Source organism: Lissotriton helveticus, chromosome 2_1 (genome assembly GCF_964261635.1).
Source record: "Lissotriton helveticus chromosome 2_1, aLisHel1.1, whole genome shotgun sequence".
Taxonomy (NCBI): Eukaryota; Metazoa; Chordata; class Amphibia; order Caudata; family Salamandridae; genus Lissotriton; species Lissotriton helveticus.
This window is the reverse complement of record NC_136059.1, coordinates 544,510,794-544,582,882: the sequence shown is the minus strand read 5'-3', so window position 1 is coordinate 544,582,882 and position 72,089 is coordinate 544,510,794.

Genomic DNA, 72,089 nt, shown 5'->3' with positions numbered 1-72,089 from the left:
AAACTGACCCTGAACCCTAAAAATACCCCTTTACCCTAAAAGCCAAAACTGACCCTGAACCCTAAAAATATCCCTTAAAAAACCCCAAACATATTACATTTTAAATATAATTATATACTTACCAATACTTACGTTGTAATGATATGCGTTGTAAAGGTATCTACGTTGTAAAAACATGCCTTGTAAATACATGCATTGTAATGGTTTTTGCATTGTAAAAGTTTGGTTGTAATGGTAGTACGTTGTAAAAGTTGCGTTGTAAAGGTTGTATACCAATATAAACATTACCAAACACTATCATACACTCTTATCGGATTACTTTAAATCACATTTCACTAATTTTAACATTGTAATAAATATTTACCATTAAAATAAAACACATATAATACATTTGGTAATAAAAATCGAAAACAATTATTGATGCTACTAACTCTTTACAAAATAACGGCTTTCAAATTCAAACTAATGTTGTCAGCCAATGAATTTAAATTATATTTAATTGAACCAATCAAATATAACCATTAATTAACTCACTACTATAAATACAATTACAAACTTAACTTAAATTACCATTTTTTGGCCAAACTTGGAGGGAAACGGTTTCCTTGCTGAAAAGAAGAGAATACACACCTACTACAACGACTACAACACAGCATACTACAACTCAAGTAAGTCAAGTCCCATTTCATTTATCATATAAACCTGTCGAAAAGTAGCTAAACTCCCTAAACTAAAAACATGGTCTTTATATTTGTTTAAATATAACTACAACATCCTATCAACAACCACCACAAGATAATAATTAAATGAAATTATGAACTGCCTTATCCATGTCTACTTAGAAAGCTTTTAAATAATTTAAAAAAGTTGCAAAGTAAAGTTGCAAAAGACTTGATATGTTATTACCTACTAATATATCCTAATACAATAAATAACACAAATTAACTTTCTTTTACAGAATATACAAACTTCATCTACCAATCTACAACTAAACTAACAACATCTTCTACTACATTAAGTAAGTATACCCACTGTGTCTATTAATAATCAGAAAGAAAAAATAAACAACTATAAAACTAAATCATTTTTTTGTATTATTCTTTACCACAACTACAGAACATTAAAGAGTGAAAATCTACATATAAGAACAGAAAACATAAAATTAGCAGGAAAACAACATTGTAAGTACGTTTTTGCACTTTTTCCTTTTAACGTACACATCTCAAGAAATGTTTTTCACTTTTACTAAAAAAACATATATATGTCTTCACAGATCTACCTTAGACATGGCAACAGGAGCTACTTTTATTACTTCTCAAAAAGGGAAAATAATGCTGAGCTACATGGGTTACACCTACACCCAAGAAAGAATAAAAGGGAATAAAACTTACTGGAAATGTAGTAGATATTACTCAACAGCATGCTATGGTAGAGCAAAGACTGTTGATAACAATGTTGTAAATGTACATGAGTATAACCACCCACCCAATGTAACAGAAGTCGAAGTAAGAGAAGCACTAGAGACATTGAGAGAAGCTAGTACAGGCTCACAAGAAACAAGCACCACTATTTTGAAAAATGTTTTAAGCAAGGTGCCAGAACATGTCACAGGACAGTTACCTTCAATACCCAACTTGAAAAGAATAATTGCTAAAACAAAACGAGATTCTGATCCAACTCCACCAGCACCTGAAACTTTTCAAGACATTAAAATATATCCTGAATATACTAATACACACAATGAAGATAAATTCTTAATGTATGATAACCACAGTCATGATAAAAGAATTTTACTTTTTGCAACAAATAGCAATTTGCAAAAACTAAAATCGTGTGAAACCTGGATGATGGACGGAACTTTTAAAGTATGTCCCAAACCTTTCTATCAACTTTACACCATCCATGGTGAATACCAAGAAACAAATATCCCTTTAATTTATACACTGCTGCCAAATAAAACGAATGCTACCTACGTAGAAATTTTAACAACTATCAAAGATTTTACTGATAATTACTATCCACAAAGAATAATAATAGACTTTGAAATAGCCATGATTCAAGCTATACTTAAAATATATCCTGACACATCTATACAAGGGTGTTATTATCACTACAACCAAAGTATATGGAGGCACTTACAAAAATCTACTTTAAGCATTGAATATTCAACAAACAGTAACTTTGCTTATCAGATTAAAAAGTTAATTGCATTGGCATTTGTACCAACAACAGAAGTTGCTAACTATTACAATTTACTACTTGACAGCCCTTTCTACCGCACCAATGAGAAAAAATTAACTCCCTTCTTAGACTATTTTGAAGATACCTGGGTGGGAAGATCTACATCGTTCTGGCCACCACAGACAACCTAAATTCCAAATTCCATGGTGGAATGTGTATGCTAGTACTATGGCACAGAAAGCCAAAACTAACAACGCGGTCGAAGGATGGCATAATGCCTTCCAAGCCACAATAGGAAGAACACAACCCACACTTCATAAACTAATCCAAAGCATCAAAAAAGAGCAAAGCTACCAAGAACTAAGAATAGAGCAATCTCTATCTAAAATCGGCCCTGAACTAAGTAAACAAACATTAAATATATACGAATACCTACAGCAAAAAATAAGAATGTACCCAAGTATCGAAGGTCTTGAATACTTAGAACTAATAGCCAAATCTATCCTTTATTTATTTATTTATTTATTTCGCATACTTTTATAGCGCAGACCTGTCACCCAGAGGGCATCCTGGCGCTTTGATCAGAGAACCCATCGCACAAGACTAGAGCAGACGCGCAGCCATTACTTAGGAAAGAGATGAGTTTTTAAGGCTTTCCTGAATGGAAGATAGTCCTTGCAGCTCCTGAGAGTGAGTGGGAGAGAATTCCACAATTTAGCTGCCGCCACTCTAAATGAGCGGCCGCCCATCCTCACTCTTTGAAACCTGGGCACCACTAGAAGGTGAGCCGATGACGACCGCAGAAGCCGTGGGGCAGAATACCATGCAAACATGTTTTGTAGTGGAAGGGGGCCTAAAAGGTGAACCGCTCTAAATACCAAACAGGCCGCTTTGAATTGGACCCGTAGATCTACCGGGAGCCAGTGCAAGTCACGAAGCGCCAGAGTAGAGGAGCTGGATCTGGGACGTGAAAGGGCCAGTTTGGCAGCCATATTCTGCACCCTCTGCAGTTTCCCAATCAGATTTTTTGGGGCCCCCAAAAGGAGGCCGTTACAATAATCCAGCCGACTTAAAATAGTCCCGCGGACTACCTCCGGCCTGGATCGAGCAGGAAGCAGAGGCAAAACTCTGCGGAGCATGCGGAGCAGCATCATACATGTTCCCGTGGTTTTGTTAACATGTAGGTCAAGTTGTAAATTAGGGCCGAACATGACCCCTAAATTACGGGCTGACTCCGATGCCGACACCGGTTCGGAAAAAGTGCTGGGCCAGAAGTCGGTGGGTAAAGCCCGCGGGATCCGATCCGTGGAACAGTGGAGCACCTCCGTCTTCGAGCTATTAAATTGCAAAGAATTTGCTTGAAGCCAATCCGCTGTAGCTGCCATGCAGCGATGGAAGGTGTTCAGCGAGATTGCATTGCTTCCTTCCAAGGAAAACACCAGCTGAGTGTCATCGGCATAATTAAATGCCGAGACCCCAAAAGATTTTATTAGCTGGACAAGTGGACGGAGGTACAGGTTAAACAATAACGGGCTGATGGCCGAGCCTTTAACAAGCAACACATAAAAACATTTCAAACAATAAATAAAACAAACTTTTTTTTAATGTAGTTAAATTATGTCATGTAAAAATAAATGTAATCTATTATTACAAGACATAATAAAACGACATTTAAAAAAATTGCACAATATAGCACAATCCACCCCAAACAAAAATATAATAATAACTTAACTGTTCTGCAGCTGTAGAATGTGTTCCAAGAACATGGTTTCAAGACGATTAGAACCAAAATCAATCCACATGTTTTAAAAAAATCCCCACAAAATGCAAAATATACAACTGTTTTATAAGGGTCCCACGTAGCAATACTCTGGAGAACGGAACCATAAAAAACCCGAAAAATAATCACGATAAAAACGCTCCAAAATCCCAAAAAATCAAGAAATGTAGTGAAACATTTACCTGTATTTTACAAAAAATACGAGATAAAATCCATCTGCTCACCAAAACGAACACCTGTAAATAAATACAAACAAAACCCACCCACAATAAATACGAAAGCCAGAAAGCCTAAACATAACATATAAAACATAGGAAAACACCTGAACTAATTCATTTACACAATACATAAACCTTAATTTCATAAGAAATATCTAAGAAAGTACGTTATCAATAACGACCTTAAATAACACGTATTTTTCACATAAACTGTAAAGTACAACACATAGCAACACGTACACACTACAACTAGCTCTATAATGTCTTAAAATGTAGTTAAAATTAATGTAAAATAAACTTACATTCACTAACACGAAGCAGCTCCCAACCGCGAGGTTCCGTTTTCTGAAATGACCCAAACAACGATGTAGATAGACTAAAAAGTGAAGTTAAAAAAACAAAATGGCAGCACAATAAAAATAAAAATAGGACTAAATCCCCATTATTAAAAATAAACAATAGAGATGAATAGCAATTTATTTTCCATGTTTTGTAATAATTTACTTATTGTTTGTAAATAAACATATGATTAATGTAAAATATACAATAATATATTTAATATATTTATATATTAATTAATTATTGTATATTAAAAATATTTTTTGATTGTTAAAAAATATTTTTTATATGTATAAAACTGAGCACTATTTTATGTACATACTTTAGAAAAATACAATTACATGTCAATTAATTAACATATTACATTTAAAAAAAGAAAATTTAAAATTTAATATACTAATTAATGTAATATAACAATGTGTATATGACTAAAATTGCAATGTAAAATGTAAACAAATAATTGAAAAAGGTGTATTAAAATTATGTAAATGTTTGCATCAACAAACGAAAGTATGAATAAAAAAAATGTGTACAAAACTATATTACTATTGTACTTAATACATGTTGACACTTGTGATATGTATGTAAAAATGTTGAAAATATTCATATTTGTTTATTTATAAAAATAATATTACAACATTATATATAATAATAAATCTAAAAATTAAAAAAAAAATATTTAAAAACAATTTTTATAAATAAAAAAATATAAAACATAACTCATAGAAAATACTTAACAGTAAGCAACAATAAATAACTATTTTAACTCCAATCATACATAAGTCAGATAAAGTACTGGACAGGAAACCATAATAAATAACTATTCTAACTCCAATCCTACATAAGTCAGGTAAACTGCTGGACAGTAAACCATAATATTTGTGATATTATAACACATAAACATCACTTTATATATATTAATAACAACTCTTATCTATTATACTACAAAATAGACTATTAAATTACAATCACAAAATATGTTTTTTTGAACATAACAATAACACATATTTTAACCAAAATGTAAATTTCAAATTTCGATTTTTTTTAAAATTTTTACATAATTTTCACAATTTTATAATTTTTAACCCAAACTTTGTTTTTTAGTTTTTCGAATCATTCTTAGCATATATTATAAGAAATACACAAACATAAAATATTACACACTTGACTTATTTTAATATAATTTAAAAATTAATTTTCTAATTTCAAATTTAAATATTGAAATTTCAAATTTCGAATTTTTTAGGCATTTTTACATAATTTTCACAATTTTATAATTTTTAACCCAAACGTTGTTTTTGTGTTTTTCGAATCATTCTTAGCATATATTATAACAAATACACAAACATAAAATATTACACACTTGACTTATTTTAATATAATTTAAAAATCAATTTTCTAATTTCAAATTTCAAATTTAAATATTGAAATTTCAAATTTCGTATTTTTTATAGCAATTGAATTTTTATTAAACACTATATAAATAAAACCCACACTTAATTACAAAATTATTATATAATACATTCAATTTCAATTAAATATAATATTTTTTCGTATTTAAATTTATAATTTATTTTAATTAAATTTAAATTTTATGAAACATATTTTAATATACTACCCACCCTTATCCCCTATATCACCAACAACCCGCTACTAAATCTTTTAAAAAACCCATGAAATAAATAATTCTGTTATTTAAATTAAATTTCGCATTTCGCCATTCAAAATAAAAAATAAATAAAAATTTTCTAATTTTGTACCATTCTATACATATTATTTACACTACTTTTTTAAATTACTACCCACCCTTATCCCCTATAATACCAATAACCCGCTCCTAAAATATTTACAAACATTTAATTTTTTTTTACATTTTGATCCCTATAATAATAAAAATAGACATTTAATTAATAATATTTAAACATAAAACAATTTTTTCTACACTTATATAACACATTCAATTATTTTGTCGATACTATATTCAACGATATTTCTCTAAACGATATTCTATACAACGATATTTTATTTTGACGATATTTTTGTCATTATACAAAATCGATATTTACAACAACGATATTTACTTCAACGATATTTTTTAAATTCGATATTCTTACCTCGATATTTATGCTAGTCGATATTATCCCGTCGATATTCCTGCTTTATACCCCAAAAAACTAGTCAACAATACTGTCAAAAGAGAGTCTATTATACAGGATAAAGCCATCCTGTCAGAGAGAGCACATGGCTGGTTCACTATTTAGAGTTACACCAAAATTATGCAGCAAACGTGCCTTCACATCGACTTCTCCAAGGCCATCAAAGAGAAGTTCCTGAAATTTCGCCTAGGTACACTACTATCTGCATTCCACTTGCCGCTGTGGTTATGCCCTCCGTTGCCAGCAACCTGCCGACTCTGCTGGGAAGGGAAGGAGGACATCCTGCACCTCCAAATTATTTGCACGGAACTACTAAGGGAGCATCGTGAATTACTTAGACTACTGTTTAACAGGAAAAACGTACGGTCTTGCAGACAAGCAGTGATAGCAAACTTCTCTGGAGAGGAAGTCCAGGTGAGTTGCCGTCTGGTAAAATTCCTGACCATATTGGACACAAAGATAAAAGATAAATAGCAAATACACGATAATACAATGGCATGACCACATAAAGCTTAAAGACGAGCTTGGGTGGACAAGCCTCTTATCAAAACTGCAGCAGATGAGCTGACCAAGCTACAACTTAAATGTTGCTGCTACCATTGTTTTTTAATTGTACAAGATGGCTCTTGAAATACAGCTATTGTTACTTTTGCGCACAAAACCCACCCATTTTTGCCTCTCCTGCTGGGTACTTCGAACCACAATATCCCAGTGATACCATTCCTCAAATTTTAACCTATTTTTATTGATTTTCTATATGAAACTATGTTAATGTAAAATTGCACAATTTGACTATTTGTTATGTAATGTAATTTGTGTTTTATATAGCGCAGGTTTCACTCCAGGGAGCATCTTAGCGCTTCAGAGTGTAAAGAGAGTATGGTGGCTTGTCTGTTCTTTGGTGGACCCTTGGTTAAAAGTGGACCCTTGGCTTATTCATTCTATTTTTAAGTAAGTGATTGTAACAGTTTTAATTAATCATGCAAATAAAGACATACCTATATTCCAACACTTTCTAAAAGTAGCATTTTTAAACACGCAATTTAAAAACCAACTTCACCAAAAGATGTATTTTTAAATTGGGAGTTCAGAGACTGTAAACTCCAAATCGCTATCTGCTCCCAGTGGAAAATTACACTTAAAAGATCTTTCAAGGCAATCCCCATGTTGCCCTCTGAGAGAGATAGCCCTTGCAATAGTGAAAAGCGAAATAAGCAGGATTTCACTATTAGGACATGTAAAACACACCAGTACATGTCCTACCTTTTAAATACACTGCACCCTGCCCATGGGGTTGCCTTGGACCTACCGTAGGGGTGTCGTACATGTAGTAAAACGGAAGGTTTGGGCCTGGCAAGTGAGTGCACTTGTCAGGCTGAAATGACAAATTAAATCTTCGCTCACAGAAACTTCAGTGGCAGGCCTGAGATATGTTCGCAGGGCTACTCGTGTGGGTGGCGCAATTAGTGCTGCAGGCTCACTAGTAGCATTTGATTTACAGTCTCTGGGCACACCTGGTGCACTTTACTAGGGACTTACTAGTAACTCAAATATGTCAATCATGGATAAAACAATCATCAATACATTTTAGACAGAGAGCATATGCACTTTAGCACTAGTTAGAAGTGGTAAAGTGCCCAGAGTCCTAAAACCAATAAAAGCAGGCCAAACGAAATAGGAGGAAGAAGGCAAAGTTTGGGGATAACCCTGCAAAAATGGTCAGCTCCAACAAACCTTTTTTCCTGCTAAGGGAAGCAAAGTTGGAAAGGGCAGGGAACATCCCCAAAACGTTGGGGGTGTTGGAGAATATTGCCCAAAGGGAATACCATAAACATGTTTTACAGAGAAAATGTAGTTCAGTGTGACATTGCTTTATATAGGAAAGTCTGCATGTACAATATTGTAGGTAAAACAACTATTCCATTACACTATGTTGCATGTTCTTAGAACACATATTGAATTTCTGGGGGAATTCAAATGTCAGAAATTTTCTTAAAACATAGGCATAAGTCTATTAACAGAACCTTCGCTTAAATCACAGACAAGTTCACCATCTCTGGTGATTCTCTCCATATTTATTTATTTATTTATTTATTTCCAAGGTTTTATATAGCGCTGCTGGACCCAAGAGTATCAGAGCGCTTTACATGGAGGTGAGAATTCAACAAATGTTTGTGCGAGAAATAGAGAAACAAAAAGCAAAATATACGTAATGGAAGAAACAAAAAGCAAAATATACGTAATGGAAGCAATATACATAATATAGCAAATTACATAATGAAAGTGAAATCAGTATAGCTTGCGTTATTTACCCCAGTATTTGTTGAGAAGAAGTACTTTGAGTTCTTTTTTGAAGAGTGAGTAAGAGGGGTTGCAGCGAAGATCTTTGGGGAGAGAGTTCCAAATTGTAGGAGCATTGCCAGAGAAAGCACGGGATTGGGTCTTTTGACATTTGAGTCTAGGAGGGATAAGGACAAGGGAGTTTGTGCTTCTCAGGGACTTGGAGCATCCTGCTTTGTGTAGTTTGTTTGAAAGGTAAGAAGGTGTGTTTTGGTGGAGAGCCTTGTGTGTGATGCAAGCGATCTTATAGGTGGATCTTCCTTCAATTGGGAGCCAATTGAGGATCTTGAGGGTAGGGGAGATGTGGTCAAATTTTTTACAGTCGGAGATGAGTCTTGCAGCTAGATTTAGGACAGATTTGATCGGCGCAAGATGGATTTTAGGTGTGCCGGCCAGAGTTGCGTTACCATAGTCGATCCTAGAAAGGACAAGCGATTGGACAACAAGTTTGAAGTCGGCTGCTGGTATAAATGGTTTAATTTTCTTGAGTTGTAGAAGGGTGAAAAGGGCACTTTTTGCTGCATTTTTAATGTGGGGTATGAGATTGAGGTTCTGGTCAATACTGATGCCTAGGGATTTAATGGAATTAGAAGTGGAGAGTGAACAGTTAAGAGCTTTGATGTCATTGATCCAGAGTTGGATGGGAAGGGAATTGTTTTTGGGGGAGAACAGTATGATTTCAGTTTTTTTCGGGTTAAGTTTGAGATGGTTTTGATGGAACCAGGTTTGAACTTTAGTCAAGGTGTCATTGAGGTGAAGTATGTCTTTGTGGGATTTGATCTTGTAGTATAGTTGGGTGTCATCGGCATAGAGGTGGTAACTGATATTGGCTTGTTTGAGGATGAGAGTGAGTGGTTCCATGAACAGATTGAATAGGGTTGGGGAGAGGATGGATCCTTGAGGGACGCCGAGTGAGACGGGTTGGGGTTTAGAGAGGAAGTGGTTGAGCTTGATTTGTTGTGATCTGTTATGAAGGAATGAGGAGAACCAATTTAAAACATTACCTGTAAGGCCAAATCGAGCTTTAAGAATGTTGAGAAGGGTGCGGTGGTGTACAGTATCAAAAGCAGAAGAGAGGTCAAGGAGGATTAGTATTGAGGATTCCCCACTATCTAGTGAGCGATGGATGTCGTCAGTAATGTTTAGCATAGCAGTTTCGGTACTACATCCTTTTCTGAAGCCAGATTGGAAAACATCAAGTAGATTGTAGGTGATGATGTGTTTATCTAATTGTAGTAGGACACATTTCTCTAGGGCTTTAGAGAGGAATGGAAGGTTAGAGATAGGGCGAAGGTTGCTGAGGTCATTAGGATCGGTCGTGGGATTTTTTAGAATAGGTGTGATTTGACCAAGTTGAAGAGAGGCGGGAACGCAGCCAGTGGAAAGAGAGGAGTTGATGATTTTGGTCCATATAGGTGCGATGATAGAATTAAGTTCTTGAACCAGGTGTGCGGGAAGAGGATCTTTGGAGTGGGAGGAAGGTTTGAGTTTGGTAATGATATTAGTGATCGTAGATTCAGATACTGGACTAAAGTCACTCCACAAGGCATTGTTTTTAGCTGGGGTGATGAGTTCCAGAACGGGGCCAGGTTGGGAGAGAGCCGGGAGGGCTTGAGAGGGATTGAGAGGAGTTGATATAGAGAACAAAGGCGAGTTAGAGGATGGGGCGAGGGTGTGTTGGGTGGAGGGAGGTTGGAGTGAGAGCGGGAGGGAGGAGAAGGATAGTTCGATCAAGTTGATTTTGTCAGTAAAGAATCTAGCGATTTCTTCACATCTGTCGGTAGAGGCTAAAATTTTGGGAGGGCCAGTGGAAGTTTGTTTTTTTACAATGTTAAAGAGTTCTCTCGGGCGGTTTCTCGCCTGATCAAGCTGAGTCCGGAGAAAGGAGGCTTTTTCATTGAAGATATGTTTTTTGTATTGGGCTCTAGCGGCTCTGAGTAGAGCCAGATTTTCAACGGTCGGATGCTTCCTCCAGACCCTTTCAGAATGTCTAAGGGATCGTCTTTGATTATTTAGATCGGTATTGAACCAAGACTTAGGAGGGATATTTTTTTGTTGTTTGAATTTGATTGGAGCAATTTGGTCGAGGGCTTCACGAATAGAGTTATTATAGTGGTTAGTTAGATCGTTGGTGCTATCAGAGAGTGGAGGAAGAAGTAAGTGGTTCTTAATTGTCGATTTCAATTGTCCAGGGGGAATGAGGTGAAGGTTGCGTGTGGGTTTTTTAGGTAAAGTGATGGTGGGGGTGCTGCGAGAAACAGGTCTATTCATGGTAAAAAGGATTAGGTAGTGGTCAGACCAGTCAACCGGGAGTATGTTAGATAGGGAGGCCAGATCACTGCTGGTCATGATAGCATCAAGGGTGGCACCTTTGTTATGGGTAGGAGAATGGCAGATTTGGGTCAAATTGGTGACATCCAAGGTGTCATTGAATATGATGACCGCAGGGTCATCCTTTTTGTTCCAATGGATGTTGTAGTCACCAAGAAAGAGATTGTTAGAGTGTGAGAGTGACGCTTGGATAATAAGATCAGTCATCTCTTCCGTAAAGGGGATGTTATTACCCTGGGGGTGGTAGATCGAGTGCAGCCGGATGGTGGGGGAGTCAGGTATCGTGAGATCGGCGCAGAGGTATTCAAAGGATGAAGGATCTTGAAGGGGGACAAGTGAGATGTTAAGTTCAGTTTTGAAAATTAGGGCAAGTCCACCACCTGTTTGTTCAATTCTATCTTTCCTAATGATAGAATAGCCAGGGGGAATAAGTAAGTCAAGGATGGGGGTAGAGTGGGCGGTGAGCCAGGTTTCAGTTAAGAAAGCGATGTCAATGTCTTCGCTGAGAATGGTTTCAGCAATCTCAGTGGCATGGCATGAGGCGGAGCGGCAGTTGATCAGCATGCAACATAGGGGAGTTGGTTCGGGTGATTGTGAGGGAGGACGGGGGGGATAGGTCTAAGTTGTTGGGGAGGTCTCGGGGAGGACAAAGGAGGGGGGAATCTGCTAGTTCCTAAGAGTACTGGGATATTAGATTGATGAATCAGTGGAGAGGTGGGCAAGGGTGGGGAGAGCGAGATGGGAGCGTTAGTAGATAAGTAACTTTCTACGGATGGTGGGTGAGTACCAGGATGCTGTGGTGAGGGACTTATGTCCAAGTCTGGCGGGATAATTTGGGAAGGATGGGTGTGAATGGGACTGGTTGTGTCAATATTGGAGTGGGGGGGCGTGTTGCTGTAGGTAAGCGTGTTAAGAGGACAGAAAGTGGAAGTGTTGTAGAGAGTGTCAATGTGTGAGGAGATGGTTTTGGTAAGGAGGGAGATCTCGTTTCTGAGGGAGGAGAGTTCTAAAACTAGGGATGTGATGACCAGTTCAATATTGGGGGATGCCGATGTGAGGTTAGATATGAGAGGTGGGTCTGTATTTATTGGGAGGATGACAATGCTGGGGTTGGGTGGTGGAGGGGGATGGTGAGGAGGAGGGGGGGAAAACCTGGAGGGGGGAGGGGGTGGTATTAAAATGTGGGGGGATATCATTTTTGTGGGGCAGAAGTGGACATGATGAGAATGTGGAAAACTTGTACTCTTCAGGCTGACAGTTAGAAGAAGGTGGCATCGGGGAAGTAGGAAGAGGTGAACCAGTTGGATTGAGGGTAATCGGAGATAGTAGGGAAGTGAGAGGAGGTGGTTGTGGAGGGTAACAGGTGGCTGCTAAGGGGGTGTGGGGATGTGAGCCAGAGGGACGGAAGGTATGAGAGTCGTAGGGAGGGAGGAGTGAAGGAGAGGGAGTGTGTAAAGAGGGGGGTAGAATCGGGGGGTACATGGTGGTGGGAGAGGTGAGGAGAGAGTTAAGGGGGGGGAGGTGCATGGGAGGGGGGTAATTAATGGAGCGTGGGGGAACCAGGAGGTAAGGGGCAGAGGGAGAGTTGGTAAGGCAGTTGAGGGGTGGGAGGAGTGTGGGAGAGAGCTTGTAGTTAGAAGCGGGGGGGACCAGGGGATGAGTGAGGGATGTAGGAGGCGTCATAGAAGGAGTGAGTGGTGAGGTGTATGGGGGAGGGATGTGGGAGAGGGGGTAAGAGGAGAGACAAGTGAGATAGAGCTAAGAGCATTAGGTATTGATAGGGGAGCAAGGGGAGGTGTGTGGGTAGCCAGGGAATTAGAGGGGGTGAAGGACTCAAGGAGGGGGGAAGGAGAATCGGAGGTAGAGAAGGGGGGTGGGGCATGAACAATAGAAGATTGTGAGATAAGGGAGTCGTAGCACGTTATAATGTTGAGAGCGAGAGAGGTGAGTAGAGATTGAGAGTAGTCTGTTTGATTGAGGGAGGGGGAGGAGGGGGGAAAACAGAGAGGGGATATAATGGGGTGTAAATTGTCATTTAGAGTGGGTGGGGGAGATAGAGAGAGGGGATAGAATGGGGTGGGGGAGTGGTGGATCAGAGCTTATACTGGAGATGAAAGTGGGGGAAGTCATTTGAGGATGTGAGGGAGTAACGGTGTTGAGAGTAAGAGAGGGAGAGGGATGGTCTGGAAGAGGAGATAGGGGGAGGATGAACTTAATGGTGAAGAAGGCGAAATGAGTTGGGATAAATCAGGGAGATGAAGTGAGGGGGTCTGCAATGTGATGGGAGGAGATGAAGTGGGCAGCGGGGGTGAGATGGGGGGGTTTAGGGATTGAGTGAGTGTTTGGGAAAACTTACAAAAGTGTTGTTCAAAGGAGTCAAGATGGTTTTCAGACGCTTGGATGAGTATGGTTCTGGATTTGAAGATGGAGATAACTACTTCGCCTGGGAAGGATGAGGATGATGTGGTGGAGAGTTTAAGACCGTAAGGGATAATATGAGAATTAGAGATAGTGAGGTGGCGTAAGAATATGCTTTTCCATTTGGATGGACGTTTAGTGAAGAAGACTAAGTTACTCGCAGCAAGGACACCATCAGATCACAGACTAAGAAGTGTAGAAACAAGAAAATGCATAACAGCAGGCCTTTTTCATCTGTGCACCCAGGATCTGGAACAACATCCCTGTATCTATCAGGACCACTCCAATTCTGCTCCAATTTAGGAAAGAGTTTAAGACTCACCTCTTTAAAGAGCACTACACAATGCATTAACCGTCTACAATGCTTGTTTTTGACCATTTACAATGCTCCGCTGCCTTTTGGCTAGGTTTGTGCTATAGAAAAACCATATACATACCATTTACATGCTAGAGTAAATTTCTGACTATTTTTGCCAATCATCAGCTCGGAATCACGCTCACAGTGCTACTGAACTTTGGACACATTTAGACTCTGTCTTCCTGAGTATGAAAGACTGTACAGGATTGCTTGAAAAACAAAGTAATAAAAACTGATACCATGTTGACAGCATCCCACTGCCACACATCCCCACAAAGGTCTTTTTCAAGCAATACACCTTAATGAAATACGTCTGATACCCTCTCCAAAGAAGACCTGGCAAGTCTACTGCAGTTCCTGAAGGCCATATCCTATGAAGATGAAATGAGCCCTTCATTGCTCATGACGAAAATAACTGGAGAAGCACTAATGCCAGGAATGAAAATTGTCAATGCTTTTCCTTCTAGATGAGTTCTTTCCAGAAGCTCTCAAGACTGGAAAGATCGTGTTGCTCCTTAGAAAAACTTAATCTGGACCCCAACAACCTTAGCGGTTTCCAACAAACACAGACTCACTGTTCCTTGGAAAGGACATTGAGAAATCAGTTTCCAATCAGCTCCATTGCAAGATCAAGTGCAACCTCTTCCACAGATTTATCAATCCATTTTTGGAGCACGATGCACCATGGAAACTGCAAACGTTAAAGTATTGAGTGATGGATTGCAGATTGCAGACCAAGGTGACTCCTACCTACTCGTCCTACTTGACCCCTCAGGAGCTTTCAGCACCGCTGTCTAGAACACCAAAATGCACATCCTAGCACATCAAATGACCTTTTGAAGGTACAATACCATAGGGGTTCATATTGTGTACAGAGCACAGAGCCCAGCGGGTAAAAAAAAAACCTCCATTTCCCAGCGCATCCTGGTGACATTACATCCCTCGAAAGCTGACAGCAAAATCATCTAGTTGAAGATATTTGGAGACCTTCCATCCAAGGATTAGTGTCCTGAGCATATCTCAAGGTTAATACGGCGAAGGCTGAGTTTGTCCTTTTCACCAGTTCTAGAAAACAATGACAGGTCTAATGATTGTGGGTGAAAGGAACCTAAAGAACTTCATCCAACAAATTGTCACCTGCACCAAGTCCTTGGCCTTCCATATTGACAGCAACTTCACCTCCAAAGCACACATTGCACATAGAAATTAAGGCTGTCATCAATTATCCTTGTTAAGAAGAGTAAAACCATCCTTACCTAAATAAGACTTCCTAACAAACATGCAGCCTCCTGACTCACTTGATGTGCTCCGTGATATCCCAGAGACCCTTCTGACGACTTTATAGAGTGTCGTTCATGCTGCGGCATATCTCACCAGAGCTCATCAGTGCTTTGAGACATCCACTGCCTGCTGCTGGCCACCCATGTTATCTTCAAAATCTTCTGCACTACCTCTAAAGTTGTCAAAAATGGCATCTCAACAGACCTAGGGCCAGATGTAGGTAAATCCTTTTTTCCGACTCTTAAATACCGACTCATACCGAATCGGTATTTCAGAATCGGAAAACGGGATGTAGGTAAAAAATCGGTAAAAAATACTGATTCGGTATCACTCGGAATTCCAAATCGGTATTTCGGTAAATACCGATTCAGAAATACCCATTCATCCCTATGGACCTTCTGGTCCATAGGAATGAATGGGATTTACCGATTCGGTATTTACCGATTCGGTAAATACAGAATCGGTAAATACCGAATCGGGAATTTGAAAAAAATGACATGTGAGCCTGTAAACCAATCAGGAACATCCACCACACCCCACAACAAAGGTACAGAGGAACCAACCAATCAGAATCAAGCACCCCTCCCCAGTACCTGGGAGTGGCCACACCCATGCAGGTGCAGAGCAACTGAACTGTTTGCAGAGCAGGAGGAAACAGAGAGGAGCAGGCTTGCCAGAGCTTACCTGATCATCAGAATGGAGTCCCAGGATGGCCAGAAGGATGCAGCAGAGCGCAGGAGGAAAATAAAATTCAGCCCAGCAGAACTGCAGGTGCTTGTTGAAGATGTGGTGAAGCACTACACACAAATTTTCAGAAAACAGTCTCTGCATGTTGCAGAGTCTGTGAAACGTAATACATGGCTTGACATCCAGACAAAGGTCAAGGCCATTGGGGTGACGCACCCGAAGATTGATGACCTCAAGAAAAGATGGTATGACGTGCGCATCATCACAAAGAAGAAAATTGCTGCCCAAAGAAAGGAAGCTGGAGTCACAGGTGGGGGGAAAAAACAGAGCTCCAAGACTAACAGAGCTTGAGCAGCTTGTGGAATCCACCCTGGAGCCAGACAGCATCCATGGAATTGCCAGAGCTGCAAAGAAGCAAGGTAAGATGCATGGACAGTAATCCCCACCCATTACCCTGTCCCCCTTCCCCACTGTGTGTGTAAGCATGACACTCCAGAACAGGTTTTACTGAAGGCCAGCAATGCATCATGGGAGACGTAGTCATGGGTACATACATCCAATGCATACAACATAGAATCCAGCAAGGCTTGTCACACACAACTTCGAGCAGCTGATGTAGACTAGGCAATTGTGTGATATAAATGTAATTTAATAATGACACTCAGGTGAACGACACCACTGACCCAATGTCCATATCTTTTCACAGGAGAGTCCTCACGCAGTACAGCACCAGAAAGGGAGGAGAGGGCACCAGAACCTAAAAGGAGGGAAAAGGAAAAAGAAAGTTCAGGTCACAGCGCTGTCGAGAAAGAGAACACCACATCCCAGGTAGCTTCAACACCTGAGCGAGCCACAACACCACAGCCTCAGTCACCTCTGCTGTTTGGGACACAAGAGTTGGAACCAGCAGCACTTTCCCCAACACCAACAACAGTCATCTGTGCAGGGAAGGGCAAGGAGGCTTGATGTGCCCTCTCTGAGGATCCTGCAAACCTCAGATGAGGAGCATGAGGAGGGTGAAATGCAGAGAAATCCACCTATGGCTGACAAGGCTAGGCAGCAGAGTACTGCAGGCGCTGTGCGGGCCAGTGTCCTTGGCAGGAGGGCACGGGAGAGAGGTGAAGGCCAGGAAGGAGAGGGGGTCTTCTGTGGACTGGAGGCCACCATGGTAAAGGTGCAGCGCCTGCAGGCGAAGGCAATGTTGGCAGTGCACAGGCAGGTGTGCAGCATCAATTGCAAAATATCAAACATTGACCATGGAATTGGCAACATGGCTGGGAGCTTGGAGATAATTGCAAAGGATATGACAGACATCACACAGTACATGAGTGCTGTGTGTGATAAACTGGATAGAGACCACTCAGAGCGGCGCAGGGAGTGCCAGTGTATGCGGCAGCAGTCTAAAGCCCTGAACCGCTTTGCAACAGCAACCTCACTGCTGTGCCGGCGTTATGTAGCAATGCAGGATGCAATTGTGCACTGCTCCACTGATTTAACAAGGGGGATGGGGAGTGTCACCTCTGCCATGGAGCAGATGCTCACGAACCAGGCAGGCACTGCTGGTGACACAGGTGTGGATGAAACAGAAGGGTCCACCAGCAGGAGTGGCTCCAGCACTCCTGTCCCTTAGATGCGTAGGAGCGTCAGGCGCAACATATCTGACCCAGGCACCACCGAAAGTGTTGAGACCCAGCCTTGTGCATCCCGCACTGTAGTGCGTGGGCGCAAACGTTAAAATTGCCCTCACCACACAGGACAATTTACAGTGAGGTGAACTGTGACCACGCAGTCATGGACACAGACTTTGTAGGACAATGGTGTTGAATCTGTTACATGCTGTAGTGACAATTAAACTACATACTTCACATACTACACCTGTCTGTGTCTCATTAATTACTTAGAAATATCGACGTGTGATTTCTGCCCGTCTCAATCTCCCATCTGTTGCTGCTGCTCCTGTTGCATGGGGCTCTGCCTGTTCTTGGTCATCATCAATATTCTCGTGATGTGTTAGCTCCACCTCTGTGCCTTCTTTGGTGGCAAGATTGTGCAACATGTCACAGGTCGCTATCATCTTGCAGCAGAGGATGGGGGTGTACTGGCGTGCACCTCCACTCTTGTGGAGGCAGCGGAACCTGCTCTTGAGGAGTCCAAATGTGCGCTCCACTACGTTGCTAGTAGACCTGTGAGCCACATTATAACGCCTCTCACTCCTGGTAGTTGGAGGTAGGGTGTGAGCACAAAGGAACGCAGGGCATATGCACTATCGCCTAGGTGGTAAAGAGTGGTCCATTAGTCACATACTCATGAAACATACACCTGCCATGACTATCAGGGTGTGTCACAGTTATTTACCTAGCAGGTATCCGTCCCCAAACTCTCCAGCAACAAGGCCTGTGTATATCCCACTATTCTGGAAAATGTAGGAGTCGTGGGTGCTCCCAGGAAATTTGGCCACAATGTCTGTAATGATGTTGTCAGCATTGCATATCACCTGCACATTGATGGAGTGCGTTGACTTACGGTTCCTGTAGATGTGTTCAGTGGCTGCAGGTGGAAAGAGTGGAAAATGGGTGCCATCTATGCAGCCTATCATGTGAGGGAAGTGTGCCAGTTGATAGAAATCAGTTTTTGTTTTGGCAAGTTCCGCAGGTGTGTCAGGGAACCGGATGTAATGTTCCATTCTCTGCGTCATGGCCTCAAGGAACTTGCGGAAAAAACGGGACAGGCAGCTCTGGGACACACCACCAACTACAGCAATCACACTCTGGTAGCTCCCAGAGGCAAGCAGGTGTAGGCTACACAGCATCTGCACATGGGGTGGGATAGCGTGCGCCCTTGGTGTTGGGTGATCCAGGTATGGGTGGAGGTCCCTAATCAAGTCCAGGATGGTTCTGGGGTGTAGCCTGTACCTCTGCAGTATCTCTGGCTCAGTCAGTTGGAATAGGGTGATCCTCTGCCTGTAGACCTGCTCCTCCCTTCTCCATACCCTCTCTCCTGCTGCCTGTAGCCGTAGCCTCCTCGCAATCACATAGAATGCCGCCATTCTGGTCAAACTTGCATTTTGGGTCCTTTTTTATAGCCTACACCTGATTACCACCTGCTTTCAATCCATGGTAAATACCGACACTTAAATACTGAATCTGAAATTTGGTATTTTTTTACTTTCCTACATCTCGATGGACCTTTTTTACCATTTCTTAATTACCGATTCGGTAAATAAGAACTCGGTAAATAACGATTCGGTAAAAAAACGATTCGGAATTATACTGACTCTTATTTACCGAATCGGATACTTTTTGGCACTTACATCTCAAATTCCAAATACCGGTCGGTAAAGGCCGAAATTACCGAATTTCATCAGTTACCAACCGTTATTTGGCTACCTACATCTGACCCCTAATGCTTCAGATCAATCCCTCCTGGAGGCTCTGAATAACTTGCATCACCAGCGGGACCAGATTACAGGGCAGGAAATGAAGGGCAGGAAAGAGCAGGTGGCAGGCTTTCCCCTGTGACTCCCTTATGGTATGGAGCGCCTTCCTCGGCTTTGGGAAAGAAGGTAAGACCCTACTTTTCATCTTTGCTACCAGGCTACCTTATGTACCCCATCACTGGGCCACCATTTCCCATTGTTCCTCTCCACTTCCTCCCCACTGTTCATCTGTAGCATTACATAATCCCTGCCCACTCACACACACCAGAAACCCACAAACTCTTTATCTGGAATCCCACCTTTACCCCCTCCTCTCCTTCACAATGCTCCATTGCTATGAAGTTAAGTTCATGCTTTACATATGGAAAATCCTATAACCTTTTATTTGAGCCTAAAGACATGATAAAAACAATGATGGAGACAATATGCATTTCACTTTGGTGATGCAGCATTTCATCAAGATGCAAGGATGATCTCTCTGAAAATAAGAAACAGGACGCCTACAATATGGTCGTCTCAAGTGAAAAGATTTTATTTCAGAAAACGATTTAATTTACTTGAAACAGACTTATGAAATATATATTTTTTTGTCTTTTGGAGAAAGCTGTGGCAAATGAGCACTTAACACGATTTGTACATCGATATATTTCTCGGGCGTTTTACAAAGCGCTGCGTGTCGCCTCTGCGGCACCCCTGGGCGCTAGAAAACTAACAATATACAGTTACACGGAGAAGAAGGGAACAAGGGAAGCTGGAGTCCTATGGGCCAAGCGTGGCCCATGTCGGATGTTCACGCAGTTCGATGAATGCCTAGTCTTAAATGCAAGCCAAATAAAATAGGCACAAGCAGAGAGCTGTACAATAAATAGGATGCCCCAATGTCAGCAAACTATTTGCCAATGATGTCCTGTATATTTATGAAACTGACATAATAGATATTTTGTCCACAGATTGCAGAAACTAAATAGGCCACACAAAAAGCACACAACAATGAACCCTTTGTGCAGTTGGCATTTCGAATGGTTTTTCAGAATACCAGTTCTCTTAAACTGAGCAGAATTTAAAAAGGCCTCAATGGCTCAGGTTACTTTAAACACAGTGCAAGAGGAAAACTCATTTCATAACAGATTAGCGTGGAAGAAACACACGGCATTAAATATTGCATAATGACATGAAATGGGTAAACACTGTAATCCCACAAAATGCCTTACTAAATGTTAGAGTTTGCAAAAGTTTTATAAGATTCATATTGACTGCTACAGGCCAGAACTGGCTTGAGTCTGTCCCAGTGCCCAAGGGGTAGAATTGCACAGTGCTGTGGAACAGTGATGCTCTAATACTGCATTATTCAGAGCCAGCAGTGAGGGGTTACCACCAGCTAAGTACTGTTAGTAATTACGAACACGTATATGGGAAGAAGTTGTACATTTATTACTACACATTCTCCTCATTCATTGGCCAAGAACCCTCAAACCAAGATCAATGCCCCAACAAGGGAGTACCTCACTATTCTAAACGAGTATGAGTGCCCGAGCTCCTACTCATTCATCTATTATTAAAATGCATATATTGTGAACATCGCCAATAGGTCATTGAGTTTTGTACATCTCAAAACTTGTACAACAAAGTATTTATATTTATGTTACTTTTGATTATAAAGTGTACCCTGGTGACATTGACTGTTGTTAGGTTGTTAGGCGTCTAGGCATAGACAGGTAATACACAGTGTTAACATTAACAGCGAGGATTATAATGCACTTAAGAGTATATGGTATGGCTATATCATAGAACAGCTATAATGAAGGATTTCCGAAAGCTGCAGAGGGGCTCAGCTCATGCTAGGTATACTATATCTCAGTAAGGGGTGTTTACATCACCTTACCCAGGCTGCAAGTGCAGACCCGTGGTGCCATTTTGGAAGGCTTCCCAGGGGAGCCATAATACATGCTTCAGCCCCTTGTAGGCCTCTGGGGTACCTATGCCCTTGGTACCTAAGGTATCATATACTAGGGGCTCAAAAGGTACCTCAGTAACCAATCTGGTATGTACCTAATATACATGGAATCAATTTAGAGAGAGAACAGTTAGGCTGTGATCCTGATTAGCAGGGCCACAGCCAGACTAAAGTCGAAAAACCAGTGAAACACAGCAAAAAGTGGGGGTAACCATAGGAAGCAGACCCTACTCCCCCCAACGCAGGGACATTAAACTAACCTTGACCAGTTAAGTCTTCATGTTCTAAGTGGAAATATCTGGAGAGTCCATCTGCATTGGCATGGTTACTCCCAGGTCTATGTTCCACTGTATAGAGTTCATCCCCTGTAAAAAGTTTGGGATTTCACCCTTCATCTGTTTTAGCCATAAGACGGGCTTATGGTCTGTCTGAACTGTGAAGTGAGTGCCAAACAAGTATGGCCTCAGCTTCTTCAGAGCCCAAACCACTGCAAAGGCCTCCCTCTCAATAGCTGACCAATGTTTCTCTCTAGGAGTCAGCCGTCTGCTAATAAAAGGTACTGGCTGGTCCTGACCTTCATCAATCAATTGCGATAGCACAGCCCCTAACCCCACCTCAGATGCATCTGTTTGGACAATGAATTCTCTGGAGTAGTTAGGACTTTGCAGAATTGGAGCAGTGTACACGGCCTGCTTAAGGTCGTCAAATGCCTTTTGACAGCTGACTGTCCACTGAACTTTCTTAGGCTTTCTTTTAGAAGTTAAGTCATTCAGGGGTGTCACTATGGAACCATACCCCTTGACAAATCTCCTATAGTACCCAGTCAGGCCCAAGAAAGCTCTGACCTGAGTCTGGGTGGTTGGAGCAACCTAGTCCATTATGGTCTGGATTTTGCTCTGCAAAGGTGGCCCAGGTACACAGCCTGACTCTGCCCTATCTGGCACTTAGCAGCCTTGATAGTTAGGCCTGCTTTTTGCAGGGCCTCCAAAACATTTTTCAGGTGTATCTGGTGATCCTCCCAGGTGGAGCTAAAGACAGCAATATCATCAAGATAAGCTGCACAGTAGTCTTCCAGGCCTGTTAGGACTGTATTTACTAACCTTCGAAATGTGGCAGGTGCTTTTTTCAGACCAAAGGGCATTACCACAAATTGATAATGTCCACTAGGGGTTAGAAATGATGTCTTTGGCTTTGCATCATCAGCTAGTCTGATGTGCCAGTAGCCAGCTGTTAGATCAAATGTACTCAGAAACTTGGCAGAGGCCAACGTATCTATGAGCTCGTCTGCTCTGGGTATTGGATGGGCATCAGTCCTAGTGACTGCATTGAGACCTCTGTAGTTTACACAAAATCTCATCTCTTTCTTACCACCCTGGGTGTGAGGTTTTGGTACCAAGACTACTGGACTACCCCAAGGGCTATCTGAGGGTTCAATAACTCCCAGTTCCAACATTTTCTGGACTTCTGTCCTGATACAGTCCCTGACATGATCAGGTTGCCTGTAAATCTTACTTTTAACAGGCAGACTGTCTCCAGTGTCCACTTCATGAGTGCACCAGCTAGTCTGACTTGGAGTCTGTGAAAACATATGTCTAAGCTGCTGTAGAACTTGTCTGCAATCAGTTTGCTGTTTCTCAGTGAGGCAGCCTGCCAAGGCTACTTCATCAATTGATCCATCATCAGGGTTCTGAGAGAGCAGGTCTGGCAGAGGGTCACTCTCTTCCTCTTGTCCTTCATCAGTAGCCATGAGCAGGCCCAAGTCTGCCCTGTCAACATATGGTTTCAGTTTGTTGACATGAAGCACCCTATGGGGGCTCCTGGTAGTTCCACGATCTACCAAATAGGTGACCTCTCCCTTCTGTTTAACAATAGTGTGAGGTCCACTACACTTGTCCTGGAGAGCTGCTGGGGCCACAGGCTCCAACACCCACACTTTCTGTCCTAGCTGGTACACAGTCAGTACAGCCTTTTGGTCATACCAGGCTTTCTTTAATTCCTGGCTAGCCTCAAGGTTTTTGGATGCCTTTTTCATGTACTCAGCCATCCTGGAGCGGAGACCAAGGGGCAGATTTATGTTGGTAATTTGCCACGTTTGCGTCACGCAACTGCGGCGTAAACGTGGCGCATCCCTACGACCAATTTACAACGTGACGCATCTAGGCAGATGCGTCACGTTGTAAAGCCCTGCGCCACTTGTGGGCTTTCCGGCGCAGGGTGGGCGTTCCGGGGCAGGTGCGCCTCGCAAAAGTGGCTGAGTGAAATCTATAAGATTTCACTCAGTCACTTTCAGGCAAATGCTGCTTCAAAACCCTGCGCCTGCTTGAAGCAGGCGTAGGTCTTGACGCAGCATTGGACAGATAGGGCACCCCCGAGCCTTGCTGGAGCTGCTCGCGCTTGCAACGCAACTCCAGCAATGCGCCACCTTTACGGCACAGATGCGTCACGCGTCTGTGCCGTTTTTGCCCCATGGTGCGCCGCATTGTAAATGCGGCGCACCATGGGTGGCGGAGCAGCGGCACAAAATAACTGGCGCATCCCTAGGGATGCGCCAGTTATCATAAATCTGCCCCCAAGCACATAGTCCACAATATCCTGTTTAGGGCGTTTGAGAGATAACTCTCACTCCTCCTTCACCAGACAAAGTGGTCCTCTAACAGGGTGCCCACACAGAAGTTTAAATGGGCTGTAGCCAACCCCCCTTCTGTGGAACCTCCCTGTATGCAAACAAAAGCCAGGGTAGCAGGATATCCCAACCCCGCCTGAGCTTTTCTGGGAGACCCTTAATCATACCCTTTAAGGTCTTGTTAAATCTTTCAACTAGACCATTGCACTGTGGGTGATAGTGTGTGGTGAACTTGTAGTTCACTCCACACTCCTTCCACATTGCAGTCAAGTAGCTAGACATAAAGTTTGCACCTCTGTCACATACTACCTCCTTAGGGAACCCACTCTTGAGAATACTCCCAAGAGGGCTCTTGCCACAACAGGTGCTGTAGTGGTCCTAAGGCGAATTGCCTCTGGGTTCCTGGTGGCATGATCCACTACTACCAGGATAAACCTGTGCCCAGTTGCAGTTTGGGGATCCATTAGTCCAACAATGTCAATCCCTACACGTTCAAAGGGAACCCCCACCACAGGTAGTGGTGTCAGGGGGGCCTTTGTAGTGCCACCTGATTTGCCACTGGCTTGATAGGTGACACAGGAGCGATAAAAATCCTTTGTGTCTTCAGACATGTGGGGCCAGTGAAAGTGAGGGACAATCCTGTACCAAGTCTTGTTCCGGCCAAGATGTCCTGCTAGGGGAATATCATGGGCTAGTGTCAAGGAAGCCCCTGAATGCCAAAGGTATGACCAACCTCCTGGAAGCACCAGGCTTGGGGTCTCTGCTCTCTGAATACAGGAGTCCATCATCTTAATAGGCTTTATGGGTGCCACTAGCATTCCCAGCAGCCTCTGCAGCAGTTTGCTGTCTGAGGGGTTCAAGAGAAGGGCAGCTCAACTGCGCCTGACTCAGATCTGCCCTGGAAGGGCCCTCTGTCCCTAAGCACTCAACCTGATCAGGCACAAGCTCCTCTGGGACAGTTCCTTCTTTCGGCTCACAATCAGCTTCCTCAGAAGGCTGATCCTCACTCTGAGTCAGGGGGAAGGCACTGCCTTAACCCTACTGCTCCTTTTTTTGGTAGGCAACTGGTCCATTATTACAGAATCCAGTGCCTGTCCAGTGTTAGACTTTTTGACCTGTGACCTAGTCACTGCAAGGACATGTGCTGAGATACCTAACATTTCTGCATGGGTCCTATACTCCACTTCAGACCAGGCGGAAGTCTCTAGGTCATTGCCAAGCAAACATTCAACAGGGAGGTCTGCATTGATTACAACCTTCTTAATGCCAGTTACCCCTCCCCAGGTGAAATTAACAACTGCCATACTATGAGTGGTACTGGCGTTGCTAACTTTGATCACTTGGTAGGTCTCACCAAGTATGACTTGTCCAGGGTCCACAAAGTCTGGTGTCACCATTGTCACACTTGCCCCTGTGTCCCTGTAGGCCTCAGCCTTTTTCTCATTAATTAAAGGTGTTAGTCTGTACTTGCCCAGATTACTGGGATTCACAGAGGAGGTCATATCCATGCATCCATCACAGATCAAAACAGCTTGAGTTGGCACTCTGACTAGGCCAGAGTCTATCTCAGATCCGAGGGTTGACCCTACTACACCCTTCTGCTGGGAACCTCCACTTGTAGCGGTACTAGTAGAAACAGTTGCCTTAGGGGCAATGGTGGCTGGAGCTGTCTCCTTTTTGGTGCAATCGCTAGTCCAGTGACTATTAACCTTCCAAACTTTGCACCATGGTTTTCTTTGGCCTTCTTTCTTTTTAGATTGGGCCCCCCACCATTAGAAGCTTTTTGGGGACCTTGTGAAGACTTCTGGTCTTTACCTTTCTCCCCACCCTTTTGGTCACCACCTTGGTTCTGTACCTTCTGCTTCACCCTGGTTCTGACCCATTTGTCTGCCTTTTTTCCCAATTCTTGGGGAGAGGTCAGATCAGAGTCAACCAAGTGCTGATGCACCAGCTGGTTCTGACAGTTATTAAGAATTTGTTCTCTCATGATCAGATTACACAATCCTGTATAGTCACACACTTTACTGACCAGTAGTCAGCCCTCCAGAGCCTTAGTAGCACAATCTACAAAACGAACCCAGTCCTGAGTCTGTGTCTTTTGGGTATCTCTGAAATGCAACCTATACTGTTCAGTGGTTAGGCCAAACCCATCTATTAGAGCACTCCTCAGGACATTGTAATTGTCAGCATCCTCTTCTCTTACAGTGAGGAGCTTGTCTCTACCTTTGTCTGCAAAGGAGAGCCACAACATTGCTGCCCACTGCTCCTGGGGTACCTTCTGTACTTTGCAGGCCCTCTCCAGTGCAGTTACCCATGTGTGGATGTCATCCCCAGTCTAATAGGGAGGGACAATCTTGTTTAGGTTTCTACGGTCATAAGACCTATCCCTACCATTAGGGATATTGCTGCCACCATGGGGCTCTAGCCCCATCTTTTTTTCTCTCTCAAGAGCTATGGTCTCCTTTTCTAAGGCTAATTCTTGTCTCTTTATCCTAAGCTTGGCTTCTCTCATCCTAGCTTCATGTTCTCTCTTCTCAAGTGAGATACACCTCCTATGAGAAGAGGCAGATGACCCTATAGATGTACCAGAATGAGTAGATTCCGCTGAAGGTGATCTATTTCTTCTTGGCACACCACCAACTCTGCTTGGGAGGACAAGGGGAGGCCCATTTTGTCCTTCCTCATCTCCAGGCAGAACTGGATTCTCCAGGGCTAGGTCATTGTCACCTACCTGGTCTTCATCATCTTCAGAGTCCTGGTGAGGTGACTCACCAGTGTTCTTTTCTTCTGATGTACCCACCCCATTTCCTACCCTTTCAGGGTCTGATGCCTTCATAAAGTCATCAAGCAACAACACCTCCATAAGGCGTTGGGTATTGGGATTCTGTCCTGGCTTCAATTTTCTCATGGCACACAATCTACTTAACTCTTGGAAAGGAAAGGTGACATATTTAGATGTCTGTCCTTGACTGACATCTGGAGCAGATCCACTGGGTCTCACATTTGAAGACATGACCCTAGTGAGGTGTGGTGTGTGCACCTACCTACACTATTTGGTTTCCTACTAAACCTCTCTAGTAGTTGTAGTCAGGGTGAGCTAAGCCCTTAACACCTACAACTTCTAAGTTCAGTAGAACCTACTGTATCCTAAGCTTGAATTATATGTACCTACTGGTACCTTTAGTGATTTTTCAAATGATATTCTCAAGATTATCTGGTAAAACAATGCAAGCTGGAATCCCACCGCTGCCACCAATGTGAGAAGTTGGCCTGGCATATGATGTCTACTATTCTAGTGGGCACCTTGCACCAGTCCAAACAACCCTTATTGATGGTAGGTTTAAGACAACCTTTATAGAAAGCTATACTATTGGTAGCTGTGGAGAGCAGCCTTCAGGCTAAGTCTTGAAGGAATGTAAAGCAGCTAGTTTACCAGTCTATAATCTCTTGAATGATCAAATGAAAGTACACCACACAAGGTATATATCAAATATATATGTATTTATTCTAAACACTACCCCTCTAGTCTCTTTATGAGGCTAGAGGCAAAAGTACAATACAAGAACTTTAAATAGAACACAGTAAATAGCACAGTATACGTTTTGCCCTAGGGGCCTCACAAACCATATACTGAAATAGTGGTATAAGAACCACGTGAGGGATAGAATTGAGGCCTAGGGCCTGTAGAACGGCTGGGGCAACCAGGAACCACCCAAGGTAGGGACGCAGGAGACCCACGGGGGACGGGTGCAGTGTCTAAACACAGCCGCAAATCACCATTGACTTTCTATGGAGAACAAACAAGTTACAATTTTAAAGATTAAGGAGACTTGGCAGTGAACTACGATGGAACCCTTTTAGACTAGGACACTTCCAGAGTCAAGACCCACGGGAGCACCGGAGTACTCGTGTTACCTCACCCAGGGAAGCCGGGTGCATAGGTATCTTTTGGTTCTGGGTTTCGTCATCGATTCCAATGGAGAGCTGCAAAGAAGTGCTGCAGGCGACCAGAGGAAAAGTGTCCGGGTGGATTCAAAAGTGCAATGAGCACGAAACGTGTCCAGCATGAATCAACAGGCATGCTGTAAACTGGATCCGCCCGCCGATCCGGCTTTCACCTCATGAAGGTTGCTGCAGTGGATGTCAGTGCGTCTCCAACAGGTGGGAACCTTGGAGCTTTGATTTATACGCGGCCTCCCAGCCGCGGGAGATGCACCACCCGGAAATTTAGGGCCACGGAGCTCCGAATCACAGAGTCTCAATGTGGAGGCATCCATGGAGGATTTACAAGCCGGATGTGGGAGTTGAAGCCCATTTGTGGGCTTGAAACATCTCAGACAGCGGCACATAACTGAAGCACACACTACAAGACCCACAAACCAACGCAGACTCATTTGAGTCGCCCATTGGAGAGCTCCTATTTTTAAGAGGGAGGTGTGGCCTCCATGCCAAAATGACTGTCGCGCCGCTGAAGAGTGCAATGAGCACGAAACGCGTCCGGCGTGAATCGACAGGCATGCCGTAAACTGGATCCGCCCGCCGATCCGGCTTTTACCTCATGACGGTGCAGTGGATGCCAGAGTGCGTCTCCAACAGGTGGGAACCTTGGAGCTTTGATATATATATATATTACTTTTTATGATCCCATTAAATCTTCAGTTTTCTAGGAACCCCTGACTGCACTTTGGGCCAGTTTTTTTCCGGGTTTTATTTTTCAATCGCCAGTGCAACAAGGGGACAGTCTACACATTTCAGCGATTGCGTTCCAATGCACTACTTATGACCTCACACAATACATCCCTCATGACATGGTCAGTGACATCACCGATGACATCACTAATTGTGGTGTTTTGCCACTCTGCTTGGAATGCAGAGTTCAGTAAAAACTCCGCCAACCGCCGGTGGTGCAAGTTTTCTGGCGTGCTCACCCTTAGACTTCATCCCCCAACCAGTAGTGCGCCAGGAGGCCCCTTTGCAGAGTGGTTGGGAAAGGGAGCAGGGTAGGGTGACCAGGAGTCATGGATTTGCCCAGACAGTCCTGGTTTTTCACCAGCTGTCCTGGCAGATTTCAGGAAATTAAGCTCATGTCCTGGTTTTTAGAGAGGGTCGGCTGAAAACGGTGGGAGGTATCTTTTTATGTTTTGCAAAGCAGGGATAGTTAGCAGCTGTTATAAGAAAGCAATTTAATTAACAGGCATGCTACTGGCTCTAGAAATGGCATTTTATGTATGTTCTTACTGCCTCTTCTGTAATTCTCTGCTAAGGAGCACTGTCATTCTGTGTGCTGGGTTGAAGTAAAATTGTAGTCCTTCTCCTATTTTTGGGAAATGTCCCGTGTTTTGGCTTTAAAATTCTGGTCTCCCTAGAGCAGGGTCTCCGACGAGATCTGAGCAATCCCACTATGGCGGACTTACTTGTGGTAATACTAGGGGTTTTTAGCCCCCAGCGACCCTCAGCAGCCAAGGAGATTTCTTCCCCCAACCAGTAGTGCGCCAGGAGGCCCCTTTGCAGAGTAGTTGAGAAGAATCCCGCTGTGGGGGACTTACTTTTGGCAATAATAGGGGTTCTTGGCCCCCCAACGACCCTCAGCCACCAAGGGGACTTCATCCCCCAACCAGTAGTGCGCCAGGTGGCCCCTTTGCAGAATGGTTGAGAAAGGGGATGGGGCCTCCAATGAGGTCTCAGCAATCCTGCTGTGGGGGACTTACTTGCGGTGTTATTTATCCCCGGGCGGTGGTGGTCCCCGGGGCTTGGGGGGGGAGGCAGCCCCCCCATTAATCTTTCTTTAGCCCCAGGGAGGTGGTGATCCCTGGGGCTCAATGAGCCTCAGGAGGGAGGCCCAGTGCGCCCCCTCCCTTGCATTTTCTATGAGCCGAGTTGCCCCCGAGACCTAGCCACTCGAGGGCTAAATTGTAGAGAAGCACAGGAGCCTGCAATTCTTTTTTTTTTAAATTTTCAGCAGCAGCCACGGATCTAATGCAACTCCCACGGAATTTCTTTTTAAAAATGCATTTTTGCCCTGGATGGGGCCTGCCCATCAAGAGGCCTGTCGGTTCAGGGCATTCAGATTACTCTCAAAAGGCAGTTATCAGGCAGTTGTATTGATACATTCATATGGATCAGGGCGATCAATGTTGGAGACAAATATGTGTTGTCAGTAGCCCATATCTGAGCCCACATCATGGTGTCCCTGAAACCATTGTATATGCATTGCCACAGAATGGGTTACACCTACTAATTATATATTACATACAACAGACGTCCAGCCCCATGGGCAATAACAATGTGCCCCTCTTGAGTCAATCTCGCCTTGAAAGCCCTACGATAGGGCCCATGCACTAAGGATGGGAAAACATTTATCAAAGTGGTGTATCTGAAAATTACTGTCAATGGATGTTTGGACATCATAATATTATGCTACAACAGATCATAGCCCAAGTGGGCAATGGAAATTGAATGTTAAATATTGTCTGTCATGATGGTACCACCCAAATGGGCTGAATACTCATACTGATATAAGGAACAAAAGGCAAAATAAACATAGAATTAAACCATCAATTGTCATGCATTGTGTGATGTCACAGAATAAAAGGCAAATTGCAAAAGGCAAAATAGGCATTAGATTATTACATGTTAAATATTTCATGTCATGATTGTAGTGCCTAAATGAGATACATACTCATACTGATTATGGAACAAAAGGCAAAATAAACATGGAATTAAATCATCTATTGTCATGCATTGTGTGATGTCACAAAATAAAAGGCAAATTGCAAAAGGCATTGTAAGCATTAGATTGAATCATCAGTTGTCCTGCATAGTGTGATGTCATAGGCATAAGCCCAAAAACGACGAGCGAAAGGGGAATGTATCCCAAACATCATTACTCGAAGTAAAGTGGCCCAAGTGGGCACCATGCTCTTAATTCAAACCAATGGTCTCTGGGGCAAATTGGAATAACCAACATTTCCAAGACATCGGCTCACATACATTGTATGATGAAATGTATTTAATAGTAAACAATTGGTCATAAGACAATAAGACAAAGGACAGAATGAACCTTTGAACAAAAGTTGAGCAAAATTATAAAGTCATCAACTGACATGCATGTCATGATGACACAACAATATATAACTTAATAGAAATCTCAGGGTGAATGATAAAAATACATACGGCATGCACCAAACAAACTCATGCATTAAAAATCCCCATCCTTAGCTCATATGATCAGATGTATATCTGCAGTCACCACCCAGTGTAACGTTTCACCCGTGTGAAAAATAATAATGAAAACAGTTAAAAACCAGATACTATCCTGTACAAATGACAATTATAGAGCAAGTAGAAACACTAATATAAAATTATTAGTTCAGCCTAAATGAACAGATAACTCCTTATCCATATTTAAGCCTGCGGGTGCATGGTATTGAATCTGATAATGTACCGCGATTCTAACCTGTGGATTGCTAGTACTCTGTCCCCTTCATGAATGTACGGGGGAATCTGCTCAAACACAAAATACTGGAGAAGACTGCTATTGCTGCCATGATGTTCCTTGAAATGCCTGGCAACACGAGATTGTTTGTCCTGATGGGTAAAGGCTCTCATATGCGCCAGAACTCGCTTTTTCGCCATATGTATGGTACTCTCAATGTAAAATAAATAACGGGCATTTAAAGCATAGATGCAAAAGTCAGAATTTCAACAAAGACCCTTTTGGATTTTGAACTCTCACCTAAGGTCAGAACTGGCAAAGTATTGTATTTTCTTGCTTGATCTACAATATTTGCAATTAAAACATGGCACAAAGCCGGGGTATGAATCAAACCCTTCTGTTCCCGGGTCTTGGTGATCATGTTTTTGCAAAGCATGTCCTTCAGGTTCAGATTTCCTCTGTAGGTGATACTGGGCTGAGTTTGTACGTACTTGGTAATGCTATCATCAGTGTGAAGTACATGCCAGTGTTTGCGCAGTGTCTTTTTTATATTACCTTCCTATTTGCTGTAAGTGGTGATGAACCTGCTTTGGTCATCCTCATTGGATGCACGCTGTTTAGTCACAAGTGTGTCATGTCTGTTGACCCCCCTCTACTTTCCTCATAGCCTCAGACAGGGTCTCATCGTCATATCCTCTTATACAGAATCTTTGTAGCATCACCGCCGGGCGGTTGAGGAAACAATGACAGAGTCCAGCAGACATACCAGGCAGACATAATTCTATTGCATGAAATACACAATATATTGTACAAAAAGGAAAACTTACCAACAAATGTGAGGGGCTGTTCTGAGTGAGGAAATGCTTGAACAAAGGAGTCTTGAGTTTCGATCTGAACTGCATCATTCATAGGGAGTGACTCACTTGAATGATCAGACTAATCCATTTTTGGGGGCTTACAACTGTGAATCGTCAGTCACATCTCTCTACATTCAGAGATACAGGTGACCAAGAGGCACACTTCTACTGTGCATAAGTTACTTAAGAGTATGGTACGATTTTAGCTTGATGCATGCATATATGCGAACATGCTCATACACACACACACAATTCATTGTAGATACAAGGGCTGCCAGGTCTAGCACACACATACACACGCTCACACACGGACATAGATACACACACATAAATATGTGTGAGGACATATCACATAGTGAGACAGAGGCATTATTTGATCACTTTTTAAGCCAAATATTAGACTGAATAACGGAGCTAAAGAGATTTGGAGAAGCAAAATAGTAACCTAACATGACAAGTTAGCTGAATAAAAAGTTAATATGGGATCCAATTCCATGCCTCACCCTTCAGATGCCAAGATACAATTATTCACACAACATTGTAGCCGCAGTCAGGATTAGCCTGGATTTAATATGGATACTGAGCAGTCCTAGAGGGAGAATGAAGAGAATCTTGTGACCTGTGCTCAACATATGAAATCTGCAGTGGAAAGTGAGTGCACATAGGTCTCCTTGACTCTCTGGGTAGAGGTGGGCGAGCTACCATAACTTAACTCAACAGAAGTCTTGTGGGGTGAATCTAGATACAGTAGTACATCGTTTTTTTTCTTAGAAACTTTATTTTTCATTTTGTAATAACAACACTGCGGGTGGACATGTGTAAACAGCAACGTCTTATTAGCATATGTTCAATATACCGTAGCTACCAGTGACACACGAGATTAGTACCTTCGAAAAAATACCAATAATCCTGTTCATACATTTACAAGTACATTTAGCTGTCAGGGAGGCTTGCACACAGCAGTGTTATGATTCGTCACACCCCTCACTGCTTGTCCCTCTTTCATTAGCATCTGATTCACTTTGATCATTTGCATTCACATCTGCGGTTAGTAGCTCTCTCAATAAGTCTCTCCACATGCTAATGTCCTCTTCCAATTTCTCATCTTTCCTGCATGCTTTTGATCCAGCGCCCCTATAAAAAATATGCCATAAGCTACGCTACCCAACTCCACAAAACTCACCATTAATCATAAAACATTCACAAGGCCCATAAACTAATATGACATATTTTGAGCAACTGAATCATGTGACCTAATTAATAAACCTATTCACAAAATATATACATTTATATACATCTGCAGAAAAACGACTTCATCACACTTAATAAACCCTATGATTAATTAAGCCACTGAGGCAAATAGATCTGCTAATGGTAACCTGAACACATGAAATAACAAGTCTAGCTTGTTTTTCAAATATATTATTTATTACCTATTTATTCAAAGAAAGTGTATTAAAAATCTTTTTATTCAAGCATTATTATTAAAAATTTAACAAAAAGTAATGACAGTTTCAAGCAAAATCAAATAGCATAATTCAAAATAGAAATAGTAGTTTGGCATCACCTAAACTCTAAGTCCCTAGCTACACTTGCTCCATTAAAGAATAAGGGAAAAAGTAATTAAGCCCTAAAGGATTCTTACGTGCTCCAAGTAAAGTCCAACAGCACGACACGTCCATCTGGTAAATAGCAAGCAGCAGCCCCTTCCCTCCCAGGGGGACAGTTGTTATACCTTTCAAACTAGCTTAATCTAAGAAAAATTAAATACTTTTCTGCCATTGAGAACTCTGATTGGCTGTCAAACGACAGACCATAATGTCATCACATTCTTTGGAGCCCAGTTCCGACTCTTTCTTAGAGCCTATTGTCCTTTATTTTCAAGTCACGAAGCTTCCTCCAGTTTGCAACATTTAAATAAATTGTTCGTGACTTCCTTAGCTTGACAATCTTTCTGCCGGTTCCTGGCCTTGGCCACGCTGACCAAAAGTACAGTCAGTTCATTTGTACAATCACGTTTATATTTTCTCCTTTTAGAAACTTGGCAGGAACTTTCCACACCGGGCTCTTGCTTTCACTGAGCAGAATTCTGCCAACTGCACATTTAGATGCACTAGGCCTCAAACCTCTTTTTCGTTAACTAGTGTATAAACAAACACAAAAGAATAATTAATGCAAGAAATAAAGTTTGTTCTGTTACCCACCCACCTTTGCTAATTATTAACCCATTAATCTATGTTACCTAGCATAAGCAAATAGAGCAACAGACAGATTCGTGCAACATTTAAGACAGGAAAAACAAAACATGAGCACACAGAAAAAAAGCACATGCCATTAATAAATGGCCGCATTTAGTTCTGACATGACAATAGACAGGATTTAATTCATTATTTTTCACACACATGCAAATGCAACATAATGCACGTTTATGAGCACACATTTTAGTTTCCCACGTGTTCATGTAAATGCAACTTTTACTCTAGGTTGGTTAATAATTTCCACCGCACACTTTATTAATATTATTAATTTATTATGGAAGTTTTACTTCGCGAGCAGAAATAAATGTATTTCTAAATCTCGCTCCATCAACTCCCTCATCTGGTGATTTCTAAATCACCAAACCATACCCAAAATTTAGCAAAATTTTATCTTAAGATGAACATGATTTGATTTCACTGTATTAGTATTTCTAAAGACTTGTCTCAGCTGTCTGTCTGCAACTTTCATATTGAGCTTTACGAAACTCCTCCTGCTCTATTTCTCTTTCCTGTTCCTTTTTGATTTTGTAAATTCTCTTCTTTTCTCTCAGATATTTCTTTCTCTTGTGTAACATGCAACTAATCTTCAACAAAAGTATCACAAAAATTATTATAAATAAAGGTGTTAGAATCTTGCCAAGAACTGAACCACCAATTTCTTGAAACCAGGTTTTGATTGTCTGAAATCTTTTGGAAAGACGTTCTGAAAAATCATCCTTTTCTAAAGGAACAATCTCTGAGTGCATTTCTGTAATATTTTTAATGTGTTATCTCTTCTAATACAAAACTTGCCACTAATTGGCTTGTCTATGTGAATTGCAACATTGTCAAAACGATTTGCCATTGAGTTTTTCATCCTCCCTTTGCCAAAATTTTGATTTGGTCTGCTTGACCATCTCATTTCTTTTATAGATTGCCCGTCTCTCTTCAACAAGGTTCAGGAAAGTCTTTTCCTCAGTTCTCAATCTGCATGTTAGATTATTTCTAAAAGCATACTCATAGGTGAGTTCGTTAGTTACAATGAAGAATTCCCTCATCTGTTTAGCTTGCTTATGTTTATTTAAGCTTTTCTCAATTTTTAGATTTGCAAAAATCTCGTCATAATTAGAGTAATAATACTCTAGACGACCAGTCTGATAAAATAAGCTAGCTATCACACTGCAGGTTATGCCATAAGTAAGAGGAAGCATATTTTACGTCACTCCCTCTGAAACAGAAGCAGGCAACTTCACACAGATATAGCAGTCTTTGACTTCCATAACCTTTACATATTCAGCCAGAAGTCTTGAAAATGTATTACTAGAAAAATCACCAACAGACCTATCTTGATGAGCCTCTGGTCTGTGATCAATAACTCTGTTAGTTTTGCCTGTTGCACTATGTTTGTTTTGACTAACTGAAGCTTTGCTTGTCATATTGACCGTGTACATCTCCTTATCGATCCCGAAAGGAAAGATGACAGCTAAAACTAACCAGAGCAGAATCATCAAGAGCACACATATCAGAGACATCTTACAACATCTTTTAAAGATGGAGCATCTTGAGCTGTTATTTACAAAAACATAAGGCATTTTCACTAAGTTTGTTACAGAAAAAGAATTTTTTTTTTTAAATATCTCAAAATTTGTCTAAAATGGGTTTCTCCTGCAAGCGACCACTCACGCACATCCTTCATCCAATTATCTACTGTGGGGGAGCGTTTGCTCATCCACACTATGGCTATCCTTCTTCTTGCCAATACCAAGATTAACTGCAACAATTTATAAGCCATTTTATGCTTCTTGGATCTCGGTACTTGTCCCAACAGGCAGTGCATGGGGTTGGCCTCCACACAAATGCCAGTTTCCGCCCTCATTTTCTCAATCACTCGTAGCCACTATTGATGTACCCCGCGCATCCCCATGCTAAATGCAAAAATCTGCTCTTTCCCTGTTAAATCTAGGGCACTCATGTGAGCATTTAGGATCAATACGTTTTAATCTCAGGGGGGCAAATAAACTTGATGCTGGAAGTTAGAGTGTATTAGTTTTAGGCGAGCATTACAAGATACCTTGCGTGTTAGAGTGCATGCTACTTTCCAAGTTTTCTCTCCCATGTGTGTCTGCAAATCTTCCTCCCAGGTGGCACGTGCCCTGGGTGGGGGGGGTACCCTTGAATCTGCGCTCATAGCCTTGTACAATAATGAGACCAATCGACGCCCACTTCCACAGGTGAGCAATACATCAAGTGTTCCAGTTGTTTGAGAAGCATTTGGATATGTAGGCCATGTTGTTCTGCCCAAGTCCGTAAGGCCCCCATACTGCAGATAGTGCCTCTTCCCCAAACCGAACCCCTCACAGGCCCGCTGATATACGATGAAGGTGTTGTTGGAGTACAGATCCACCAACACCCAGCAGCCGCCCTCCCTCCAAGCCTGAAATTCATATTTTCCACCATTTTCAGTACTGGGGCTGGGATCCAAATGCTTAATTCCTGGTGAAATGGTGCATGCTTGAGTATTCACTCTACAAACATTTGCTAGAGATACGCTGTCTTTCTAACAATGTACGACAAGTCTGCCGGAGCACCCACCCTATCCATCAAGATTGCCGGTAAACTGTCCGGCTATATTCGCCCTCTGAGCAAACGCTTTTCCCAATTATCCCCCTCGTCCAGCCACCGAGCTGCATATTGCGGCAGCACCGTGAGGCAGTATACGTCTAGTCTGGGTGCTTCCTGGGCCTCCTCATATCGCCTTGTCAAGACCTGCATTGCTACCCTACTGCGCTTACCCGCCCAGAATAGGGATATCAATACTGAGTTCAGTGTCTAAATCCTGCCATGTGTATGTTGCATAACGAGTTTTGCAGTAGGTATAGACAACGGGGTAGAACAACAACTTTGGCCACAGCAATTCTGCCTATGAGGGACAGTGACAAAGTGTTCCAAAATGCCACTGAACTCTTCAGGGATTTAAGCAACCTATTCTCATTTAAGTGTAATATGTGTGCGTTCCAGTGTGCCACTTGTATATCTTGATAGCAGAAGAGACCAGTCTCCCAGCGCAAACCAAGCCTCTGCAGGCCTTCAGGTGTTCGTGCAGCCAGCCCCGCCAATGGAAAAACCGAAAGACTTATGCCTGTGAGGGTAATCCAGAGTAGTCAGCAAACTCATCTGAGAGCTGCAGGAGTTTGGGAATCACAGTCAAGATTTCGCCTAGCCCACACCGCCATTGACTCAACGGCCTGGGCAAATAGTAGTGGCGAAAGGGGATAGCCTTGTCGATTGCCTCGCTCTAATATCCATTTTATCGATTTACTTTGGCCCAACCGAATCCGGACACTCGGTCCGTATAAACAATTTATACCCATCTGCAGAGTAGCTGATCGAACCCAGACGCCCTGAACACCTCTTGCAAATATCCCAGTCTAATGTATTGAATGCTTTTTCGAGATCGATGGAGACCAACGCCATTTCCTCGGTGCCATCTTGTGTTTCGTGCATGATGTGGGTTAAGCGGCATATATTCATGCCCGTGCTGTGACCTGGTATAAACCCTCTCTGATCTTTATGGACCAGGTAGTTCATACGCAGGGCCAAATGCTTAGCCAACACCTTGCATAATACCCATTGGGTTTTTGTTTCCTTCCTTAAAAAGGTTTGCTCCGGCTCTCCCACGGACAGCTGCCCCCCTCATATCCTTCGGGAAATTTTCCTCCACTGTCCTGAGCCCCCTATGTCGCTTCTTATAACTCTCTTACTAAGGGCATTGTCCCCAACCTTTTTAAGAGTGCGGAAGTTGTACCCATCCTAAAAAAAAAAACAGGCTCTGACCCTTCTATTCCAAGCAACTTTCGTCCTATTTCACTGCTGCCCTACTTGGGTAAAATATTGGAAGCCCACGTGGCCAATTGTCTCAGCACCTTTGTTGAGCAGTCACACCACTTAGACCTACATCAAGCCGGTTTTAGACCCAAACATTCTACTGAGTGTGTTATTTTAGCAGTTCTCGAATTACGAAGGGGGGCCGACCAGGGCTCCATGCAAGCCCTGGTACTCTTGGATCTCTCGGCTGCTTTTAACACTGTCGACCACCGTTTACTGGTCAACCGGGTCGAGAGCGCGGGGATCCGGGGTCTCCCACGGGAATGGATATCCTTCTTTCTCAGTGACTGCTTTTAAGCAGTCCGTCTTGCTAGCTTTCTTGCTGAGAAGAGGAGCCTGACGTGTGGGGTCCCTCAAGGTTCTTCGCTTTCTCCCCTCCTTTTTAATTTGTATATCCATCCCTTAATTCTGGCCCTTCAAAAGCGAGAGGTGGTCATATTCAACTAAGTGGACGACCTCCAGTTAGTGTTTAACACGACTCTTCCCCTTCATCCTCGGTAAACTTTCAGTCTACCATGTTATTCATCAGTAACTGGATGAACACTAACCACCTCAAGCTAAACCCTGACAAAACCGAGCTGATTCTTACTGGCGGCACAGTGAATCCCTGGAACTCCGACTTTTGGCCACACTCACTGGGGTGCCCTCCACCTCCTGTCAACTCGGTTAAAAGTCTGGGAGTTGTGATTAGCAATGATCTCATGATGAAAGCAGAGATAAACGCCGTAGTCTCTGCTTGTTTCTTCCACCTCCGGAGAATTCGCAAGATATGCAGATACTTAACTATTGAAGCCCGGAGAAAAGTTCTTCTTGCCCCGGTTATGTCACATATCGATTACGTCAATTCTTTATATACTGGCATACCAGCCTATCAACTATGTCGGCTTCAATTGGTGCAGAACCAAGCCGCTAGGCTTGTTCCCGGCCTACCGAAATCCCACTACGTAAAACCATTGTTGAAAAACTTACATTGGCTTCCCGTGACTCAAAGCTGTCTCTTTAAATTAGGTTGCATAATTCACAAAGTCCTTTCGGACTGCGGCCCAGCCTTCATTGTACTTAAAGTTCGGCACCATGTCCCCTTCCGCGTCTTACGATCTGCAAATTTGAATCTGTTGACCCCTTGGTCATTTAAACGTAAAAAACACGGAGGTCTAAGATTCTCTGTTTTGGCGCCACAATTCTGGAATAGTCTTCCCCCCGAATTGCGTTTGACCACTTCCTATACTCTGTTTAGGAAGTCTCTCAAAACATGCTTATTTGTTCAGGCATACAATTGATGTCCATTTTCTTTCTGTCCTAGCAACTGTGGACCCCGCTCAGCGCCAAGAAACCATTGGTGAACGTGCCCTTTACAAATTGCTTATAACATAACATAACATACCATAACATAACATGACATAACATAACATAACATAACATAATATTTTAGCATTAGCATTTATCATAGTGAGCGGGCGTTCCGCTGCAGGGTCCCAATCGTCACTCCAAAGTTTTGGGGGCATGCACATTTCTCCCTCGGGCATAGAAGAGGGCAACACACCCCTCTCAAATGCTTTGTTAAATGTTTGCAGCAGAGGCTGCACCAGTTTTTACGAATAGGCCTGATAAAACTCGATTGGGAACCTGTCTCCACCAGGGGCTTTGGCTCTAGGTATTTCAGCTTAGGCCTCAAGTACCTCCTCCGCTGATAGTTGCATCTCCAGCTCCCTCTAGGCCACCAGAGGGAGTCTCCTCAGTTGGACCCCTTCCAGGAATGAGACATAGTGGTCCGCGGTATACACCCTCTGGAGGTGCTGTTGAAATTGCTCCAGTATTCCCACCAAACTACGTCAGCATGTCATCAATGGAAGGGCTTGTTCCCTACATAAAATCCAGGACAACAGGCACCCGGCCTTGTCACCTTCAGCATGTAACCGCTGCAGATATCAGGTAAGTGAGTATTTGTCCAGTGTATTTCAAGTATCTCTAATCTGCTCATGCAGCATGCTTTCTTGACCTTGGGCACCTAGGTGCCCATGGGTGTCGGTCTGGAGTTCAGCTTGAGTCTCTTCCCTGTATCTGAACTCTTGCTGCAATTGTCACCTTACTCCGCAGATTAGTCTCATTCCTACCCCGCGTTCAACCTTCTTCATAGCGTCCCATTCTGCACCTCTGCAGTCAATAGTGCTCCAGTTAAGGGCCATGTTTGCTGTGAGGGACCGAGAAAGGGATGCTCTGCCCTCTTGATCTTCTAGGATATCAGGAGGCAATCGCCAATAAAGGGGCCCCCGTTCCCTAGTATTCCACTGTACTACCCAGCATACCGGGGCATGATCCAACAAGATACTAGCCATGTGGGTTATCTCGGCAGCCAGAAGGGCAGGCATTTCAGTCATCAAGATTCTGTCTAGCCTACTGTGCGGGTTGTGTGTGGGTGAATACCACGTGTAGAGCCTCTATTTCGGATTTTGCAGTCGCCAGACCTCCTGTAGCCCCAATTTCCTCATCATAATCTGCAATTGTTTTGTCATGGCGGTTCAGTGCCCGCTCTAGGTGGGTGACGGTCTAGGTGAGGATCAATGATACACTGAAAGTCCCCCAGCCATACGAGTGATACCTCCAGATCCACCGTTATAAGATCCTGCAACACTGGGTAAAAGACTGGCTCATCTGTATTCGGGGCATAGGTATTTAGGATAGAGATGTCTCTTCCATCCAATTTACCTCTCAGTAGCACATAGCGTCACCCCAGATCAGCTTCCATTTACTGAAGTGTGACTGGAATACCCGGGGCCACTCAAATCAGGGTGCCTCTAGTGTATGTAGAACAGGAGGAATGGAATACTGGCCCACCACTTATACGCTACCTTTGCAGCCCAGTGTCATCCAAGTGTGTTTCCTGTAGACATACAAACAAAATATTATGTCTTTTTAGGGAGGAGAGGACCCTATGTCGTTTAGTACAGGTACCCCGCCCCCTGACATTCCCAAAAACTTTACCTCCAGTGCCATGATATCTCCTCACATTTCTCTCCACCTAACCCACATTCATACAACTTGTAACGGTCCATGAACAAGGAAAACTCCCCCCCCCCCACGGACAATACCCGTATAACATCGCAGTCGATACTGCCCATCTCATGCTTGTGCCAGGACATGCACAGCATCCCAAAGTAGCCAAAGAGGGGCAAATACATAATGGTGTGCCCCTGCCTGCCCCCCCATTACAGATCAGCAGTTGCACTTCAATTCTGGGGGGCCGCAAGTCTGTGCACCCCCCACTCAGACATCCACTGCATGTCTCCTCAAGCTCCCTCACAGATTCAAGCATGCATGAGGACAATCCGTCTCGCACTCACTCTTCCCATGCAAACATTACCGCTTCAACCAATCGTGCCTACATCTCCGCTTCACAGGACAATGGACCGGCCTAAGGGCTTCGGACCGATCACATCTACTGCCCATCATTCAGTCCCCCCCATTTCAGGAGCCTCACCCATCAATGTTTCCGGCACATTGTCTATAGTCAGGCACAATGAATGAAATGAAATGAAAAGGAATTTATAAAGCGCATGGCTGCACTCGAGCGTCCCAGCGCTAAAACAAAAACACAGGACCACCACCAAATATAACTGAGGAGAAAGCCTACAGGGGGAAAAGGTGAGTCTTCAATGCTTTGCGGAATCTCGCTAGGTTAGGTTCTTTCCGCAGTGCCAGCGGTAGAGCATTCCATAATTGGCCTGCGTTAATGGAGAACCGGCGGCCGCCGGACCTCACCTTTTTTGCTCTGGGTATCACCACAAAATTACTGTCATCAGAGCGAAGGGCTCGCGTTGGTTTATAAGGGCGAACCAAGTCCCTGAGAATTGGAGGGCCCGATCCTTGCAAAGCTTTAAACACAATGCAGAGGGATTTGAATTTTATACGAGCTCGGATTGGAAGCCAATGCAAGGCCTTAAGTGCAGGCTTGGCTGAGGATCTTTTGGCAGTACCAGTGAGCATTCGTGCTGCTGCATTCTGAGCTCTTTGGAGCACATTCAAAGTGGATTCTGGTGAAGCAAGGAATAGGGCATTGCTATAATCCAGCCTTGATATAACTAATCCTTGCACCAGTAGTTTCCGGGAATTTTCAGGGAGAAGCGGGAGGATCTTCCGCACCGACCGGAGCAGTCCGTAGCAGGTCCCTGCCACTCGTTTAGCTTGAGTACTCATTGACAGCTCAGGTTCCAGTCAAACCCCGAGACTTGTTATTGCTTCTTTGGGAGCTGGGGGGGCACCTAGACTGGCCGGCCACATGGATTTAAGAAGTGTCGTACACAGGTTGCCAAGGAGCATCCGCTCCGTTTTAGTCCCATTTAGTTTAAGGCGGGAATCCGACATCCATGACATGATGTTAATTAAACATGATGCAAACTTTTCCCCCTGGCTTTCCAAAAGGGACAGCGAGACGATCAGTTGGGTGTTGTCTGCATAGATAGGGTGAAACCACCGCCTCCAGTGGGGCCATATAGACGTTAAAGAGCGTAGGGCTCAATGAAGAGCCCTGCGGTACTCCGCACTGAAGGGGGGTAGGCAAAGATCTGAAATTGCCTTCGCAAACCTGATATGTCCGGTCACTCAAGTACGACGTGAGCCATTTAAGGGCAGATCCTCTCACTCCAATCTTCCCCAAACGGTGGATCAGAATATTATGATCAACCGTGTCAAATGCAGCGCTTAGATCCAGTAGGACCACCGCAGCGGATCCTCCCGAATCCAAGATGCATCTGCCTTCCTCCACCATCGAGATCAGGGCCGAGTCGGTTCCCTGGCCAGGGCGAAAGCCCGTCTGCGTCCGACCTAGTAGATCGTTGTTAGAACCGGGGGTCTCTAGTTGGCAGAGGTAAGTACCTTAGACCAAGTAGGGACCCTGGCTTCTAGTCAGGGTGAAGGAATAACCCTCTGAGATAACCCCTGCTCACCCTCTAGGTAGCATGGCGCGAGCAGTCTAGGCTAAACAGAGGCAATGTGGATAACATTTGCACTTAACACAACAATAATCCCCAATCCACCACAAACTGAGACCACACAGGTAAGTATTTTTATAAAAATATATAATTTTATCTAGTTTCAGCAAGGTAAATAAAGCATTTGCATGATAATCACTTCTTTAGAATCAGGTTGCATTTAATCTTTATGATGGTACTTGTAACTAGGAAGTTCTTATGTAAAAACAAAGATAGTCTCCAGTCTCTTGTAAATCAGTACCCAAAAATAGTGCCACTGATTTATATTCCCCTAGCGCTAAAAACGAGCAGTAAACACAATGCCCACGTGTAGTTCTAGCTATGGGCTCCAAGCGCTGTCAATGCGCTCCCTCGCGAGGCCCAGGGACTCTTTCTCGTCCCAGGTGCAGCCTCGCGTCTTCCTGAGACTCAGGCGCCCCAGGCCGTGCAGATCGCACGCCTCCCCGCCCCGGCCGGTCCCCTGTCCTCTCCCGCCCGCTCTCGACAATCCAACGAGCGGCGGGGGAGGCGGTGAGGCTCACCTTGTGGGGGGACGGCTGGCCAGGGGTGCGGGACGCCTCAAAGTCCCTCGGCGGGGTCAGGTCACTTCCTCGCGGTCCGGCGGTGATCACGGGGATTCTTCGGCTCTTCCAGCCGCCTCGGCCCAGGCAGCCAATCCCGTTGGCTCTTCAGACGAGCCCCTCTGAGCGCGAGGCCGCCAACCAATGGCAGCGCGGCCTCGCCGATGACGCTACGCTCCACGGGCCAATCACGGCACGATCCTGCTGATGACGCTGCGCCGCACGGGCCAATCCCGTCACGGCGTTAGTGAGGGGGCTCGGCTCCCTCCACCAATGGGAGCGCGGCGGCTTCGTTCTTCGCCGCGGCAGCTCCTGGACCTCGGAGCAAGTTACGGGGGGGTTTCCTGGCCCCGGGCCGCGGTGGTGATTTGGCGGCAAGGGGTTTTCAAGGGCGCTGGTCACGAATAGACCCCCCTCTCGACCTCCCCACCACCTTGGAGCGGATTTCACGAGGGGAGGCGCCACAAGCCTCAGACCCTCACTGGTAATGTGCCGATGAGTACACCGATCCCTTCCTCACGCTCCGCAGTCGAGTACCACGCGTCTCGGGTCACAACAGCACAATTTTGCAGCTGTTTTCTGGCACAGCTTTAGGAACCTTTAGCCCTGGGTTCCCAACAGGAGGCCAGCTCTTCTCAGGCCCTTGGAGATTCAGTTGTAGACACAGCACACAGCAGAGTCTTGGCAGTTTCAAGTAGGCAGGGTCACAGCACACAGCAAAGTCCCTTTCTCCTCCTCAGCTTCCAGTTAGACAGCAGAACAGGTCAGCCCTTAGAGCACACAGCAAGGCAATCTTCCTTTAGTTCTCCAGCCGTCCTCCTTACAGCCGAGGTTCCTTCTTGTTTGTAGAATTTCAGAATCTCCTTTTCTGTAGTCAGGGGTCCTTTCCTTATACCCCTCAATGTCTTTGAAGTCCTTTGAAGTCTTTGGGCAAGGAGCCCTGAGTCCAGTCTAAACCAGTTCTGGGGGTTGCGGAGCACTGAGGTGTCTCTGGTTTTCTTCTTCCTGTCAGCTTCAGGGCAGAGGTGTCAGTTGGCCGGCAGGAGGGAGCTAGCATGGGGGAGGCAGGCAGGCACAGCACAGCACTTATCAGGCCTTTCTTCCTCCCACCTCCCGGGCAGCAGATGTGCCCTTTCATCCCCGGGCTGGCTCCGACCCTCTCCTCCGGGGGCTCTGCAGCCCCCCTGTCACACCCAGGCATTCCACAAACCCAGGCACACAGAAAGGTTTAGACAAGAGAACAGCCACTTTCTAAAAGTGCTATTCTCCATTACAGAATTTAAAAACACCCTTCACTAAAAGATGTGTCATTAAATTCTGAGTTCAGGGATATCTTTCACTTATGTCCCATCTTGTTCCTATGGGAAGATAGGCTGGTATCACATGGGCCCAGCCCCCTCCATGTTACTCTATGGAGCAAGATAGCCTTACAGCAGTGAGCACATAAAATGGCTGCAGCCCACTACCAGAGCATGTGACCTGCACTAGTACATGCTCTACCTTATCCATACCCTGCACCCTGCCCAGGGGGGTACCTTGAGCCTTCCATAGGGGTGACTGATGTGCACAGACAGCGAAGGGTTAGGCCCAGCCAGTGGAGACACTGGCCAGGGGGACAGGCAGTCTCTGACTGCACACAGGCCCTGCGTTGGCAGGCCTGAGTCACCATTTTAAAGCTACTCATGTGGGTGGCGCAATCTGCGCTGCAGGCCCACTAGTAGCATCTGTCATCACCAGCCCTGGCACACACAGTGCACTTTACTAGGGACTCCATGGTGATACAAATATGCCAATCAGGTATATTTAATTAATATGGCAATTTACAGAGGGAGCACTTACACTCTGACACTGATCAGCAGTGGCAGAGTGTCCAAAGCATCTAAATCAGCAAAAACGAAATCCAGCACAGCATCAAAACACATGAGTCAGAGGCAAAAAGATGGGGGAAGAACCACGCCAAAAGGTGTCAGGTCTAACAATCGTTGGCTTCCAAGAAGTGCGAGAGCTGGCGGTTGGCAAACTTCTCGGCGATCTTATTTAGCCCAGGCAGGAGCGAGATAGGGCGATAGTTAGCCAGATCAGCCGGGTCAAGGCCTGGTTTTTTCAAAAGGGCCTTGACAATGGCTTGCTTCCAGCTGGGTGGTACTATGCCATAGGTGAATGAGGCATTCAAAAGATCGATTGCTGGGCCTGCAATGATATTCGTGAATTGTTTGAGGATCCGAATGGGCATGGGGTCCAAAGGGGAACCACTCTTCAGAGCTGAGAGCTCCACACAGAAGGCCTCCCTTGAGATGGGGGAAAAGCTGTCAAACACCTTCTCATCCGAAGCGGCCTACAGGACTGCTTTGTCAATTCTCCCGGTACTCGGAGGAAGACTGGCTAAGATGTTCTGTATTTTGGTGTAAAAAAACTGAGCCAGTAGATTGCATTTGTCAGAGTTAACCTCTTGGGTTACCGGGGGAGTGGGGACAGTGAGAAGCTCTTTAAGGATCTGATATGTTTCTCTAGAAGAGTTACCTGCCATTCTTATTCTTTCCTCAAAATGGGCGGCTTTGGTCAAGTTGCGGGCCGCCTTATATGCTCTCATCGCTTCACGATAGTTATCTTTGTTGTTAGCCGCCCAGTTCTTCCGCCATTCCCGCTCAAGTTTTTTACATATCTTTCTCATACATCCCAATTCAGGGGTGTACCAAGAGGACTTAGGGCCACTCCTTTTGTTTGAAGTGGCTTTAAGAGGTAGAACAGTATCTAATGCTTGGCAGAGCCAATCATGGAATGCGACATCGGCTACCAAAGGATCACCGCCGGATGGGGGAACTGATTATTCAAGGGTACGGGAGAGATTCTCGGCAGATAATTGAGACCAAATTCTCTTGTAGGTGCGTGGTGCCCTAGGACCTAGAAGAGAGAAAGAGTCCATAGTGAAGTTCAGTTCAAACGGCACCAGAAAGTGGTCAGACCAGGGTATGGGGAGGGGAGGGCTCGTCTGAAGGTGCGAGATATTAGAAAACACGCAATCCAACAAATGGCCCTTCATATGTGTGTGTTCCAGATTATGTAACCTGAGGTTGGCTGTCATGAGTTCAGATCTAAGGTCAGAGGCTATTTTCTCCTCCTGCAGGTCGAAATGAAGGTTCAAATCCCCCAATAAAACAAAATTAGGTGAGGATGCAGCTAAAACGGGAACATGGTCCAGAATGGAGGTGGAAAACTGTTTTATCGTCCCCGGGGGGCGATAGACCAGAAGTCCCTATAAGGAATGATTCGGCGACAGCTGAATCCGAAAATAGCAGCTTTCTGCGCCTTGAATGGGCCCCTTATCTATTCTACAAGACAACTTCTCCCTGTGGATTATGGCTAAGCCACCTCCCTTTCCTAGCGGTCTATGGAGGGACTGAATAAGAAAGCCGGATGGGAGGGCATTGACAAGGTCAAAGTCTGAGCAGGCCGATGTCCAGGTTTCGGTCAGAAACAAGATATCTAGGTTGTTGTCTTGAATCAAGTGTAGAAGTTGTAAAGAGTGTTTAGGCAGGGACCTACAATTCAGGAGTCCCAACCTAAGGGGCTCTTTAATAGGTACTTTGTTTCCACCAACCTGGTCCCTGGAAGGACAATAATCACATGGCGTGAAAAGAACATCAGATCTGACTCCGTGATGGCAGTTTCCCGGGTTTGACGGCTGTAGAAGGAGTAATTCCTCTTTCGTATATGTGGTAAAAGTGTCATCCGCCACAGACAGGGTCTCTGGCCCTGGGTCCGTCCTGGCCCGGACGGGCACAGACGGGCTTGCCTTTGGCGCGCCCGCTGCGCCCGCCCGCTGCGCGGGCGACAAAGAGACGCCATTTATGAAGCGCGAGGTGCAGGAAACGCCCTCGCACTAGACCGCTAACAGTCCTAAAGCCTACCCAAGATGGCGGTTGCAGCAGGTGACGCTAGTCGGCAGCCCGACAGTAAAACAGGAGCCCTAAAACGGCTCTAAAATGCCCCCAATGTCCCCACAAGTAAGAGCAGCAAGCGCACTACAAATGGTACATTTACAATGAAGAAATGATATTTTTTATAAAAAGCGAAACAAGTCTTTTTTAAAAACAAGTGAGAGCTCGCTAGAGCAGTGGGGTGTGCAGCATAACTCCCAGTGTGTGTAAGGGAGCAGCCTGTGTAAACGGCAGGGCCGGACTGGCTACCGGGCACTTGTGTGTGCTGCCGAGCTAGGGGCTAATTTCTCTGTGGTGGGGCTTATTTCGTTGATGGGGACCAACGAAATTAGCCCCCAGCACGGCAGCACACACAACTGCCCGGTAGCTAATCCGGCCCTGAGCACAAGGCCTGAGCCCTTGGCTCCAGTTCAGCAGGGGCGACCACGGGCAAGGGATCTAGGGTTCCGGTGACTATAGTGGCATCCAACTGCAGCGAACCATCTTCTCCCACCGTGATCCTGTGCTCCATTTGGTTAGCCGAGTTCTGTGTTTCTGGACAGGCCGGAGCGTTCTCGGTGGCCTCTGTCTGGTTGTGTTCCCCATCCCAGCTTCTGCCCCCCTGGCTCCCGCAGCAGAAGGTCATCACCTCGGATTTCCAGCCACTCCCAAAATTCCTATGGGGAATCTGCCCCCTGTTAGTACTTTCAACTTGGCTGGGTATAGGAGCATGTATTGTAGCTGCAACTCCCGGAGCTTGTGCCTGACCCCTCAATAGGATTTCCAGTGCTCCTGCACCTGCCCTGTATACTCCGGGTATATATTGACTTTATTGTTTTCGTGTTGGAGATTCTGGTGTTCCCTTGCCGTACGCAGGATGCAGTCTCTATCCCGGTAGTTTAGCACTTTCGCTGTTATGGCATGGGGCTAATTGTCCGGAGGTGGGGCTGGCACCAGAGCCCTATGTGCCCCCTCAATCATGAACAACTCAGATAGGCCCTTAGGGTGGAGTTGTGTTTGAATCCAGTGTTTTGGGAATTGCTCAGTCGACCGTTGTTCTACTTTTTCCGGTATTCCCAGTACATGAATGTTACTACGGCTGGCTCTCCCTTCTGCATCCTCTGCTCGCCGCTCCAGCGCCCTCACGGCCATCGTCATCTGTGCTACTTGCTGTTTAAGCCTCGCAGCTCCACAATGTCTGCCTCGGCTGTCGTGACCTTGTCTGCCACCTTCCTCAGGTCTGCACGAAGCAGATTTACGTCTATGGAGACGGTCTTCCAGGGCTTCCTGGATCCCTGTACGGTAACTGAAGGAGCTTGGATTCTTATCTAGATTTTTACCTTATCAATTCTCCAGAATCCCAGGACAGGTCGACTGGACCTTTTTGTCTGCTAAGAAGTGTAGAGGGGAGGTTTCCAAATTCATAATTAAAACAGCTTTGTGAATCAGCAATCAAATCCAAATTAAAGAACCACTGACCACAAACTGAAGTTAATGGATTTATTACAAAGCCAAAAATAATTGGACATACAAACACCTCAGCAAGAGGTTCAGAAGATAAACTGGCACTAATACAAACATAATCCTACAAAGGAGTCTCAAACAACTTAGAACGAAAAGCAAAGTCAATTCGAGAAACATCAGGCATCCAATTACCGCCCCTACGTGAAGTCTGGACTGCATTTACAAAAAGAAAAGGAAAGGTAAATCTGTCCCTACACTAACTCTAAGGTGCCATCCTTACTTAACAGTTCCCTTCAGGCAAGAGTAAAAGTGTCAGCCGTGAAGACTCCCTGAGAAGTGCATTCACGTTTTGTAGGTAAGTAACCTAAACTACTGAGCTTGTTCTAAGATGCTCCTTCTTACACCCCTACACCCCACTCTGCCCTAAGTTCCCTCAATGTTGTCTAAGTTTACCTACATCCTGTTCTGACAACCTCCTAACAAAATCTGCTCTCCACCCTCGGTGTCTGTCCCTAATACAAAGCTCCCAAAATCATAGGTATGCCCAAGGCACACCCCTCGGGGCAGGTGTTGGTTTTCAGATTTTTCCAGCATGGCATCCTTCCATCCAGCGTCCGTTGAGGTGTCCTTGGGTCCCAGGCACCTTCCCCGCCAAATGTTGCAGATGAACATTCCTCTGGCACCTTCTCGTCATCACTCCTACCGGCCTAACTTCTAAACAATGGATCTTTCTACCTAACGAGCTCCGTGGCCTTGAACCTGCAACTGAAATACGTGAGAAGCAGCCTTGTGCACATCCAAAGTTACAATTCAATATTCTCTGAGAACAGCACCCTTCCCAACATGAAACTATTTCACGAGAATACTGGCTTTTCTTCATGTCCCAGGCCTTTACACTTTTAAACGCATATATAAATGATTCTACATTATAAGTAATGCCCTGTATTCTATAAACGTAAGCTCTTTTCTATGATAAAGCATCCCATTCTATGATAAAGCATCCCATTCTGTCTCCTACACGTGCAACTCTTAATATGGCAGTCATGTAGCAATACACATGTTTAATAACATTTCTACATTATATAAAGCATCACACTCCTGTTAAAGCTCTACATTAGGCTGCAAACACTATGAATACTATTTTACATATTGCACTGATCCCCGGCCTACTGTTACATTTCCTAAAACACATGTTAGTATTTCCTCTAAATATGCGGGTGCTGACTATGGGTTATTATTACGATGCACCCCTACAATTTTTAAAATAACATGGCGCTCTCTCAGTTCCCCCCTTTGATGACCTGTGTCAACACACAAAACACCACCCTCAAGGAAAGAACCGACTTAAGCAGAGCTTGTTGCCTCCTCCCCTCTCTTGAGCAACTCCATGTTCTTAAGATTCCGATATTAACTGTCCTGCAGTCTCTCCATTCGTCTTTCTTGCATTCTCAATGATCTCTCCAGTCTGCTTGACCTGTACCATTTATAAGCTCTAATCAAACCCCACAATCCAATCACACATGCCACAACTATAATAAGGGGTTTCAACACAAAACCAAGGAAACCCTTTCCAAGGTTTGCAAACCAACTCCCTACTTTGCCAAATCCTTTGCCAAACTTTTCCCACACAGTTTCCTCAGTCAGATTCTCAATCTCACTATGAATCGCAGTAATGTTGCTTATATATTTCTGCAGATCTTTGCTGTTGTCTGGTATATAAGTACAACATTCTTGGACCTCCAAAAATTTACAGACTCCTCCCTCTTTTTCTAGAAGGACAACTAAAGCAAGACGATTTGGTAAAACCATAGTTCTTATCGATAACATCTCACCTTCAACCAACACCAGCGACTTAGCTGTATTCATTGACAATTCATCCACAACAATTGCCAATCTTCTGATTTTCATATCATTCAGGATCACTCCCAAAGTTGGTATCATTGCTCCAAAAATGTCTCCAACTATGGCTCCTGCACTTTCACCTCGCTTCACTCTCACATGTTGTACTCCCTTTAAAAGTTCAAAATCTTCCGTGTGATAGATCTTGGGAAAAATGATTGCTAGATAACACGTTCCATACCATTTCTCAGACAGTCGCACATATGCATTCCTCCCACAAACAAAATACACAGTCGGAATAACCTACACCACACTTTGCAAGAAGACCTTTGAATAATACTCCAAAGTGAAAGTATGCTCACACGTGGTATGACCTACATACACATTCTCATAGTATGTCTGTGGTCTATGAATACACAACTTCCCTTTCTGCACTTCACCAGAGCTATTGGACCATAACTTCCCTTTGACTTGTGCAGCTTTTCTTCATCTGTCCAATCTATTTTACCCTGTCCTGCTTTTGTTTCCGGTACCTATCTTCTACTTGTTCTATGAATTTCTTCTCTGTATCTGACAACAAACATGTCAGATTATGGCGATGGGCATAAGACGTATCCAACTCTTGAGTCGGAATGAAATACGTCCCAGGCCTGTCTTCTGATATGAAATAATCATACTTGTTCAAATGCTTGTAAGCAGGTACTTCAGGAAGTACAGCATCATAATTCGAAAGGAAATACTCAAAATGATTACGTCTATAGAAAATGCTAAGCAGCAAACTACATGAAATTACATAAGTCAATGGAAGGGGATGGTATCTAATACCCTCATCTACAGAAACAGGCAATTGCATACACACATAACAATCTTTCGCATCCATGGCCTCAATATACTCATACAACAACTTCGCATATGAATTAAGCTTGAAATTACCTCTAGACAGATCTGCATGTAACCTACGACTCTCCTTTCGCAGCAAAGCTCTTTCGTCTCCTATTTTGACCTCTTTTTCGCTAGTAGTAGTAGGTGTAGGTGTTCCCTCTACCTCCACTGCCTGCTCATGTGGTACTAAATACGAAACTACAACTACTAGAATAATGAAGAATATCACTCCCCCTACAAGTGTGCCTACAATGCACCTAGCTCTACGATTCGGGTTTCCAGCCTCCATGGTCTCAGAACAAATTTACAGCTTTTCTTGTTCGGCCACAAATTTCACAGTCTCCTTTCTCCACTTTAGTTGCTTGAATCAACTCGAACCACACCTCAGAAGACTGGAAGTCCCCTTCGAATTTCAGTTCCTTATTTACAGTTTTCAAAGACAACCCTAACCCTTCTCCGTCCTCTATGGGAAGCCCCTAAGTTTCTTCTTCTTCCACTCGGCCCTAGGTTGTCGACCCAATTTATTTACAAAAAAAAAGTTTCATTTGTCCACAATAAGATTTGTTCCGACTGCCTCTAGCACATATTCAAAAAGTTCAAGACGAATAACAATAGATTCATGAGATGGTATTTCAGGACCAAACGTAGGAAAGAGCAGTCTACTCATGATCAGATGGTGAATTCTACTCAGTATTGGTGGATTCCGGACTGTGATGGTCAGTACAGCTTCAATTTCAAGTCCTGGCACCAACCACAACACATCCAACTTAACGTTAGGACGGGTACTGATCACTGTCACTACCCTCACCCTCCCCGATCTCAGAACTCCTAGCATCAGTCACAAGGTAAGTCCACTCAGGAGTCACGTACCTCCGGCAAGGCACCCCCATTCATCTCGATCTCCTTAGACTTCCACGAGCTTGCCCTTCTTCACCTTCGTCCGATTCAGAATCCTCAGACACAGGAGCTCTTTCAGAAACCAGTCTCAAGTTCAGTCGCCTTTGTCTCTCTGGCCACTGTTCCTCTGCTCTGCTGGCTCTCGCACCTTCTGCTTGCTTACCCTGCTCACGACTTTCTTCAGCTGAGTTTGACTCTGGACCACTTTCACAGCAACTTCCCCTTTCGGAGTTGTTGCCGTTGTGACCCTCTTCACTTGGTCTAGTGAGCAACCAGCTACATCAGACATCCTCACTGCTTGGCTTGTCCCCTCCTGTGGCCCTGCCACATCAGCTGGATTTTCATTTGGGAGAGGACCTGTTTCTCCCAAGGGTGCTATACCTTGACGGGTATGGGATGCATGTATTCAGTTTGGCAGCCCCCCACACGTCACAGCAGTGTACGTAACTAGGATGACTTGGTAAGGGCCTCTCCACCGAACATCCAAGCAGCTCTTTCACACGTGCTTCCGAACCAACACCCAGTGCCCTGGACTCAGGTAGTGACAGAGATCACTGGATACCGGGACTACAGCACCCTGTACCTGATGAGACACAGAATGGACGACATCAGTGAGTCCCTTGCAATAATCGAGGATCAGATAATATGTGATATTAATCTGAGCCGCTGATGGCACCGCTGGCGACCTCATAACACTTCCCATCAGCACTTCATGAGGGGAAAGACCTGTTTTCCTGTCTGGGGTACTGTGCATACTCATCAACACCAAGGGCAAAGAATCTGGCCACTTCAGAGACGTGGATGAACACACTTTTGCCATTCGAGCCTTCAGAGTCCCATTGATCTGCTCCACTATTCCAGAAGCCTCTGGACGATAACTACAATGGAGCCTCTGATCAATATTCAGTGCTGTGCAAAGCATCTTCATGATTTCGCTATGAAAATGTGTTCCTCTGTCCGATTCCAAAGAGGTGGAAATCCCGAATCGGGCGACAAATTTCCTCAACAACAGCTTAGCTACTGTAAGGGTGTCGCACCTGCAGGTCGTGTATGGCTCCACCCATCTTGAAAACACACACACCACTACCAAGATGTACCTCAAGTGGTTGCACCTAGGCATCTCAATGAAGTCCAATTGCATTCTGTTGAAGGGCCCCCCTGACCTCCCAATGTGACTCCTGGTAACTGCAGTCCTCTTTCCAACATTCATTTGTTGACACGTAACACATCTCTGCCACACAGCTTCTGCCAACGCGCAAAACCGTGGATTGTACCATGTCTGTCGGAACACTCGCACCATCGCATCTCTTCCTACATGCACTGCACCATGAATCTATCTTGCCATTGGACTCAACAACTCATCCGGCAACACTGCTCTTCCATCTTCAGAGACCCAAATGTCCACATCCCCTTTCACGCTGCCTGAATTGATCCACACATTCTTCTCGTGGTCTGACGCCTGTTCTTGCAAACACCTGAGCTCATCCTAAGTATCTGCCATGGCCAGCATCATGTTAAAATCGGTTCTCTCTTCGCCCTCTACAACATGGTTTTCAGTAAAGATATAACCTTGTTTGGCATTGAATCGTGCAACTTCATCCGCATAGCGGTTTCCAAGTGGCATGAAATCTGTCCCTTTTCCATGAGCCGTGCACTTTATAACAGTGATTTCCTTGGGACGTTGTAAGGCCTCTAGAAGCAACCTCACGAACTCCACATTGCGGATGGGTGATTCTGACGATGTCCTGTAACCTCTCTGGGACCATAGCTGTCCGAAGTCATGAACCACACCAAACCTGTACTGGCTATCGGTGTAAATGGTAATTCGAATTTGGTCTGCTGCTATGCAAGCACGAGTCAAAGCAATAATCTCAGCTACCTGAGCGGAGTATACTCCTTCCAGGCATGCAGCTTTAACTACTCCTTTAATTGTACATACAGCAAAGGCTGCTCTCAGTCGACCAACATCGTCTCTAAAGCATGAACCATCAACAAAGAAAATCTCATCAGGGTCAAGCAATGGTTCATCAACAATGTCAGGTCTCGATTTGGTGCAAAGTTCAGTTACATCAAGACAATCGTGGTCCACACAATCTTCATCAAGTGTGTTTGGCAACGGCATCAAGGTAGCAGGATTCAAAACAGAACACCTCTTAAGGGTCACATTCTCTGCAGCAAGTCTGACCTGCTCGTAGCGTGTGAGCCTATTGTTCATCAGGTGCTGTGTCTTGGTCCTGGTCATCAACAATTCAACAGAATGTGGAACATGTACAGTCAAAGGGTGACCCCTCACAATGCTTTCGCACCTTTTAATGCTGACACCTGTTGCAGCACCGGACATGAGACATCCGGGCAACGCTGAAACTACTGGATCTAAAGTAGCTGAGACATAGGCAACTGGTCTACGGACACCTCCATGATCTTGTACTAGTACTGCTAAAGCGCAACCTTCTCGTTCACAGCAGAATAGTGAAAAAGGCTTATTGTAATAAGGCATTCCCAGTGCCAGAGTACGACAAAGATCCTCTCACAACTCAAGGAAAGCCTTTATAAATTCGTTGTCCCATGGTACCGGATCACTCACATCCTTGTGCGTCAGTCTCTGCAAAGGCTTTGCCTTCAAGGAGAAGTTGGCAATCCACTGGCGACAGTAGCCAACCATTCCTAGGAACATCCTAACCTCTCTCTGAGTAGAAGGCACCATCATACCCATGATCACCTCTATCCCATCAGGTGACACCTTCCTCTTGCCTTTTTCTATTCGGTAACCCAAGTACTGCACCTCATTCAAACAGTACTGTAACTTGTTTGGCGACACCTTGTGTTCATTCTCTGCCAAATGATTCAGTAAGGCAATGGTATCAATCCTGCATGCATCCTCAGTCTCTGACGCGAGAAGGAGGTCGTCAATGTACTGTACGAGAACAGAGTTCAGCGGCAGTACAAGACTCTCAAGGTTCTTCTTCAAGATATGATTAAAGATCGATGGACTCTCTGTGTACCCCTGAGGGATATGACACCATGTTAAGACACAGTTTTCCAGCTTAAAAGCAAAGAGACAATGGCTCTCCTCATGCAGAGGGATCGAGAAGAAAGCCTGACACAGATCAATCACGGTAAAGCACTCAGCTTGACATGGAATCTGAAATAGTATCACAGATGGATTCTGTACCACTGGACAACAGGGAACAACTATGTTGTTAATCCGGCGCAAATCCTGTACAATTCTGAACTTCCCACTCGGTTTCTGCAATCCCATTATAGGCGAGTTACATGGACTGCCCATTACTTCTTTCAAGATTCCTTTCTTAATCATGGACTCAATCACAGGCGTTATCCCTGCAATTGTTTCTGGAGACAAATTGTACTGAGGCGTTCTTGGAAATTCAGCATTCTGCTTGACCTGAATCTTAACTGGTTCAACTCCTTTGATCAACCCCATGTCCTCTCCAGTAAAGTCCCACACTTCCTGCGAGACTGAATCTCTCAAGTCAAGTGGAAGCTCTTCCACTGTCAAGACAGGATACATCTCTATACAAACATGCTGATTGGCGACCTTAAAGGTAGCATCATCATCATTCGTTTGAGTTCCACTCCTTTGGGGGTACAATAGATGGTACAATTAAGCTTACACAGGAGGTCCCTCCCTAGTAAACACACAGGACTCAAGTTGCACACCATAAACTGATGCCTGTCACAAAACGATCCTATCTTCACAGGAATCGGTTCTGTCAAGGGATTCGTCATCTTCCTATTTGCAACACCTACAACTTGGATTGTCTCTCCCGAGAGGGGTAGGTTGGGGACTACTGCAGATCTCACAGTAGAATGGGTAGCACCAGTATCAACCAGAAAGGTGGTGGGGTGACCATCAACATCCACTTCCACAAATGGTCCCCTCTGGTCTACCTCCAAGACTGCCCCAAGAGTGCAGTCCTCCTCCCCTCTCAGGCACCGTCATGCCAACGGGTCTAAGTAACAATCATCACTCTCATCAAACAGAGGCATCTGCTGGTATGTCCGAGTCCCTGACGGGATCCTCGGTGGCTGGGGAACCTGTACTCGCGGAGCCGAAGTCCCCCCTTTGGCAGTTTTAGACCTTGACACAGCTGTTGTCACCTGAGGCACCTGTACCTGTTCTACCTCTTCCTCCTGCTCAACCTGATTTGCGGGATTCAAGGGACACTCGCATCTCCAGTGTCCAATCTGATTACATTAGTTGCAGGCAGTAGTCTTTTTCAACGTGGCTAAGTCTACTCTCAGCTTGGAATCCTCTACATTTCCCTTCGTCTTGTTCTGACCATTCTGCTTTCTTCCCAGGGTGCCTCTTCCAGACTGCACCTGACTTTTGTCCGGGGCCTACATTTGGACCAACATCAACTTGTCCCTAAGCTTTTTATTTTTCGATTCAATTTTATCACTACAGTACCTAGCGTCCCTCAAGATTTCATCCAGCGGGTTGGTCTGCCAACAAATCAAATGCTGCTGGATCGTAAGGCAGATGTCAGGCCTCAATCCCAAAACAAACTTCAAAATAAACTGTCCCATGTCCTTAGGATCCATTACATCCAACCCACTGTACTGCTTAAAGACCTGCAACAGTCTTTCGTAATATTCATGTACTGTCTCTTTTGGTTCCTGAACCGTCCGATCTATCTTCACCCAGTCAACATCCTGTGGGGATATTTTAGATTTTATCCAGGCGATCACCTAGTCAATTTTTTTCATGACCAAAGACGATGGCCCGTTTGTGACAATGTCTCGGTCTGGTTCAGCACTGGGCCACTCAATCGCAACCTTACATACAACCCACAAATCTCCTTGAACTACAATGTCGAATAAGGTGTTCAAATCGATCCACAACCTTAGAGATCTTAACGAACCTCTCAACCTGCTTGTACCACTCAACTGGTTTTTCCCTCAAGTTTGGAAAATCGATGTGAATGCTGCCAAATCTCCTCAACTCCAAGGCACATGCATGTATCCTCCATTGGCCACTTCCCGTAGAGGGTAAGCCCCAACTCCCGCTATTCCCCCTCCTAGATTGGGTGACTCCACCACACTCCTTCTGACACTCTTTTTCTGTGACCACCGTTCTTCCCATTTGTCAAGTCTGCTCCAGGCTTGTATTTCTATAATCAGCTCTCTAATGTGGGTCTTTAAGCCAATTACCCTCTTCTCTTCTAGATCTTGATCAGTGTATTGCAATCTATAATTTCCCTGCAGCATTTTTGTCCTGGACAAGTCCACATCATATTTATTTGCCAATTCAGTCAATTTCTTGTGTGTCGACCTCGCCTTGGGGGTCACATCCTTCGCTAGAAACAGCAATTCGTCTGGCTCATAGAGTTCCACTCTCTCTAAGGGTAAATTTCCCTCAACTATCTCATCCACTTCTGCTTTGAGTCTCATTACGTCCAGCCTTTTTGCTCTCACTGCTGCTGACAGGGTACCTCTACTAAATACACCACTCAATTCCCTGCAAGCACTGTCCTGTTCTCGGCACCTATTCACTTCGGGTGTTTCTCTAAAACCCGTCCTGTTCTCCGCACTCCCATGGTCCCAATCCTCTCCTGGCCCCTCGCTTTGAGCCCCTTTGACAGTCTCCCATGTTCGTAAATCTGGCCTCAATTCGCCAAGAGATTTTGTCCGTGGCTCCCTCAGATCCATGAGACGTCTGGACAAATCTGCAGTAGCTGGCAACGGAGTACTCGATTCCACAGGCCTTGGCATTTGGCTCAACCCACCCACTACACCGTTCCTTATGTCGCTGATGCTCCCTTCCATTACCATCTGTGATGGAGTTACATTTCTCACCGGCTCTGGATAGTACACTGACACTATAGGACCAATGGTAACCGGTACCTTAAGGGCATCCGGCAGCCTCTGAGGACTAATGCCCCCTACATTCTGCATCTCCTCTGTTGAGAGCTTTCCCACTACTTCCATTCTAGCTGGAACTTGTTGTTCTCCAACTCCTTCTATTGGAGCTGAATTCTCCCCTTCTGACTCTGGATTGTATGGAGGTGGTCTCTCTGATAGCATTCTTTCTAACAAGCTATCATGTGTGTCACTGTCATCTTCTTCAGCATAACTTTTCAGGCCGTCCCCTGTCTTTACCAACAGCGGATACAACCGGTCCCCCTCAATAGTCTGTACTCTCCATCTTGTGGTAAATAAATAAATAATACCTCTCTTTTTGGATGTGTAAATGAATAACAGATAGCTCAATAAATAAGAGTCAAGATTCGAGGTAGTAGGAGTTTTACAGGTTTAATACAGCATAAGGATAGGAACAGGACAACCTGCACAGGAATAGGATGGCAGGGCCCGACAGCGCTGCCGGGGTCAGGATCGGGACAAGGGGATCACTTTTTAATAACAGTACATGGGCATATATACATATTGCAAACACATAGCATTACATTGCAATGGGCGTAGCAGTGGGTGGAGCAATAGGCGTGACGCGTAGCAGTCGCGAAAGATAAGGGTGAAAAGAGGTGTAACAGGGCGTATACATAGACATGTGATGCAAACGTAACAGAATATGTCATGAATGGGGCGGAAACCATGGAGGGGGCTACCTGAGGAGCCGGGACCTCTAACCTGATGGTGCGCGCAAACTGGCAATGACGTATCACTAGGAGAAGCTGGGGGCTATGAACTCTGTGCTAGGAGCAGAGACTGAAGTCTGGAGAGTCAGGGCGACATGTACCTAAACCCTATCTAGTATCTGATGTTTAGGGAACATGTTGATATAAACTAGAAGTCAGGAGGGGAAAAGCTAACAGACTCTAAGACTGGAGCATGCATTATTCTACATGTAGTGCGTGATGAAGAATATTAAATGACCATTAATACAGTATTTCTCTAACATGGGGACGTGAAGGCTAGACAATGACGGAAACTATTGATGCGATTCAGTAGCTTTAGGAATGCAGAGAAGGAGGGCTGGACTGATAGCTAGAATCATAACATACTCTTGGCAGACTCAGAGGCAGAGCCAAGCTGAGCCGGGCACTGCGAGGCAGGAAGTAAGTGAAGGGTCGAGGATACAGGTGGGGGCTGTATCGCTCCTCAGCGAGGGCTTCAGGAGACAGGAGCTGAATCTGGTGTCCAGGCCCTTTTGAGGCCTAGAAACGGGGACTTTACAATGGAATAACGTGCACACTGAGAAACGTGGCAACGTAGCTTTACATAGGCCTGATATTCGTAGTATTCACGAGAACTAGGAACTGACATACTAAAGGTGGACACAACTATAATTGCGTCATTAATCGAACATGGGGAATAACATATGCATATTAATCATGCACAGATAACATATGATGGATGACACGTAGGGACACAGAACATGGCAAAATTTACTTTTCCACATTCCCTCCTTGTCACTACGTTTCCATCAGGAAACATCAATATTCATGATACCATCTATCATTTCATACAGTATCATTTGCTCGTCTTGAATTTTCTGGGAACGTGTTTTAGAACGGGGCTTGGGACTAGGAATACAAGAGGTAGCACAAATGCCGCAAATCGCAGGGCCACATTGTATACAGAGGCAGCAGCTAAATATGATCGCTACTGCAATACCTAGAAAAGACAAGACTTTCCATCCCCAAGCGGAAATTATATCCCAGAACCAACCGGACCATGTCCAGGTGCCTGGATTTTGGTGTAACAGATGGGCAATTTTATGGAGTCTGGTTATAGCTGAATAAACAGACGGCGCGTTATTTGGAATGAAAATGCAGCAACTAGATCCGATGACTCTACAGGCCCCGCCCCTATCGGCCAATATGACGTCAAGGACGAGACGATTCTGTAAAACGACAAATCTCATAGCAGATTGCTCTTCGGTTAAGTTACCTAGGGCAGAGGCAGTCTCATTGACTACTACTTCAAGGGTTCTTGTTAACCTACGGATTAGCTTACTATTCTGGATAGGTCCTATAAAGAAGAAGAAACCTCTATTGAAATCTGTATACTGTTCTAGAGCAGTTTCAGTATAATCAACAATTGGGGACTCGATCTCCCTTCTATGTCTAATGTGTACTAGATGTGTGTTTCTATGATAATCAGGTGGGGCTAGGAAAACTGGTGGCAGTAGGAAGGCTATGTAACAGGTTCCCTCCCAATCGAGGGGCAGACGAACATATGCGGTCTGACCACAAATAAAATAAGAATGACGTGAAGCTTTGAAAATAGATTTCCCACTGTCACTATACTTGACAATAGTAGTACAATCGCTATGTCCTACGTGTACGGAACCATTATTTCGGACACATAATTCGCCTTTGACTGGTAGTACTGAAATAGCAGGTAAATCTGGAGTGGAATCAGACTGAACATTCAAGACCATGAAATTCGAAGAATAATTACCTAAATTATACACTTCATTTTCTAGATCTAACCCGGTTCTGTGGGGGAGACCTGGCTTGTCTGGAAAACATGTACTGTTAAGAAAAGACATATCTGTTGAGGATGACGTTAACGTGGACCATGCTCCACACGAACCATTATGTGAAAAAGGGTAAGGAAAGAGTGGCAGAACTCCCTTCGGTGTCTGGAAAGGGGGGAGTCGACCACACACCCAACAATTAGTGGCATTGCTGGTCTGGTGTGAATAATGTAACATGCGGATGAAAGAATTATTTCGCATAGCGAGGCGGTAAGAGAGTTCATGAGGAGGCAGATCACTAAACGTATGCTCTACTGTAGCATTGGCAGACTTATTTACATGAGAAACTGGAAAATACAGGTAAAACGCATAACTGGTGCAGGAAATCATAATACTGAGAAATAATATGAAACATAGAAAAACGATACATCGGATTGAGTTTTGACTAACTCTCTCACTATGGGGGTCTATTTTATACATGTCAGAAACAGTCTAACCGTTTCACCTAGGGGAGGACTTAGACAATCAAACTGGCTGACTTATTTTACTAGACCGGAGTTTCAACTTATACTCCTGCTGTGGAGTTTTCTCTAACAGGGAGGGTGCAGTATCATTGTTCTTTGCGGGACAGTCCTTGAGAATAGTACTTTGGTAATCCTTCAAATCCTGGGAAATGTTCTTTGAGACGGGTTTCAGTCCATAAAAGTTCTTTACGTGCGAAAGGTGCACCCAGCCTTTGCGACCCTCCAACTTCACGGCTGTACGGGTGGCGAGGAGGACCTGTCGGGGCTCCTTCCAGCGAGGCTCCAGCGGACTTGAGCGGTCAAAATTCCGGACAAGGACCATGGATCCTGGAACAATTTCATGCGGTGCCACCTCGGTATTGTCTGGAAATGCGGCGGCAACCTGTGAACGACAAGAGTTGAGGGCAGACATCAAGGAAGCTAGGTAATCTGTCAGCATATTACTTGAAACATCGGTAATACTTCGAGGTCTAGGTGTACCCCACATGTTAGGGGGACGGCCGAAAACGACCTCATACGGGGACAGACCTGATCTGGAATGTGCGACCATGCGCATATAGAACAAAGCGACTGGCAGAGCTACTAGCCAGTCCACACCTTTCTCTTTACATACTTTGGCGATGCAAATTTTCAGGGTCTGGTTATGTCTCTCTACGAGACCGGCTGCTTCAGGATGGCGTACACAATGGAACTTCCACTGGTACCCTAACAAAAGGGAAACATGCTTCATTAACTCTGAGGAGAATGGCTGGCCGTTATCAGAATATACGACTCTAGGGAGTCCATAACGGGGGAAGAACTCACGAACCAACTGCTTGGCAGTGGTCGCGGCTGTGTAATCTGGGACTGGATATGCTTCTGTCCACCTGGACAAAGCGCATACAACTACAAGGACATACTTGAAACCTCGACATCGCTCCATCTGAATATAATCCATCTGGAGGACTTCAAAAGGGTGGTCAGGGGGCTGGAATCCACCTTGTTCCACCGGGACACTTTTACCTGGATTGAACTGACAACATATCATACAGGTACGGACTTTCTGCTTGGCTGCAGCTCGTAAATGCTTGTTGAACCAAATGTTCTGGATACTGTCTAACATAGCTTTTTCTCCTAAATGTGCTGGACTATGTGCAGTATTAATAATGACTTGAACCATAGAGTCGGGGAGAAACCAAGTGGTTTTTCCTTTCGTTACCCATCCCTGATCTGTCTGGACCCCTCCTTGTTCGGACCATTTCTTGATTTCTTCGGGAGTAGCATGTAACTGGATATCTATGACATCTTGAGTAGGGTCCTTAACTGTCATACATGTAGTCGGATCTGGAGTGTGTGTCATGTTAACTGGAATGTCTGGAGTCTGTGCTGTAAGCTTGGCTGTGCGATCTGCTAGATCGTTACCCTGGGAAATAATGTCAGTAACTTTCGTATGTGCTTTGCACTTCATGATAGCGATAGATGTCGGTAAATGTATGGCATCTAACAGAGCTTGAATAAGGAGACCATGCTGAATCTTGGTTCCATGAGAAGTCATGAAACCTCTCTCCTGCCAGAGCACTCCAAAGTCGTGTACGACTCCAAATGCATAACGTGAATCTGTGTAAACATTAACTTTCCGGTTCTTAGCGTGTATGCAGGCTTGTGTCAGAGCAACTAGCTCTGCTGCTTGAGCGGACAGGGTGTCAATGCGGTGTGTTTCAATAACTTCGGTGTCGGTAGTCACTGCATACGCGGCGACTAGTTCTCCTGTACTTGTTCTCATACATGAACCATCCACATAAAGTGTCAGGTCGGGATCTGGTAACGGAATATCTGTCAGATCTTGTCTTGGCTTTGTCGTAATATTAACTACTTCCACACAGTCGTGTGTGTCAGGATTTGGATTAGCTGATGGTAACAGTGTAGCAGGATTGAGAACGTTGCAGCGTCTGATTTCTATGTGTGGCTGGAACAGTGTCAATTCATAACCTGTTAAACGTGCAATTGTCAAGTGCTGAGTCGGTGTCCGATTTAAAAGAACTTCCACGGAGTGTGGAACTTGTACTGTCAAGGAGTGTCCTAATACTATGGAATCACTTTGTCTGATAGCTAGTGCTGTGGCTGCAACTGACTTGAGGCACGCAGGCAGAGCCTGGGCTACAGGATCTAATGTGCTCGAAAAATAAGCACATGGCTTGTATTGTCCTGCTTGATCTTGTGTGAGAACAGATAATGCTGTACCTTCGCGTTCTGTGACGAAAAGTGTAAAAGGCTTACTGTAGTTTGGTGTAGCTAGAACTGGAGCTTGGCATAAAGCTTTCTTTAACTCATTGAAACAGAGTGTATGTTCAGATGTCCAAGGGAGGACAGTCGGTACGGCTGCCTCCTGTGTCGTTAACTGTATCAGTGGTTTGGCTAGAAATGCATACTGAGGAATCCATTGTCGGCAGTAAGAAGTAAGGCCGATAAAAGCACGTACCTCCTTCTGGGTCTTGGGCTGAGGAAGACTCGCTATTAACTGGATACGGTCTGGTGTCAACTGCCTACCCCTCTTGGACAGTAAGTGTCCTAAGTATACCACTTGCTGGACACAGAATTGAAGCTTCGAAGGGGACACCTTGTGCCCCATCTCGGCTAGGAAATACAGAACCGTCAGTGACGCTCGCTCGCAGTCACGTTCAGAACGGGCTGTGATCAGGAGGTCATCGACATACTGGAGCAGGGCAGTGTCAGTTGGCATGTGAATGTTGTCTAGTTGTCTCTTGAGTGCTTGACTGTAAATACTAGGACTTTCTGTGAAACCTTGAGGAGCTCGTGTGAACATATAGCTCCTTCCATTTAAACAAAATCCGAAAAGGAACTGGCTGTCTGGATGAATGGGGACACTAAAAAATGCGTTCTTGAGGTCGATTACAGTAAAGAACGCGGCTTCGGAATCAATGGCTGTCAATAGGGAAGAGATATCTGGAACGACTGGGTACTGAGGAATAATACATTTATTAAGTTCTCGTAGGTCAATCACTAATCGATATACTGGGGGTGCATTTGGATCAGTACGTTTCATGACTGGAATGATCGGAGAATTGCATACATTGGAGTCAGTTTCTACAACCACTCCTTGAGCGATGAGCTCGTCAATAATTTTGGATAAGGCTGCTACAGCCTCAGGTGGCAATCTGTACTGTCTGATTCGTGGTAACACTACACCTGGCTTGAGAGTCACACGATGGGGTGTGATTTGCATGTAACCTACATCAGTTGGACCTTGCGCCCATAAATGTTGCAGAACATTAGACAATCTGGGATCAAAATCTCGTAATACATAGTGACCCTTGAAGTCACGCAGGAACAGACGTATTCCCTCTGGGGAACAGCATATAACTGCACCTAACTCTTTCAGTGTTTTGATGCCTAACAGATTTTCTGGACATGACTTAGTAAGTAACAAATCAGTAGTTCGGGACAATGGACCAACTTCTAGAGTAACTGGCTTTGATATCTCGTTTACAATAGGTTTTCCTGAAAATCCAAGGGAAACATTTCTTGAGCCTGAGAGCGGAGCCCCTGGAACTTCGGCGTGGCTAATTGTGGTCCTACTTGCCCCTGTATCAATCAAAAACTTTCTGTCTTTCCCTAATACTTGACTGTGAACATAGGGACCTTCTTGATCTACAGGTATCTCGATGAGAGGCAAGCCTACCTCCCTCTCTAGGCTGTTTCATGAATACTGCTGGTACTCTGGATACTCGGACTGTGCATACTGGTACATCTGCTGTGTAACATGCTGTGTTGCAGCGATGGGCTGCGGTGTTGTAACTGTCTGTGGTGCATTCTGTGGCTGAGGAGTCTGTGAAACTTGTTCTTGTCTAGGCGGACGTGGTCTTTCTTTAGTCTTACCAGTAGCTATGTTGTGTTTCAGAACTGCACACTCGTTTATAAAATGACCTGGCTGTTTACAATAATTGCAGTTCCCTTTAACGGGAGCTGCAGGATGACTGACTTGATTCGGACCCCTCTTCTGACTGTCTTGAGGAACAGATTGTGCAACTAGTACTTTCATTTTAGTGTCTTTCATACGTTTTCTCTCGTGTTCTTGCTCTTCCCTGATTCTATTCTGGTGGTATTGGAGCATCTGTAACATCTGGGACGGGGTATTAGCTTGCCAGGTACTTTCGACTTTCAAAACTCGATTTTTAATTGGTGGACTTGAATTCTCGACTAATTTAGTAACAAAAAGATGAGGGTATGACTCACTACTTGTCTTGAGGCCACTGTTGATGCTAAAACATTTCTCAAATCTAGAATAAAAATCACTAATGTCTTCGTCTTGTTTCTGTTTACAGGCTGAGATTGCATCCCAGTCTTCCTTTTTCGTTGTTAACAATCTGGGTAAAACTTGAATCAATAATTCAGGTAATTCTTTACATTTCGCTCCAAGACCGGTACCTGGTACTCGTGCCTTATCTTCAGCTTCTAGAACTGCCCAATCGATCTTTTTCTCTCCCACCTCCCATTCTTTTTCCTTGAGCTTTTCATACACCCCTGCGGGCAACAGGACCTTTAACATTTTAATTATATCTGGATACGTGTATTCTCCCATACGGAGCATGTCTTTTAATTCTCGATGGAACCCTGCTGGATCTTTATCATGACAGGGGATTAATTTTTTCATCTCTAAGAGTTCCATCTTTGTAATCGGAGTGTAAACAAACACTCGTTCTAGTTCGCCACCCGTTCCTCTAACTGGGTGGACTTCTCGTAACGGATTCTGTCTCTCCATGTAAAATGGTTTACTTTCTGGGGGTGAGACATGAACAAAATGCGGGTTCAAAAACGTTCTATATTTGTGACGCTGTTGTAGAATGACACTAATTAAATCGGTACCTAGACCTTTCCATCTATACTGGAGTAACTCGTTCAGGATATCATGTAACGGGCCTGGATCAGAATGTTGACCCTCATACAATGTAATGAGGTGCTGAATCATATACATACCCGCCAGTCGTTGCTCGGCTGGGGGCATTTTCAGAAACATTTGTGCCACTATTTCGTCTGGAAAAGTGGTAGAATCAGTAGTCCATCGGACTGCTGATCGGGCTAGTCCTTGTTCATGCATAGTACTTAACTCACTGTAACCGATTCGTGATTTCAGAATGTGATCGGTAGCTTGAAACACTTGTTCTAGAGAACCTTGTTCTGGTGCTGGATGATGGAAAGTTGACTTGTGTTCTAGGCGTAAATGGTGATCTGGGAATCTAGATTTTCCTACATACGCTATTCTGGCGGAATTCTCGTCGTCTACCTCTTCAGTATCAGAGTTACTTTCTTTCTCGCTTACTTGTGCTGCTTTACGCTGTTCGTGTAACTTTATTATTTCTTTACGGATTTTCTTGTACATACTCTCCATAGCACCGACGGTCTTGTGCTTACCCTCGGCTATATTATCACTCCACCTTGTCAGGGTTCTCATTTCGGCTTGATCTTTAGACGGGTAATCTTGTTCTCTTATTAAACAATTAATCAAAAACTTTAGTATCATGAGCTGGATCTCGGCTTTCCTTTGAGACATGACTTCGCCAATACTTTCTGGATCATCCCCTGTACGGATGAAACGATATATTCTGTCTAGGTCTTCTTTCATATTCGGTAGGGTGACTAGATACTCGGCCACCTTTCTTACACGGAATGAATATAAAACCATATTATCCTCGCCGGGGACTGGGTCATAGCCGCATTCATTAAGGGCTTTTCTTATTTCTGCTACAGACTGATGTCTGGGCGTACGCTGTGACGCTTGTGCATGTAATTCGGCTGACGTTAAACGCTTATGTGGCGGCGGGGTCTGAGGAGGACCTCCCCCTGCGGCCCCTAAACTAGAGTCGTCTACTGATGCTCTTCGTCCTGGCAGAGTGGGAAATGGAAATGTAGGCTGGACTTGTATGGCGGGCTGGACCGGGGGTAACGTAACAGGTACTCCGGTGTCTGGAGGAGCGGGAAGTGCCTGATTTACAGGGACTGGCGGAGCGCGAACAGGATTTGCATATTCTGGGACTGTGTCGTCCAAATAGGACGAAATAAAAATATCAGCTGCGGTCGGTTTGTGACGTAGCTTGGTCGGAACTAATGGTGGCGGGGAATTACTGGATGCCTCCGGGGTCGCTTTTGGCAAGCCCTCGGCAAGAAGAGGATACATACCCCTAATAAGAGCATGCCTCTGTCTGTCTGACTGTTCGGCTTTAACTTGTTCACCTATCTCGATTAGTTCTTTTTCTTGTGCTCGTTCTAAGGATTCTCTACTTAATTCTGACTTTCTGATTTCTTTTTCGGTTCTTTTATGAGATTCTTTGCGCCATAACTCGATGGCATCTTTCTGTGACTGTCTGGCTTTCTTTTTCCATAATGCTTCTTCTACTCTCATGATGCACTCGGCATCCCATGTACCCGATACGGGCCATCTATACTTTTCTTCTAACTGTTTGGTATACTCTACCCATAAATCTAGATATAATATGGCGCTTATGCCATGCTTCTGATACATAAAATGACCTGGACTGTCCCTAGGCGGAACTGGAACTGCTGCTTCCAGCAGACCCTTTCTAGTTTTTAACTGACGTAACTTAGAAAACAAGGGCATGACTGGACTGTAATCTAGACACAATACAATACACAATGAACACGATACTTATTCCCCATTCATACCACGACATTAAAATACATGAAGAACATTTAAAATAACAGTTCGAACAGAATACTACCTGGAATACGGAACACAGAATACATGAATTTTCTCGAGAACAGAACTGACTGGAACAGAAACTAGATGCACTGCTGAAACAGTACGAAACTTACCGGTCTCATAAAGAGACACGTCAGGACCCGCATCCACCGAAGTGGACACTTCGTTTGTGGGTCTGTGTACCACCAACCCACGGACCAGAGTCAATTAAATTGACCCTGTCTAGATACTACCCCAGTAATGGTACTCACCGGGCAGTAAGAACGGAAGGCCTCAGACTGGACGGGACTGCTTGGACGCCGGACGGACGAACTTCGGACTTCTGTTACGGGTGGACCTCCGGATACCTCGGACCTTGGACTCTCGGCTTGGGCTCTGGTCGGGACTCGCCGCGTTCCTCCACCGTCTCGTCTGGATGCTGGACCGCCTCCTCCGTGGGCCTGAGGGATACTTGAAGCAGAAATATCTGCCGGTGCGCAGAAGAGTTCCGTCACGACTGCAGAGGGTCAGGGGGCCGGCGTGGCTTCGCCGACGCGTGGGGAAAGGGCAAGTCCCTATTCGGGCGCCATTATGTGGTAAATAAATAAATAATACCTCTCTTTTTGGATGTGTAAATGAATAACAGATAGCTCAATAAATAAGAGTCAAGATTCGAGGTAGTAGGAGTTTTACAGGTTTAATACAGCATAAGGATAGGAACAGGACAACCTGCACAGGAATAGGATGGCAGGGCCCGACAGCGCTGCCGGGGTCAGGATCGGGACAAGGGGATCACTTTTTAATAACAGTACATGGGCATATATACATATTGCAAACACATAGCATTACATTGCAATGGGCGTAGCAGTGGGTGGAGCAATAGGCGTGACGCGTAGCAGTCGCGAAAGATAAGGGTGAAAAGAGGTGTAACAGGGCGTATACATAGACATGTGATGCAAACGTAACAGAATATGTCATGAATGGGGCGGAAACCATGGAGGGGGCTACCTGAGGAGCCGGGACCTCTAACCTGATGGTGCGCGCAAACTGGCAATGACGTATCACTAGGAGAAGCTGGGGGCTATGAACTCTGTGCTAGGAGCAGAGACTGAAGTCTGGAGAGTCAGGGCGACATGTACCTAAACCCTATCTAGTATCTGATGTTTAGGGAACATGTTGATATAAACTAGAAGTCAGGAGGGGAAAAGCTAACAGACTCTAAGACTGGAGCATGCATTATTCTACATGTAGTGCGTGATGAAGAATATTAAATGACCATTAATACAGTATTTCTCTAACATGGGGACGTGAAGGCTAGACAATGACGGAAACTATTGATGCGATTCAGTAGCTTTAGGAATGCAGAGAAGGAGGGCTGGACTGATAGCTAGAATCATAACATACTCTTGGCAGACTCAGAGGCAGAGCCAAGCTGAGCCGGGCACTGCGAGGCAGGAAGTAAGTGAAGGGTCGAGGATACAGGTGGGGGCTGTATCGCTCCTCAGCGAGGGCTTCAGGAGACAGGAGCTGAATCTGGTGTCCAGGCCCTTTTGAGGCCTAGAAACGGGGACTTTACAATGGAATAACGTGCACACTGAGAAACGTGGCAACGTAGCTTTACATAGGCCTGATATTCGTAGTATTCACGAGAACTAGGAACTGACATACTAAAGGTGGACACAACTATAATTGCGTCATTAATCGAACATGGGGAATAACATATGCATATTAATCATGCACAGATAACATATGATGGATGACACGTAGGGACACAGAACATGGCAAAATTTACTTTTCCACAATCTCCTCGCCAATGCATCCCACCTCACATCCTGGAATGCTCTGACTGACCGTTTTATTCTTTCCTGCCTCCTGTCCCTGTTTCTCTCGTGTGCCGCCCTAATACACGCAGTCAGGGCCTCAAACTGTGTGGGTCTTGGCAACGGATGCAAAGAAGCCATAATCGATTTCAACTGATATAACACATAACACTTCTAATCTAAAAGTTTCATATCTGGGGAAAGTCAATTCTTCATTTCCATCAGTCATCTTAGCCCAATTTTCCAGCCACAATATAGTATGCAAGTGGAGAAGTGTGGCTCACTGGTTAGAGCGGCAGACCCTGATGCAGAGGTCTAGCCCGGGACCAGGGTTCAATTCCCCGCCTCTCCGGGTCTTGGGCTCAAAATTCCACGGACCTGATAATTCTCGCCTCGGTGCCTATTCCAATCATGGAGTCCCACTCTGCAACTCTGGGCAATAGCTTGCTTAATCTCCACAACGGCCCCCACAACGCTAAGGATGCCTGGCCTCCACCTTGCGGGTGCCCAGGAGTGGACACCTCACAGGGAAATGTAGTAGTATACTTGTAAAGCGCACAGCTGCCCCAGCAACAGGGCGTCCCGGCGCTGTATAACTCTGGGGAACCCGTCCTGGCTTTCCCTGTGGGATGGTCCCTGCTGGGAGTCCCCAAGGTGGAGCCAGGCATCCCCGGAATTGGTGGGGCCGTTGTGGAGATTAGGCAAGCTAATGCCCAGAGTTGCCGAGTGTGATCCCTGATTAGAGTAAGCACCGAAGCGAGAATTATCGAGTCCGCTGACCAAGGTCCACGACCCTGCCGCGTCGGGAATCGAACCCTGGTCCCGGGCCGACTTCTGCTCTCGGGTCTGCCGCCTCTAACCAGTGAGCCACACTACTCCACAAAGCCAGGATGGGTTCCACAGCGGTATTCGTACAAGCGCCTTGAGACCCTTGCGGGTGAGTAGTGCGCTATACAAGTATCAATTTACATTTTTTTTACAACCCTACATTCGTAGCCATATAATGAGCTGGAGTATCCCCGGGTGGAGCCTCTTCTCCCGCCCTGGGTTCTAATCTCTTTTCTCTTCTGAATATTTCTCTCAACACTTTAAAACACTTCATGATAAAACCCAACTTTTCACTTTTCGCAGCGCTCCTCTACTTCCTGATGACAATCCACCAATCCCAGCGCGGCTTCACACCAACCGCCCTATCACAGCACGGCACTTTCTGACGTCACTCGCCTCCGCTTCGCAGCAGTTCCCCTCCTTTACAATTCAGCTCTCACTCACGCATATGTCCCAGTCACACACTGAAATGATCACTTACGGCCAAGCAATCACTTCGCTGATTGTACGTCCACAGTCTGACTGTATGTCCACAGTTGCGTAATTGTCACCGAACTGGCAACTGTCTGTCCACTAAACGACTGGACAATCACCTCAAGTGAAATATTACAAATACTCAGCAACCCACGACCAGCGTCAGTTACTCACGCACTCACACACTCGTTCCCCCTATCCCGGTCCAGCGGACGATCGATTGTACCTCACGATCCCCTTAACAATGGTCGACAATTACTCTGGGTGTATGGTACACCCGACCCA